At 60.3% G+C, this 52884-nt stretch overlaps 1 protein-coding gene across 2 annotated transcripts; it reads right to left on the reverse strand.

Annotated features, from left to right (window-relative positions):
* Positions 1 to 19600: 19600 nt before the first annotated feature.
* WNT6 (Wnt family member 6) lies at positions 19601 to 49257 on the reverse strand. Of its 2 annotated transcripts, none has more exons than XM_084643048.1 (4): positions 49033 to 49257; positions 31877 to 32097; positions 21982 to 22283; positions 19601 to 20367 (listed from the first exon to the last, which is right to left on the reverse strand). In XM_084643048.1, the coding sequence occupies exons 1-4, from the start codon at positions 49107 to 49109 to the stop codon at positions 19906 to 19908; spliced, it is 1062 nt and encodes a 353-aa protein (XP_084499174.1). In that variant the 5' UTR covers positions 49110 to 49257; the 3' UTR covers positions 19601 to 19905. The 2 variants fall into 2 exon arrangements, with proteins under 2 accessions (XP_084499174.1, XP_084499175.1); XM_084643049.1 differs by lacking the exon at positions 49033 to 49257 and adding an exon at positions 48819 to 48951.
* Positions 49258 to 52884: the final 3627 nt, after the last annotated feature.

Genomic DNA, 52884 nt, shown 5'->3' on the forward strand with positions numbered 1-52884 from the left:
CCCCCAAACAATATTCACCACCACATTAACACTCACGGTATTTGCAAGATACGGAAATGAGTCCACAGAACCATTTGCCAATGAATCGGCATATAATTCTAAAGTAAGTTCGTTGCCTTGATTGGTGGGGATGGTTCGCTCCGCTCCTTTTGGAGGTGCATTGCACTTTAAATGTTCGAACACCTGCGTGTTTAAGCATCGCTGAGCATTATGGTCCTGTGCAGCTTGGTGTATCCTTTGCAAAATTTGAGTCCCAAATTCTTGATTTTTGGCTCAGTCCTACCCTCAGGGCAGAGATGAGGGAACAGTAGATCAGCTATTCCAATGGCCATTTCATGATTGCGATTCGCCGGACTCCATTGGTAGCAATTCCACAGCGGGCAGTTCACCTACCTCCTGGGAAGCAAGCTACTCCTGGGACCTGGATGATCGATACAGCTTTAGCTGATTAGCAGGGTAGATTTTCTCTCTATTACGCTTGCCTCCTGTTACTCTAATCTTGTGCACTGCCGAACTGAGTTTATCGATGATTTGGAAGGGTCTGATCCATCAGTTACATAACCCATGCTCTGGTGTTTTGTAAGATAACAACATCATTTGATTGCCAACCTCCCAAGTATTCTCTTTTTGTTTTTTATCAAAGTAGGCCTTAGCCTTAAGCTGGGATTTCCCCAATTTAGCAGCAACCTGCAGATGGACTTGATTTAAATGTTCTTGCAGATTTTGCAGGTAGGTGTCCATTTTGATTCCCTCCAGCTGAGTGCCACCGGTGTGCCAGATCAGGTGTTCTAGCAACCTCATATTTCTGCCTGCCATAACCTCAAAGGGTGTTTTATCAGTGGACACAGCAAGAGTTGCCCTTAATGCCATAAAGATCAGAGGCATACAGGAATCGCAACTGCATCCATCAGCATCAACCAGTTTTCTCAACATCACCTTTATGATCCGACTCGTTCGTTCCACCATCCCAGATGATTGTGGTCTATATGGGATGTGTAGTCTCTACCAGACTCCCATCAATTTAAGACAGTCTTTGAAGAACTGTCCTGTATAATGTGATCCCTGGTCTGATTCCACCTTCCCAGGGATCCCCCAAAGAGAGAAGACTTGTTCTACTAGGACCTTGGCTGTGGCTTTTGCAATATTGGCTTTCCGGGGAAAGGCCTCCACCCATTTTGAGAAAGTATCAACAATCACCAAGAGGTACTGGTTGCCTCTTTGGGTCCTCGGTAGAGCGGCTATGAAATCAATCTGCAAAGCCATCCATGGTCCTTCATACACCTGCGATTGCAACAGTGCATTCCTTTTGGATGGAGCTGGTGTCACCCACACAAAATTCTCTGCTACTCACACACTCTAGGGGCACCCAGCCTTACCCTGTTCCTAGGGCTCAGCGTGTAATTTTCTGCGGGCTCGCAGGACCTTTTACCAGTGAAAGAGCCTTACACAGTAATATCCTTATCCTCTGTTTATTAACAGTCATCAAGCAGGATACACATGCTAAGCATGCAGTGCCATGCTCACCAATCTGATCAGGCAGGTGGACTTTTCCTGTTGGCCAGGCAAGGTCCGTCTCATCGGGATTCTGGCTGCTGCACGTCATGGTCGTGCAGAGGATTTTTAGTAGTTCTGATCTTAGGCTGTGTCTTAGAGGTGCATTTTTCTTCTTCCAGGTCTTTCCTTCTTCTTATTCTTCTGTTCCTTCTCTGCTGGTCTCCTTCTTGGACCCCAGTTTATATAGTGAAACTTGAGTCCTGCTTAGCTCTACCGTAACCAATTATGTTAGTCAAATTTTACTAACCAATCCTAACAAAATTCTCTAACCAATCCTACCCCACCAGCTTAATGAATTTACACCTAGCAAAATTAACTATGTAACAGACAGAAACAATCAAAGAACCAGACAGAGACCAGACAGATAAACAGTAGGGAAGAGGGGACCATAATGACAGAACAATGAAGAAATGAGGATTTCACAATCCCAACTATTGAGAAGTGGTTTCTTGCCAGACAGGATGCTATCAAACTACGTTTCCTTTAACCATTTTAAGATCTGTTTCTTTATCTGGAGATAGTGGACGCCATTAAGATGGGGTCTACTTCTGAACAGCCTGGCATTACACTATTTTAATGTAATTAGACGGAATGTGAGGATGTGACTTCCTGCTTCTCAGCTAATGGCTGCTGCTTGGCTGCTCTTTTAATCTGGCTGTTAGGCTTTAAGCCTTACAATATGGCTGCAGACAAAGGCCTTAACCTTACATTGGGTTGGCTTGGGCACAAGCCAAACGATTGTCACAGTGCTGTTGTACATCCAATCTCAGAAGTGGCCAACATCCACAGTTAAGAGACATTGGACAGTTTTGTCCACCTCCTGATGTTCCCCTGTTGGGAGTATCATGGACCATGTTTATCATTTCCCTTCTCCAGGGAGGTGGGACCCCCACACAGGAGAAGGACCCTCCTGTGCACATGAGGATTCCATCTACCACCTGTAGAGACTGCCTATATCTCCCCTATAAAGGGTTTAATGCAGGTGGCCATTCTCCTTCTGCTTTAGAAAGTTCTCGGGTTACGTCCACAATGTCCTTGTCTAATGTTTGCATCTCCTTTCCTTCAGGAATGTCAGTTCCTACCACTCTGGCAGCAGCAACGGGGCACTTAGGACCAAGGGTTATGATGGAATGTTCTAGGACCTTCTCCCTCCAGAACTCCCCTGATCAGACTCCCTCTCGGGCTAATCTATCAGCCTTTCCATTCTCAACAGCACTGGGGTCCGATTTCGAGTGGGCCTTGACCTTTTTCACTGTAACTGGCCATCCTGGGACAGTGATTTTTAACTCCAGGTCATGGATGTACCTCAACCGTGATGCATATTTGATTGGTGACCCATCAGAGGATGTAAACCCATTGGTTTTCCCAACAAGGTAGGAACTCTGTGAGAGAACTGCACACCCATGCTGAGTCTGAAAACGGTACGAGGTCTTGATGGAGGCCTGGACACAGTACTCCAATACACAAGCCACCGCTGCTCATTCAGCATATTGGGCCGAATGTGGGGTGCACAAGTATGCTTTCTCCCAAGGTTTTCCTCCTTCCTTCGGGAGGAATGACTGTGACGAAGTGGGACTGTTCTTAATGTTTCCTCTGAATAGTGTGGGGGTGCCTCAGTTTCCCCGAGGCAGTTCTTATGTATCTAGGTGGTGGGGTAAGGGTGTATGATCCTTGCAGAGCCCTAGGGGGCAGGTGTGTGCAGGGGTCTGGACACAGAGGATGGCCGACACCTGTTTCCTGGCAACTGATGGCCTGGGCCCCTCCCCCCTGCAAGGTGAGAGCTAAAGGGTTGGAGAACAAAGGAATCAGGTGACCTCCTGGCCCTGGAAAGGGACAAAGCCCAGAGGAGGAGGCGCTGGAGGGAGTTGCAGCTTGGGGCTGGCTGGAGACATGGAGTGAAGGGCAGACGTGGTTGTCTGGCTCACTGCCCCCCAAAATGGACCCTGCTGAGGGGTCCTGGTCTCTGCACCTACAAGCTCTGTTTTAGACCATGTTCCTGTCGTCTAATAAACCTCTGTTTTACTGGCTGGCTGAGAGTCATGTCTGACTGTGGAGTTGGGGGGCAGGACCCTCTGGCTTCCCCAGGACCCTGCCTGGGCGGACTGGCTGTGGGAAGCGCATGGAGGGGCAGAGGAGGCTGAATGCTCCGAGGTCAGACCCAGGAAGGGGGAAGCCGGGTGAGCTGTGTGTCCTGCAGACAGGCTGCTCCCAGAAAGGCGACTGCCCCAGAGTCCTGACTAGCTTCATGGGGAGCAGTTCCAGAGCATCGCCTGGGGACTCTGTGACAATGACAGATTCCGAACCCTGTGTTTGGTTTCCCTTGATCATAATAACTCGAACCATCCACCCAGAAGTGGTATCCTTTGAAGGAATCTTTCTCCTGGATCAAAGGTAGGAAAAACTTCCTCTCTACCACCCGCCTTGGACTCTGTTCACCCATGTCCGGACAAACATGGGGCTCCCCTGGATACAATAGGGCAGTTGGTAGCAGAAATAGGTTTCACTGCAATATCCTTCCCTTGTAGTAACAAAGCCCAATGGGCCAGGTGGGCACTGGAGACCTGCCCATCTTTGACCCGATTGGACAGTAAGAACTGAAGGGGTGTGTGCGATGAGTGCAATATGATCAAGCTGAGGCCAATTAGAAAAGCAAAATGTTGTACAGCCCAACTAGTGGCCAATAAGAACTTCTCACGGTTGTCGCATTTCAGCTCCACGGGACACATTAAACATGAGGCTCAGGCCTCGGGTCTGATCTTCCCATGCCTCTCTTGGGAACCGACACTGCCAGGTGACAGGGTATCTCAGGATTTGGATTGATCAACACCAGAGCCTTGACAATGGCTTGTTTCAGCTGGGACACTGCTTCCGGGTGTTGCTCAGTCCACTCCTGTTGGACACTGTTCTTTAGCAGTTGATACAAAGGACCTGCAATGGAAGCAGAATTAGGAATGAAATCCCTGTGGAATCCAGTAAAACCCAAAAAGGATCTTAACGCAGCTGGGTACTCCGGTAACAGGAACTTTTGGATTGCCTCCACCTTTTGCTGCTATGGGGTTCGATCCCATTTTGTCAAGGTGAGACCTAAGAAAGAGACACGGGTGCACATTAGCCAGGCCTTGACAGGAATACACTTTAAACCTGCTTCTTTCAGAATTTTCAGGAACACGTGTGACGAAGTGGGACTGTTCTTACTGTTTCCTCTGAATATTGTGGGGGTGCCTCAGTTTCACCTAGGCAGTTCTTAAGTATCTAGGTGGTGGGATAAGGGTGTATGATCCTTGCAGAGCCCTAGAGGGCAGGTATGTGCAGGGGTCTGGACACAGAGAATGGCCAACACCCTGTTTCCTGGCCACTGATGGCCTGGGCCCTTCCCACTGCAAGGTGAGAGCTAAAGGGTTGGAGAACAAAGGAATCCGGTGACCTCCTAGCCCGGGACAGGGACAAAGCCCAGAGGAGGAGGGGCTGGAGAGAGTTTCAGTTTGGGGCTGGCTGGGGACGAGGAGTGAAGTGCAGATGTGGTTGTCTGGCTCACTGCCCCCCAAAATGGACCCAGCTGAGGGGTCCGGTTCTCTGTACCTACAAGCTCTGTTTTAGACCATGTTCCTGTCGTCTAATAAACCTTCTGTTTTACTGGCTGGCTGAGAGTTACGTCTGACTGCGAAGTTGGGGGGCGGGACCCTCTGGCTTCCCCAGGAGCCCTGCCTGGGCAGACTCACTGGGGGGAAGCGCACGGAGGGGCAGAGGATGCTGAATGCTCCGAGGTCAGACCCAGGAAGGTGGAAGCCGGGTGAGCTGTGTGTCCTGCAGACAGGCTGCTCCCCGAGAGGAGACTTCCCCAGAGTCCTGACTGGCTTCATGAGGAGCTGTTCCAGAGCATCGCCCGGGAACTCCGTGACAGCTCGTCCAGCTTCTCCAAAGGCTCTTCCTTGGTGTGCTAGACAAAGGTCACCTACATCCTGGAACAAAACAGATGGTTTAGAAAATCATGCCAGTTCCCGCCGCATCTGGACGTGGAACAATGCAGGACTGGTTTTGTAGCCCTGGGGCAATCGAGTCGAGGAGTATTGGACCCCCTGGAAACTAAATGCAAATCTGTATTGTGAATCCCGGGCCACTGGTAGGGTCCAAAAGCTGTTACTGATATCTAGAACTGTGAACCACGCAGCCTCCGGATCAAAAGACTTAATGAGGTCTGGTGTCCTGGCCACTGTAGGGGCACAAATAGGTGTGACCTGATTTAGACATCTGTAATCAATTGTGCGACACCAAGAGCCATCTGGCTTCTTCACGGGCCAAATCAGGGAATTGGCTGCGGAAGTACATTTACATAGGACTCCCTGTGCCAGCAAAGAATCATAGAATCATAGAATATCAGGGTTGGAAGGGACCCCAGAAGGTCATCTAGTCCAACCCCCTGCTCAAAGCAGGACCAATTCCCAGTTAAAGACTTAATAGTCTTGGCTATGTGCGGCGTAGCCTGATCTGGATAGGAGTACGGTTTCTGGGCTGACACATCTCCTCCTTCCACAACAACAGTGACTGCTATTCACCCACCGTCATCTTTGTGTCTGGCAAAGGCATCAGCATGTTTGTGGCTTAGGACTTGTAACTCTGAACGAAGTGTTTGTTCTGCTAGCAATTTGTCCAGGTTGTATCCATCTGGTTCTGGGCCCTCCACTGAGGAGACCATCCCACATTCAGGCACGATCACCAGAGAGGAATCCATTTCCTGCCCTGTAGTAAACCACAACAACTGATTAGCCATACCAATAACACATCCCTGCCTGGACAGGAAATCAGATCCCAGCAAGTTATTCTTTGGGTCTGACAATTTCAGTAATGCGAAAGTATGGGTCTTTCGCGGGTGACGGATTTCTACTTTATCGGGTTTAAAAAGCATGGCCATAACTCCTGGCTAGAACCCAGCAATCCTGGCTCCCAGCACCCCCCTGCTCTAACCACTGGTCCCCACTGCCCTCCCAGAGCTGGGAGTAAAGCCCAGGAGACCTGACTCATGTTCTGACATGAGCTGTATTCAGAACCTGGGGCAGAAGGGCCAGTTCCCAGGGAAATCTCTGGGTCCACTCACTGGAGACCTGAAGAGTGGGGGGAGACCCACAGCTGGGGGTTGGAAAGCTGGTGTGATGGACAAAGCAGTGCGAACCACATCAATCTGACCTACAGTGGACGTTCCAACTGATTGTATCATAGATGCCCAGGGGATTAAGGGGTCACATAGCAGGAACTGTACCTAACAGAGGGTCTGGGATAGAATGGGGGGGGCTGATTCCCCTTACCCCGGTTTTCCTGCTGTACCCCTTTCACCAGGTGTGTAAGTGACATTCACTTTGTGCCCCCTGTTCAGTGCCAGATCAGTGCAAGGTACCCGACCACCGCTGCCCCTCCACCACCGTTCAGGCCCCCACTGATCTCAGATAAATCTGGAGCAAGCCCAGAGACTCCAAGGCAGCGGCTCTGGATTAACGCCTGGGGAGCCAAAATCAGCTTCTGCCACCTCAAGTCTCCTCCTTCCCCAGGGACGCTCAGCTAAGATCCAGCGTCTGTGTTTCGGGGCGCTCCTGCTTTGGGCTGTGGTGATCAGACCTCCGGGGGCTTTCACCTGGCTCCCTGGCCCTCTGCGCTGACCACCAGCCCATGCAGCCTCCCTAAATCATTCACAAGAAGAAAGGCCCAGCAGCCCTGTGGTCATGGCCGGCGAGGCCACGCCAGGCACCTGGCATCAGTTCCCAGTTGCAGCTCTGGCCTGGCAGGGGAGGAGAACCGAGTCCGGCGCTGCTCAGGAGCAAGCCCTGCCGGCTGGCTGAGGAAGTGTCTGGAGCTTCCTGCGGGGAACCCCACCCGCTCTAGCCCGTGCTTCTCTGGGAAGGAAAAATAACCCGGCGTTTTAAAGAGGGACAAAAGTGGCTCCCCCCAGGACTTTACTTAGCACAGCCCTAGGGCCACCGTACAGGCACAGGGCCCAGCTGACACGGTCAAAGGATGAGGGACCAGGAGAGAAGAAGATCAGAGCCCCTGAGGGCAAAGCAGCCGAGGAGCTGATCCCGCAGACGTCCACGGGAGAAGAGATAGACGGCAGATAGCCCCGGGGCTGCAGATGGCACATGGGTGCCAAGCGGGGTGGGGCACACTGGGGAGTATTTCTGTGCCTATTCAGTGAAGGGGCGGGGGTGTCTCACCAGCCTTACGTTGCACCCCCTCCCCACCCTAGACTCCAACATCCAGCTGTTTGTGGGATGCTCAGGGCAGGGAATGAGCCTCTTTCCGCGGGCATGCAGTGCCCTGCACACCGGAGCCTCAGAGCACGACTGGAACAGAAGTAACTGAGCCGCCTGGCTTTTGTACCGATTATCAATCATGTGACCTTGCCACCAGCCAATCACCGTGCATGGTTCTCTGGGCTTGGAAGCCTTCCTCTGGCTGCGGATGTCAGGATGCCAGGCCAGGAGTTCTGATTGGCTGACACTAACCTCAGTTTCCATAGCGCCGTTCACCCCAAGCGCTACAAACTGTGGCTCCCGCCACCTAGCGTGGAAATGCAGCCCCCTCTGGGGTGGCCATGGCAGCTGATTGACAGTCACACACTTAGTGCCTGGCCTGGTTACTACTCACCAGGGCTCTTCTCGTTCCATCATACAGGCGTATGGAACGGAACTGGGAGCGACAGAGCACTTGTACGCGCGACAGGGTCAGGCCTGGTCATTGGGGTAGCTAGGAGAGCGCTCAGAAAGCTCTGGATGCTGTGTCAGGTGGTCTCATAGGCAGCCATGAACCACCCTGAGGTGCTGCCCTGTGGCCCCGACAGGGCCGTTCGCACACGGTGCTTTAACCCTGGGGTCCTGGCCAAATCTCGGCTGAACCTTGCCCTTGAGGTTTCTGTTCCTGCCCTGAACGGTTTGAAGCATGGCCGTGCGGCTGCCAACCAGCTGCTGCCCTCCCCCAGAGGTGGCTGCATTTCAGCGCTGCTGGCACGTCGGCCGTCGGGCTCGAACACCCTTTGAGGTCCTTACGGAAGATGCCATAGACCCAGCACATGATTATTCCCATACAGGCTCCGAAAGCTTCTTCCGGGGGCTTCTCCAGCAAACTCCCAACCCTGAGGGAGCAGCCCGGTTTTATTTGGGGGGGGGGAGATTGGGAGGGGCTATTGCAATGACTCCTCCTCGCTGCTATGACCCTGGCCATAGTGACTAAGAGGTGGTGCCAGGCCGGGTCTGCAGTCCCGCGCTCTGACACATTCCAAGGTGACACTTTCCCAGCTAGCAGGAGCTCTCCCCTGGGGCCGAGCTGGAAGACAACGAGGATCTGGGCCGGGCTTGGCTTCTGGGAGATTAGCTGCGGTCGTGGTGTCCAGCTGCAGCACTGCTGGGGGCTGGGCTGCTGGAAGACGTCTCTCTGTGCTCGGGAAATAGCTTTGCTTGTAATCGAAGCCCTGCAGAGTGAGCCAGACACGACGCTGCTGGCTGCCTTGCCGTGGGGACCAGCCGCATTGCGAGCGCTGGCAGGCTCTGAGGTTTATCCCAGGGACCTTTCACCCCTCGGGCCGCAGAGGGACCAAACGTGGGTTCCAAGCAGATACTGGCGGCTGTAGAATCCCAGGGATAGAGATGGAAACCACCCCCCTCTCCCTGCAGGCCAGACCATCAGATGAACTCAGCACGTTGAAAATCTGGCTCCCCAGGCCAGGATCAGCCCCCGTTTCTAGCACCTCGCCCAGTCTAGTATCAAGTGTCCCGTGGGATGGGTCGCTGGGTGCAGCCTCGCACATTTCACTCTCCAGCCCTTCCCCTGAGGCTCAGCCTCCAGGTTCCCTTTGCCAATCTCATGCTGCTCATTGCTCCTAGCTTGGCCTCTGTACGGCGTATGGCTTGCTGGTAACACTCCCCAGGTATCCGCTTTCTGGGCCCACTTCCCCCCGCGCCAGCATTCAGACGGGTCAGGCAGATTTGCTCTTTTAGGCCCCGATTCAGCAAGGTACTTGAGCACGTGCCTAATCCTTTGCTGACTCAGGGTTAAATCTTGCCTCCTAATGCAGTCTCCAGCCCCCTGATCATTTCTGTGGCTCTTCTCTGACTCCCGCTCCAGTTTGTTAATTTCTTTGTTTCAGCCCAAAAGGCAGCAATTCCCCTTTAAGCTAATCGTCTATTTCATTGTACCCTTTCTGAGAGGGTTCTGCCAGCCGTTTCAGTTCCTGTCTCCTCCGAGTACAGATCATTATCTCGATTTTTCAGACTCCTTTCCTGTCATCGGCCTCCGTTGTCATTTACTCCAAACTTTCTTAAAACGTCTCCTTTGTTTTTCTCTCAAATGTCCCATCCCTGGTCTCAGGCCAAAGGGGAATTTTTTCCCTGAAAGTTTGACTAAAATAATCTGTCCAGCTGGTTTGGAGGCTGGGCGACTGAAAGGCGAGTGACGTGCTTTCCCCTTAACAAAGCGAAGATGCTCACAGTATAGATTTTAAAGAAGCAGAAGACTAGAAGCTCCTCTGTGGTCCCTGGGGCCGACGCTGGAGGTTTCACACTGTGACCTGAGCCACAGAGTGTTCCGCCAAAGAGCAACAACGACACTCACACACTCACACACTCACACACTGACCGTGGGTATCTATTTCACAGCCTGCAGGAGGGCATGTACAAATTAACTGCAGGAAATGAGGTTAATTCAGAAGTGAGGGTTTCGAAGCGCTGCTAACCGGCCCACGTAGCATACGCGGCGTCAGATTCGTGGGCCAGCCTCTGATCTCAGCTACGATGGTGTAACCCTGAAGTAACGCCGGCTTTGAGCTAGCGTGAGAGCACAACCTGGCCCAGGATTGCTAATAGAATGACCCCACCACAGATCGTCAGCAGGGGCTGCGTGCCCGACCCTCTGGTCTACAGCACAGGCCTCTACCGCATGAGTTAAAGGAGTAACTCTAATAGCTAGCAGCAGTAGTAGGCTGCTGTCCTTCAACCGGTCCCCAGTTACAGCTCACATTCCACTGGGAAGCTCCTTCGTCACTCAAGCCCTCACCATTCCTACAAGCTGTCTGTGCAGTGAATGTGTCTTGTGTTGCCCACCATCAGACTTGGATTTCGGCTAGCATGTGCCCCGTGCCACGGCACAGCCAGCTGCCGGCTGCACTGGGGATGGGCGCAGGGCTGGGGTGCAGCCCCCAGAGGTCCTCACGGGATCCTGCAAAAATATTTCAGCCGACCGGCTGTTTGTAAACTAGTGGCTTTTGCTCTTCACGGCTCGTTACTGTTTCTGGCGTCTGACTGGTCATTTAAAACACATCGGGTTGTTTCTGCTTCCTGACTGGGTGACTGAAACTAGGGTCTAGTGCAGGGGGACAGCGGGAAGCCAAGGCCCCACTTAAGGTCCAAGCAGAGTGGCTCCCCCTTGTTCACGGTGGATCATGGGAGCCCAGCATAATCAGCTGGCTAGAGTCCATGTGCACCTCTGCCCTCTGCTGGCTGGCATCAGAACCCTCCCAGTACAGGGTCTATGACACACAGAACCTCCCACTGTGTGTATTCAGGAGATCCAGGGTGTATTCCCAGTGCCACATGGCCATAGTGAGGGGCCAGGTGACAGCCAGGAAGCCCTAGTGGCTTTGGTTTATTATAGTACAGTCCTTACCCCACTGCACAGAGCTGGGGGGGGTCAGGTGGCTGGGGAGGCTGCCCTGACTCAGGGCCCGATGGCCAAAGCCCAGGGGCAAATGGGCTGTGGTATCCCAGGGCTCAGTTATCTCTGTGACCCCGGTGGGATCCTCTGGGGTTCTCCAAAGATAAGTCGCTCTCAGAACCTGGCACTCTGGGTTGTTCTTTAGGACTGTGTACCGCAGAGCCCGGCAGATGCACCGTGTGCCCTGCTGGGGGCGTTTTAACCTTCAGCAACGTGTGGCTTTCAGAGTGATGGGTCTGTGACTCCGCGTCCCCTGAGCCGGTGGCCTTTGCCTCCCGTGCTGGCCCGGGAGCCTGGACAGCGTGCTCCCCCTGACCGACAGTGGCCACCGGCGCCGCCTGGCAACTCAGACCTGGGCTAGTTACTGCTGCAGGCACCAGGAGCAGCCCTGGGCGGCCACAAGTGCTAATCTGCACAGAGACCTGGCCCCGGGGCCCCGGCTCCAGGGCAACCAGGTCATCCCCAGTTTGTCTGTCCGAACAGGAGGAGGCTGCCTGCTCCGCCCTGCCCAGAGCCAGTGGATGGCGCCTCCCCGATTGGCGCGACAGCGGAGGATCTCAGGGCCGGACATGGAGCAGGGCACCGGGGGCGGCTACCCCAGCGTGCCGCAGCAAGGCTGGGCCAGGGGCAACGCGGCCCCAGGGGAAGAAGCCTCTGTGTAGCAGGCTGTGGGTGGGAGAGCGGAGGGGAGCGTCAGGAGCTGAAGGATTTGCGCAGGCGAGAGGGAGCAGGGCAGAAGGGCTGGCTGTCACCTATGAGGACAGGAAGGAATTTCTCCCCGGATGCGCACTGGGCCTGGTGTATCCCTGGGGCAGTGCCAGCTTGGGGGGGGGGGGTTCTCTGCAGCATCAGAGATTGGCTTCCCCTGGAGATGCGGGGGAGGCACTGGGTGCCCAGAGGTGGGTCAGAGAAACCCTTTCCTGTGCCTGGCTGTTGGGGCTCGCTCACAGGATAACTTGTCACCAGATTTGGAGTTGGGAAAGAATTTCACCCCAGTCAGATCAGCAGGGACCTTGGGGGTGGGGGAGAGTCACCTTCCTCTGCAGCGTGGGTCACCCACTGGGCATCTCCCACCTAATCAATTCCCTACCATTGCAGGGGCTTTGCGGGCACCTGGGTCTCGTCTGTTCTCTGCCTCCGGCAGCAGCCGCCCACCAACGGACCTGCTGTAGCCTGAGTGGGCTCAGGATTGGGCTCCCTGCCTAAAATCTTCTGGCCCGTGCTGTGCAGGGGTCAGACGAGAGGAGCACAGGGGTCGCGCCTGGCCCTAATCTTCGATGGCGCTGCCCGTCAGTTTCCTCTACATCCCCCTGCTCCCTTCACTGTCACAGTTCCACGGAGCTCTGGCTGTCCGGCGTGCCGGGACGGGTCCACCTCTGTCACCGCCGGGAAATGCCAGATCCCCAAGAGCTTTTTCTGGGTTGCCGCTGACCAGTGAATCCGGGCTCCTGCTGCCTCCTCCATCGTAATGGCCCCACCCTCGGTCATAGCGAGGCCACCCGGTGGGCCAGATCTCGCCCGCCATGGCGCAGCTACACCCAGAGTTGCACCAGCTTAGGGGAAGGTTGGCTTTGAAACCAGTTTAGTCAAATCAGTGCGACTCTGGGTGTGGAGCCAGGGAGATGGGTATAAACAGGGCTCAGAGGGGCCTAGCTGGGTTTCTAGCAATGTCAGAGCATCCACACCCAGAGCTGCGCCAATCGGCCGGCCCACGGCACAGCTGTGCGCAGGCCAGGCCTTAGTGACAGGAGTCACCTGACCCGCAATCAGAGCGTCCACATGGGGGCTCCTGCTGCTTTAACTGAACTGGTTTAATGAAATCAGTTCAATTACATATGTGGAAATGTGGGTGCAGCTGAGCCGCCAGTTCCTGCCGATTCAGAGCTTGAGTTTACTTTGACAGAGGGTCTCCGTTCCCTCCTGGGAGGAGCGAAGAGAGCACAAGGACCTGTGAGTGAGGGACATCAGGGGGCTGGGGGAGCCCAGGGCAGGTGGGGCTGCGGGTCAGGACTGAGGGGCACCAGCAGAGCTGGTTATGGGGGAGCCCAGGGCCGGGCTAGAAGGGGGTTGCGGGTCAGGACCGAGGGGCACCGGCAGAGCTGCGTGTGCAGAGAGCTCTGGGACGAAATAGCAGGGGTCGGGATTGAGGGAAGTCGGCAGGCCTGTGTGGGACCCTGCCCAGTGCCTGGTTCCATGCAGTCTCTCCCCGCCCCATCCCCTGATCTAGCCGCTATCAGCTCCCCTCTCCAAACCAGCATCACCGGTTCAGCTCCCCAGTGGCTGGACAAGCTGCAGGCCGGTCGCCCCTAGGGTTGCAGGTGAGGATCGGGGAGCTGCCTGGCCTGCAGTCACTCCACAGGCAGGACAGCTCCCTGGCACCCACCCCTGCGTCCAGCGCTTGTCTGCCCTAGGGTAAGTGGGTGTGAATTACTGAGCTCTGGCCCCTGAGATGCCTGACAGCATGGGGAGGGGCAGTGGGTGAGTGTCACGGAGTCCCCGGGCGATGCTCTGGAACTGCTCCCTACGAAGCCAGGCAGGACTCTGGGGAAGTCTCCTCTCGGGGAGCAGCCTGTCTGCAGGACACACAGCTCACCCGGCTTCCACCTTCCTGGGTCTGACCTCGGAGCATTCAGCCTCCTTTGCCCCTCCGTGCGCTTCCCACAGCCAGTCCGCCCAGGCGGTGTCCTGGGGAAGCCAGAGGGTCCTGCCCCCCAACTCCGCAGTCAGATGTGACTCTCAGCCAGCCGGTAACACAGAGGTTTATTAGACGACAGGAACATGGTCTAAAACAGAGCTTGTAGGTACAGAAAACCGGACCCCTCAGCTGGGTCCATTTTGGGGGGCAGTGAGCCAGACAACCACGTCTGCCCTTCACTCCATGTCTCCAGCCAGCCCAAACTGACTCCCCCTCCAGCCCCCCCTCCTCCAAGCTTTGTCCCTTTCCCGGGCCAGGAGGTCACCGGATTCCTTTGTTCTCCAACCCTTTAGCTCTCACCTTGCAGGGGGAAGGGCCCAGGCCATCAGTTGCCAGGAGACAGAGTGTCGGCCATTTATGTACCCTGGCCCTTTTCTCTGCAACAATCACACCCCCTTATCCCACCCCCTAGAGACTTAAGAAATGCCTAGGGGAAACTGAGGCACCCCTACGGTATTCAGAGGAAACATTAAGAACAGTCCCACTTCATCACAGTGAGTCATGGGACGGTGAACAATTAATGACGGCCAGCCCCACGGGAGGAGGGCTGTATGTGTAGATGCCCCGTGTCGTGACTCAGAGCCGTGTCACCGAGCCCCTCAGGGCAATTGGGGGGGGGCGGCTGGTGACACACTGTGCTGCCGAGAAGCCCATTAGCTCACCACTGACACACTTGGCCCAATGGGCTTCGGCCAGCGGTTCCCCAGCCGTGGCCGTGGGTCTGCGCGCCAGGCCAGCCTCTGCCAAGCATGGTGTTTCCGGGCCCCTGGGCACCCGAAGGGCTCAGCTGGCACAGCAGCTGCTCATAGGCTCATAGGCAGGGAAACCTACCGACAGGCTCCTGTGGCTTGGACCAGCACCCATGTGCCTCGGGCATCGCTGGCAGAAGGGGGTTGTTATTGTCGGGTCGCTTGTCCCCGCTGGTTGTGTGGCTGCCGGTGAGAGACGGGCTTTGCACGCTGGTTTGTTATTGTAGGGTTGCTCAGAAGCGCTCGCCCCTGCCCTCTCAGATCTTTCCCCTGCTGGCCAGAGGGCAGGAGCCTGTGTATTCGGGCGAGTCTTTGGGACCAGGAAACACGGAAGCTCACGCTCTAATAAATCGGTTAGTCTCTAAGGTGCCACAAGGACTCCTGGTTTTTTTGCGGCTACAGACTAACACGGCTGCTCCTCTGAACCACGCCTAGGAAAGACAATCCTGCAGCTGGAGATTTAAATCCCTGCTGCCTGCTCACTCAGCAGATACCCGGGTGCTCCGGCTCAGCCTCCAACACTCAGGGTACAGCTACACTGCAGTTAAACGCCCGTGGCTGCCCCCCCAGTTGGGGAGTCGAGCCCACGGGCCTGACCCAGCCCCACAAGGGGTCCCGGGGGGGCCAAGCGGCCACACCATCGCAGTCTAACATCGGCACCATCTACTGGGACCAATCGTGGTGGCTATTTTTGGAAGGGCCCTGCTGCCTTTTGTCCCCCAGTCTGACCCTTGGCGGGTGCCTCGGTGCTGGGAGATGCCCCCAGCCAGGCGCTGCCCCTTCGACTCACGTCCTCCCACCTCTGCCCTTGATGAGCCCTTGGGAGCTGGGAAAGACAGATTCTCCCGGGCCAGTTTTCTCCTCCTCCCTGCACCCTGGAAACAACCCCCCCTTTGCCCCTCGGCTTACCCGGGCCCCTGCGGGTGGGCGGCCGAGCTCGGGGCAGCAGGGGGCAGCCCGGCACTGCGGGTCCTACAGGAATGCTAGCTACCATGCTTGGGGTAGTTGTTTTCATGGGTTCTGTGATTCCCCAGCGGCCAGCCAAGAATCCAGGCCATGGGAGGGCAGGCCGAGCCCCACAGCAACCCATGATGGAGCTGACCAGGCAGACGCGATGGTCCCATCTCCCTGGCATGGAGCAGCCCCTCCCTGTACCCAGCCCTATGTGGGAGGGAGAGGGGGGCAAAAGGCCTGCAGTGGGGGAGGAGCTGAGTAGGGCGGGGGGAACCTGTGCACCTACACGCCTGTTTGCATCTCGGGGCTTGTGCACACGCGTGTGTGTACACGGCTGCCTCTGGGCGCTTGTGCACACGTGCTGCTGTGCATATTGTGTGCGCTTGTGTCCATGCACACCTGTCTTTGATTGTGCATGGACGCGTGAGCGTGTACGGCCCCCGAGCGGCTGGACAGCAGCTCCCTCATCCCCGTTAGCGGCAGGGGGCTGCAGTGGCTGGACCCCCAGCTTCCAGGTGCCCGGTGCCCTGCCTGGCTCCGGGGTTAAAGAACCAGCCCTGGGGAACAGCGCGACTCACTTTCCGCACCTGGGAATTTGCTCCAGGGAAGCTCCTGCCCGGAGGCGACTCAGCTGGTGGCCCGAAGGAGCCTCTGGGTGTTTGCTCTGGGCACCCCTCCCTCTGCCGGGCAGCACCCTGGCACCATGCAGGCAGCTGGAGCGGGCCAGACGGGGCTCGGGTGCTCAGGGGGGGGCCGCGGGTCGAGGGGCCAGCCCTGGACGGGGAGCTCGGGCAGGCTGGGGCACCCAGAGCACGAGGGGCTGCAGCCGGTGGACACACCACGCTGGCGTGAATTCACCCCCTTTAGGGGGAGAAGGAGGGAAAGTCCCTCGTGCGCCCCCCTCCCCCTCCCGCTGGCCTGTTACATCGGCCCAGGGCTCCCTCTGCTGGCCAGAATGGGACGTGCATGGGCAGCTTGCTGAGTGTCCCCCTCCCGCCACCCGAGAGCAGCTGGCTCTGGGGTGTTTCTGCGGTGATGCTGGGACACAGCGGGGGAGGGGTACTATGGAGACCCCCAGGATGCTGCAGTGAGGACAAAGGCATGTTCAGCCGCCCCGGGGGCCCTCTGACAGGTTGAGGGGATCCCAGTTCTGCTCTGCTGCCATGTGTGCGGAGGGTGCCCCCCAGCCTCGGCTCTGGGCCCACTGGGCTGCGGTTCCCCCCACCCCGCCCCGAAGCTGGGCTCTGTCGGCCTCCCCAAAGCAGCCACTAGCCGGTGCTAGCCGGCCAGAGAGCGAGCGGGCCGTGGAGACTGAGCCCCCAGGTGTAGCTGCTGCACCCCCAGAGGTGGCTGCATTTTAGCAGGGCTGTGGCACAAGCCAAATAAGGGTGGGACAGGGACAGGGCCCAGGCCCCTCACTCCCCACATCAGCTCCCAATGGTGCCCCTCAATCCTGACCCACAGTTCCTTTTGCTAGCCGAGCCCTGGGCCCCTCTTGAACACAGATGGGCCCGCTGGCTGAAGGACTTGTGGTTTAGTGAGCCAGCCAAACAGCCACTAGCAACAGGAGCCTGAGACCCGTCAAACTCACTCCACCCATGCTCTGCAGTCTGCTTGCTCCCCTTCCCAGAGGGGGCAGGTCAGCGCACACAAAAGCGTGCAAATGCACACGCACAGGCAGTCACAGTAAAACACACAAGCACGCGCACACACACACAGGAATACACAATCATGTGCACACGTGGTGCACACGTGCCCATGCTGGCGTACACAAATGCAAGCATGTGCGCACACTCACACAGTGGCACTCTCGCACGCAAGCGTGCACACACGCACAATACCAGGTTTTCACACCAGGCTTCCCTGGCTTTTCCTTTCCCACCTCGGTCCAGGCAGCAGCGCTGGGCAGACACAGAGGCAGGCGCTGTCCGTGCCTCCCTGATGGGCTGTAGAGCCAGGGCCGCGCCAGCCCTCTCGGGGCAGCGTTAACCATTCACCAGGGGGCTGTGTGATCCCCAAAGCAGCGCTTCCCTCGCCGGCAGGGGGCGGGTGTGATGCGAAGAACCTAGCGGAGCCGTGCGTGGCCAGCAGGGGGCAGCCCTGCAGCGCCCCCCTAAGAGACTGCACCCTGACTAGCCGCCCCTGCTGGAAGGAAACGTCTTTCTGCGGGTGTTTAATTAGCCTGCGGAACTCACGGCTACTGGATACATTATTGAAGCGCAGAACTCAGCGAAGGGTCAGGTGTTTCTATGGCCAAGAGCAGCCTCTGCAGTGACACTACCAAGGAGAAGCCTGACCCGCACTGCCCGTCCTCCTCAAGAACACCCCCAGGGCAGAAAACTTTTCCAGGGGGCCCCCCGAAGCAGCCAAGCCAACCGTTCCTCCAGCAAAACAGCCAGCCAATCAGCAGAGCAAAACCAGCTGCCAATCAGACCATGGGGGGGGCACCCCCAGAAGTTGGCACCCAGGGTGAGCACCTGCTTCAAACCCGGCCCTGCTCCTCTTGCTTCAGGGCACGCGTGGGGATCGGGCCAGCCCCCGGGCGAGCACTGCATGGCAAGATGCTGGGGGCTTCTCCCTTCGCCCCCAACACAGGCCGCAACAGGCCATTGACCATCCCCAGCACGGAACGGACCATTGACTGGCCCTGCAGCCATCTAGGAGGGGCTGGCCAGGCTCCCCACCCTGGCATCTCCGCCGCCTCAGCCATCTGGCCCACCTCTGCCCCACTGCCCACTCCCTGCTGCCTCCTGAGCCCAGATCACTCTCCGTCAGGCGAGGTAGGAGCGTGACCCTCCCATGCGCAGGCCCGGAGCACGTGGGACAGTGCCAACCACTGCCAGCTGGGTCCCGATGCCCGGGCAGAGCCGGGCAAACAGCTGAGTGGGACGGGTCGGGGGCAGGGCCAGCAAAAATCGTGACAAACCGACATTGGTTCACGTTGAACCGAATCTGAACTTGGTCAGAATTTGGGGAGGGGTCAGAAAAATCCCTCGCAAGGGGGGAGGGTCCCGGAGCCTGGAGATCTGTGCTGCGGTTTTACAGCCCCACGGCCAAGCCCTGCCAGCCCGGGTCCACCGGCACCGTCCAGCCGCGGGCATCTCATTGTAACGCAGATGTACCCTGAGGAACCTAGCGGCTGGACTGATGGTTATAAAGGGGCCAGGGGGCCGGGGAAGGCAACACAGAGCCCCAGCTACTTCCGCTGGCCGTCTTCAGACAGTCCTGGGGGGCCAGAAAGTGTATTTCCCTCGAACCACCGATGGGTCTGAAAAATCTCGCCCTGGTCTAGGCCTGGCTCTGCTGCTAACTCTCCAGGCCGCCTTCGAGCAGGTGGCTTTGCCTCCATTCCCACCTCGGGGCAGCGGAGATGGGGGGAGCTCCTTGGCTGGAGGGGGCGCGAGCTGGCAGCGGTACCGGCGATCAACACCCCCCTTGGAAATGAGCCAGGCCCCGGAGTGAGGAGCTTGGCAGGAGTGAGCTGTGGCCTGGGCTCGTTACGGGGGGGGCCTGACTTGTTTGCTGCGAGTGAAAGATGCACCTCGAGGGGCGCGCCGGGTCCATGTCGCCTCGGAGCGGAGAGCGCCCCCTACTGAGTCACCCGCGCCATTCCCTGCAGCACGGCGCCCCCCCGCGGGCCCCCTGTGGCTTGGGGCTCAGCATGGCCGCAGGGGGGACAGAGCCCCCGGGACTAATCAGCTTGAGTGAGCGGTTCGGGGGGAGCCGCGCCCAGGAGCCGGGGCAGACGTGGGCTGGACCAAGGGTATGTTCAGTTCATGAACCGGCTGGGCCCCGAACGAATCTCCCTTGCAGGGTGTGGCAATGTGTGGGTGCCCCCGGAGAAGGTCCCCTCTGGGGCACGGCCGCGGCTGGCTGCCCCCCAGCCAGCATCCCCTTCTGGGGTGTGGCCAAAGCTGGCGTCCCCTCCGCAGCCCTGCTCCAGGAAAGGGGGCAGGACTCTGTTGAAATATCTTTATTAGTGTCACCCCCGTGCCCACGGAGCCCCTGGCCCGGTGGCGGCCGGGGCCCGAGGAGGCGGCCGGGAGGGGGCAGCCCGGGCGCCACCCTGGCCTGATGCGGGTTCGCCGGTGAGGGAGTCCGGCCGCATCCCCGCTGAGTCTGTGTGCGTCGCCCCCCGACGCAGCCCGGCCCCCAGGCCTCGGGGCCCCTGGCCGGCAGGGGGGGCGCGACCCAGCCCCTCCCCGGGGGCTGGACAGAGACCCTGCCCCAGCGCCCGCGGCCGGGAGAGGGGCCCCGGCCGGCTCAGAGGCACAGGCTGAGCTCCTGGTGCACGCGGCACTTGCGGCATTGCACCACGCAGCACCAGCGGAAGCGGCAGAGGCAGCTCTCCTCCAGCACCACCGTCTCGGCCCGATGCCCGCGCCCGCAGCACAGCAGGTCGCAGCCGCTCACGCCCGGGGCCGAGCCGTTGCACACCCGGCCCCGCGTGCCCGGCGAGCCCGTCTTGCGGTTGGCGGCGCAGAAGTCGGGCGAGTCGGCCGAGTAGACGAGGTCCTGGGGGTCGGGGGGCTTGAGGCTGCGGCCCACGGGCAGCAGCGTCTTCCCGTCGTTGGCGCCCATCACCTGGCAGGCCCCGTTGAAGCGCTGCAGCAGGCGGTCGCCCACCTCGCGGAAGTGCGGCATCTTCTTCCAGCAGGTGTGCAAGGTGCAGGAGCCGGACAGGCCGTGGCATTTGCACTCCGTCCGCGTGTAGCTCCGCACAGCCTGGGGGAGACAGGGCCGCTCAGCGGGGGCCGGCTCCGGCCCCCCCGCCCCGCACTGGGGTCCCCTGCCTGGCCCCCTGGCCCCCGCCCTGCCCCCCCGCTCCTGCCTCTGCCCAGAGCCTCTCATCAAACCCCACCGGGACGCCAGCCCCCCCAAAGGAGGGGGGTGTACCGGGTGCTGGACAGCACGGGGGGACAGGAGTGTCCGGGGGGGGCCATAAGGGTAGCTGGACCCAACCTCACCAGCCACCTGCCAGCAGAGACTGGACCAGTGCCCACCAGAGCCAGCCCGGGGCACGGCTGGGGATGGGCACCGGGCCAGGGAGAGCTTGGCAGGGGGCTGGGCACGGGCAGTGCCCAGGCAGGAGAGTGGGGCTGAGGTCACTAAGTGAGCCTGATTTGGGAAGAATAAAACTTGGTTCTGCAGCAAGGGCCGGAGCAGATTTGAGGCAGGGGGTTTAGAACTGGGGTGGGTGTCAGGCTTTCCAGGGCCGGGCAGGCACCCTGCCGGGGAGGGAGGGTCATGGGGGAGGGAATTGTTGGCGGGGGAAGGTGGGTGTGTGCTGGTGGGTGTCAAGCAAAGGAGCACCTAGGTGTGGTACATGGTGCATGCTTGGAGGGCAGCGTGCGGCTGTGCCTGGACAGTGCAGTACTGGAGGGCCATCGGGTTGGTACTCAGTGGGCAGCGTGGCTGGGCAGCGCCATGGCAGGGCGGGGGTTGGCACTCAGTGGGCAGCGTGGCAGGGCAGGGGAATGGTACTTGGTGGGCAGCATGGCCAGGCCATGGCAGGGCTGGGGGGAGTTGGCACTCAGTGGGCAGCGTGGCCGGGCAGCACCGTAGCAGGGCGGGGGTTGGCACTCAGTGGGCAGCGTAGCCAGGCAGCGCCATGGCAGGGCGGGGGTTGGCACTCAGTGGGCAGCGTGGCTGGGCAGCGCCATGGCAGGGCGGGGGTTGGCACTCAGTGGGCAGCGTGGAGGGCAGGGGAATGGTACTTGGTGGGCAGCATGGCTGGGCTGTGGCAGAGAAGGGGGGGAGTGTGGTTAACAGGTGCCCTGCTCATTGCATGGGGCGGGGATGAGGAGGACGGGTAAGGGGGCTGGCCTGGCAGTGGCAGGGCAGGGGGAGTGTGGTTGGCAGGTGCCCTGCCCAGCGGGTGGGGAGGACGGGGTAAGGGGGCTGGCCTGGCAGTGGCAGGGCAAGGGGGAGTGTGGTTGGCAGGTGCTCTGCCCAGCGGGTGGGGAGGACGGGGTAAGGGGGCTGGCCTGGCAGTGGCAGGGCAGGGGAAGTGTGGTTGGCAGGTGCCCTGCCCGTCGGGTGGGGAGGACGGGGTAGGGGGGCCGGCCCGGCGGTGGCAGGGCAGGGGAAGTGTGGTTGGCAGGTGCCCTGCCCGTCGGGTGGGGCGGGGATGAGGAGGACGGGTAAGGGGGCTGGCCTGGCAGTGGCAGGGCAAGGGGGAGTGTGGTTGGCAGGTGCCCTGCCCGTCGGGTGGGGAGGACGGGGTATGGGGGCCGGCCCGGCGGTGGCAGGGCAGCGGAAGTGTGGTTGGCAGGTGCCCTGCCCGTCGGGTGGGGAGGACGGGGTAGGGGGGCCGGCCCGGCCTGGCGGTGGGCTTACCAGGCGCCCGGCCTCATTGTTGTGCAGGTCGATGAGGGTGCGGATGTCGCTCTTGCCCTTCTTCCGCTTGGCGTCCATGAACTGCCGGGACTTCTCGTAGCCGAACTCCACGTCGTCCCCGCAGCCACCCCACTCCCAGGTGGAGCCCTCGGGGCCCGGGCCGGCCGTGGGCAGCGGGGGAGCCCGGCTCCGCGTCCCCTCGCAGCTGCACTGCAGCAGCTCGCCCATGCTGCAGGCCTGGGTGACGGCGTGGCTCACGCCGGCCGCGGTGATGGCGTAGACGAAGGCCGTCTCCCGGATATCTGGGGGGGGGGGGAAGCAGCATTAGCCGGTTGCCCCCGGGGCGGTGGAGGCAACCTGCCGGCAAGCAACGCGAGGGGGCGCTGTGCTGCAGGGGGCACTGGCTGGCGGGTACCCCTGGGGGGGATTTTGCCAGGGGCTGGGGTGTGACCCCCCCTCCCGGCTCGGGCAATGCCACTCTAACCCTCCCCCCTGCCCTGGCATCTTCCCTTCCTGCCCCAGGCTGCCGTGGGCTGTGCAGCGGGCACCCTGTGCTGCCCCAGAGGTGGCTGTTGGTCTCCTGTCACTGGGGGTGGGGGGGGGTCCCTGTGTCTGGTTTGCAAAAGGCTCTGCCGGGAGAAAGAGGCTTGGAAAATGTAACACCCCCACCATGAGGCCTCCCTCTGCACAGGGGCTCACTGGTCACTCTCGGACCTCGGGGGCGGGGGCGGGGGCAGGGGGGTTCTGTGGGGCAGGTGGGGACAGGGGCTCGGGGTTGGGGCTGCGAGGCGGGTTACACTAATGCTTTGAGGCAGGATGGCAGCTGGGGGGATGCTGCAGCTTGTCCAGCCTGGCCAGGTTCCCTTCACTGTCCCAGAGCCCCCCCACGCAGTCCCTCCAAGGAGGGTTAACCCCATCCCCCACCCCAGGGGCACTTCCTGGAGCCAATGAGGGGGGGGGCATAGATCAGAGTCGCCAGAGGCTGTCCCCGTGTGCAGCACCCCAACCACGGAATCAACGCCTCTCTTGCCCTCCCACCCCAACTCCCTGAGCCCCCAAAAGCATGGGTCCCCACCTCGAGCTAAAGGCAACTCCCCATTAGTTACAAGCAGTACAGGGACTTTGACCCTCAGCTGAGTGGTGCTGACTGCAGCCAGTAGAGGGCAGATGCGAGTAGCTCAGCATTGTGTCAGTGACGGCTCTGAGCCCGCAGGGGGCGCCAGGAGATCCCGGCAGCTAATGCCCCAGATGGCCTCAGCTCCCCCCTGCCCCAGAGCTGCAAAGTCTGAGAGTCCAACCGGGGGCTGGCTGGGAGGTGACGGAGCTGGGGAGGCCCCACTGGGGCCCACCCCCCTCCTGGGGCACGTGCCAGGCTGCCCTGCCCGGTGCCTCCCCATGGGGCGATGCTGGGGCGCTCACACACCCACCTCACTCTCCAAGCAGCAGCCTCCGCCCTGCGGGATTATTTCTGATGAGCGTGTTCTCCCCATCTCTGCTCCGGGACACGAATTCCAAGCATCCTTCCCCTGCCCGGACCTGCTCCAGCAGCCCCAGCGAACGATTCGAGCAGCATCACCCCCTCGGCTGCTGCTCTGGCACTGCGGCACTTATGCAGGGTTTGGGGCCCATCCAGCACTCGGCAGGGCCCCCAGCCCTCCCTCTGCAGCCCATGTGGGAGCCCAACTCCTGGCCCCGGTGGGGCTGTGGGGCCTGGCCATGGGGGACACTGCACTAGCCCCGTGGGTCCTCGTTCAGGATAGCCACCCCCATCGGACCAGGCGATGCCCAGATGCCCAGGGAGAGACCAGCCCTGGGCTAAAGACGACGTGCTCGGAGACAAGAGAGCGGGCTAGGAGGGGCACCACTGTGACGGGCGCAGGCCCGGGGCGTGGGGAGCCAGGGGAGGGGATGTGGCGACGGAGTTGACCTGCCTCACAGATGCATTTGCACTGGGCCTGTCACCGTGGCATCTGGGCACAGAGCACCCAGAAGCGGTCGCCCAAGGGGATCAGAGCCCCCAGACTCTGCTGTTCTCAAAGCAGGGGGTCCCCACTCACTGGTTTCCAGACACCAAGCTGTCTACGCTTGCTGCTCCGCACCTGGGTCTCCGCTGTGCCGTCTCATACGGCCAAAGGGCCAGTCCTGTGCCTGCTAACGCAGAACCTAGCTCAGGCGTGGGGCAGACCCCTCAATGCAGCAACTCTGCACAGGACCCAGGCATCCTGGTGAGCTCCCCACGGCGTGCTCTGCGTCCAGAAGGGCGAGCATGAGCTTCGGCCGTGCATGTAGGGAACGTGTCCTGGAGCCGGCGTCACCTCAGCACATGGCATCAGCCAGACCAGGACCCACCTGGAGGCCCCACGTCCAGAACGGCGCCTCATGGGAAAGGGCTCAGAAAAGGGCGCCCAGGCGAGGGCTGGAAAACCTGCCCGAGAGCGAGAGCCGCGCCGGCTCCACCTGGCGAGGTATCCAAGGGAAGGCTGAGCGGTGACTGATCAGCGTTCAGAAGGACCTGCCCGGGAAGGCGATCTCTGACAGCTGATGGTGCTTTGACCTAGCAGATGAAGGGCTAACGAGACCCAGCAGCTGATGCTGGCATTGAAAAAGGTTCGGAGAAGGGCAACTAAAATGATCAGGGGTTTGGAACGGGTCCCGTAGGAGGAGAGATTAAAGAGGCCAGGACTTTGCAGCTTGGAAAAGAGGAGACTAAGGGGGGAGATGATAGAGGTCTATAAACTCATGAGTGGTGTGGAGAAAGGGAATAAGGAAAATTATTTACTTGTTCCCATAATATAAGAACTACGGGCCACCCAATGAAATGAATGCGCAGCAGGCTTAAAACAGATAAAAAGCAGTTCTTCTTCACTCAGCGCACAGTCAACCTGTGGAACTCCTTGCCTGAGGAGGTTGTGAAGGCTAGGGCTATAACAGGGTTTAAAAGAGAACTAGATAAATTCATGGAGGTTAAGCCCATTCATGGCTATTAGCCAGGATGGGTAAGGAATGATGTCCCTCGCCTCTGTTTGTCAGAGGGTGGAGATGGACGGCAGGAGAGAGATCACTTGATCATTACTTGTTAGGTTTGCTCCTTCTGGGGCACCTGGCATTGGCCACTGTGTGCAGACAGGACGCTGGCCTGGATGGACCTTTGGTCTGACCCAGTCTGGCCGCTCTGATGTTCTTATGCTAGAGCGACTCAGAGTAGACGTAAGGTGCAAATGTTTAACGGGGACAGGAGTTACCCATTGGACCCCCTGGCGGCCTGGGCTGGGTTCTCCATCGCTTGACGGCATTCCAGCAACACTGGCTGTGTCTCTAACGGCTCGTCGCTCGTTGGCTGCCTGCTCGGGGCTGGATGCAGGGGTTGCGGGGGAGCTCAGCCATGCTGGTCCCACGGGGCCCCATCCAGGAGTCCTGAGCTGGCATTTCTCATCCTTCTGAGCTGGGACGTTCCCCGGCACCACCGCAGCCCCCAGAGCTGCAGGTCCATGGTCCTACCAACGGGAGAACCCCACGTCATTCCCGGTGGGAAAGCTGGTGTGTGGGACAGGGCTCCCACCTCTCCCCTTGGGAGATCATGGCAGGGGCAGGAGGGCAGGGTGGGTTCCTCCTTCTCTTCCCTGTCCTAAGGCAGATCCACGGCCCCCACAGGGCTGGAGTGGGGGTCACAGCACAAGCTGCTGCCCCTCACTGCTTCCTACAAGAGCCTGTGGGAGGGGAGGGCTGCTGGCTCGGGGCTGTGGCCGGGTGAGGCCGGGTGGTGGACACAGCGGCTGACCAGCACGGTACATGTGCATGGAGCAAAGGCAAGCGTGGGTGCTGCATTCATCACGGGGGTCCCTGCAGTCCCGCCGAGGGGGAGCCCTCAGAACCAGAGCCGGCCTGGCCTTACGAAGTGGGGTCACTGGCACATTTAGTGCCCTGACGCTTGTGGGGATGGGTCTTTGCTGTTCCCTGGGGCAGCGCACGCCTCCCTCTGAGAACTTACTGGCCTCAGGGCGGGTGGGAATGGGCATTGCCTGAGAAATCTGGGCACTGGCCCTGCTGGGATAAATGTCTCCAGAGCAGGGAGCCGCCCCAGACACATGCAGGATGCCCCAGCCCCTTTGCAGCAGCTGGAGCCCCAAGGGAAGGGGGGCGTCTCATTGGGCGCACCCGGCAGTGGCATGCACAGGCCCGGGTGCTCCCGCGGTTTGCTAGCTGGGGTAGCCCAGAGGTGCTGCTGCGGCCCTCGGAAGTGACAGTTCCCAGCATGCAATGCTCCATGCCGATCCAGGCAGCCCAGCCGCACTGCATGCTGGGACATGGCGTCTCCACTGTTGCCCAGGGTGTCACTGTGCTGCCCCCAGGGCCCTCGGGGCATTCTCAGAGACAGCAGGAAACGCCGCCCTGCCTGGTCCAGCACTCCATTAGCTCGTAGCACTACAGGGCTTATGACACACAGTGGAAGCACTGAGTCCCACCAGTAGAGGGCAGTGGCTGGACATGCAGTAGGGCCAGCTTGGGCGACAGCTGAGCTGCAGCCAGGGGGCACTAAATTCCCTTGTGGCCCCCCCACCCCAGCTGGGCACAGGTTGGGGGGTTTGATGTCCCCTAGGGTGGCCGGGGGTGGGGGTCCCACATGTGCTCGGACAGGCCCGACACAGGGCCAGGGACAGCCAGGCCCCACAGGGCCAGGGCAGCCCACCGTGGCAGGAGGCAAGCGCCCCCCAGGTCCGGCCATCCGCGGCACACCGCCCGTGCAGCTGCCTACATGACACCGGGGCTCTGCAGGCTGGGGGTGGGGGGTGGGGGGACCAACTTGGCTACAACTGGGCCAGGCACCAGCCAAGGGCAGGAGCGAAACTACATCCCTAACCCCCGCTGCCCATCCCAGTGCCCCCTCCTCATGGCAGATCCCCCTGGCCCCCTGCCAGCCCTCTCTACCCCCATGCCCCTCTCCCGCAGGCTGCGTGCAAGCTATTTGCAAGCCTCCCCCGCCCCCGGTGCCCTCCACGCAGGCGCATGCAGGGAGTGGCGTGGGGGGGGCATGCCACCTCGGGGCGCAGTAAATCACTGCCAGACGCGGAGGCATTCTTGAGCATTATTAAGCCCCACGGTGGCTGGGAGCACGGGTAATTGGCTCATTACAACACGGGGAGACATGTCCCGGCAGTAAACCTTCGGCCCTGCTGCACCGTGGAGCACTAACCGGCGCCCCTGGGGGCCTGCGCCGTGGCCTGGCTCTCACCCAGGGGAGCGGGCGCAGGGAGGTCGGTTAATCACTAAATGTGCCAGTGACCCCACTTCGTAAGGCCAGGCTGGCTCTGGTTCTGAGGGCTCCCCCTCGGCGGGACTGCAGGGACCCCCGTGATGAATGCAGCTGGTTGTCTGGCTCACTGCCCCCCAAAATGGACCCAGCTGAGGGGTCCTGTTCTCTGCACCTGCAAGCTCTGTTTTAGACCATGTTCCTGTCATCTAATAAACCTCTGTTTTACTGGCTGGCTGAGAGTCCCGTCTGACTGCGAAGTTGGGGTGTAGGACCCTCTGGCTTCCCCAGGACCCCACCTGGGTGGACTCGCTGTGGGAAGTGCACGGAGGGGCGGAGGAGGCTGAATGCTCTGAGGTCAGGAAGGTGGAAGCCGGGTGAGCTGTGTGTCCTGAAGACAGGCTGCTCCCAGAGAGGAGACTTCCCCAGAGTCCTGTCTGGCTTCATGGGGAGCAGTTCCAGAGCATCGCCCAGGGACTCCGTGACAACTGGTGGTAGCGGTGGGATCCACTGCACCCCGTGGACGGCGCTTCCCGCAGTAAGTGACTGGGGAGCAGTAAAACGAAGGGGGATTGATGGGGACCAGGCGTGCTGAAGATTCAGAGAGAGACGGTTTCAGGGGGCGGTTAACCCCTGGAAGTGTGTGTACCCAGAGAGAAGGACTTTTGCAGTAAGAGGGTCCCCCGGGAGCTTGCAGCGAGCGGTCCCAGGGGCGGAGGAGTCTGCAGCTCGACCCTGGCAAAGAGGCGGTGACCTCGAGAAGGGCTGGCACACTAGGGGTTCTCCCTGGAAACTGTGGGGAGCTGAGAACACACAGGCCTGTGAGTCCACAACAGCTTGGGAAGAGCGGAGTGATGGCCTGTCACCGTCTCCTTGAGAAGGACATTGTAACCCTGTGCAGGAAGAGAGGGTTGAGCATTGGAAAGTTCACCAGAGCACAGTTCATCGTACAGCTGGAGGGGGATGACCGCTCTCAGGGACAGATTCCTGACCCCAAATGGGGCTATAGCAGGATCTGGGAGCAGCTGGAGTGATAGCCAGGCATCGCCAAGACTCCTGTCCCCGACCAGACTGGGGTCTTCACGATCGGGCTCCCCATCGGGGCATCGGAGATGGATGGGATTGGAGCTGAGTCCGAGAGAGCCAGAGGACTGTGAGAGACAGCGAGAGTCCAAGTAAGAGCTGCAGAAGCAGCAGCAGCATGAACTGGCAGTGGGGGAGCGGAGAGGCCTAGGGGACCTCCCCGGGGTGAGTGGGGATAGACCCCGGGGGGCCAGTTCCGCAGGGAACCTCGAGACTAAATTGCTGCCCCTGGTTAAGGATGGGGGGATGTGGATGCCACCTCACTGCCTTTGAGCAGGCTGGCGATTTGAACCAGGGGGACCCTGCGGAAAAGCCCCAGTGTCTAGCTCCCTTGCTGGGTCCCAAGGCCATAGACTCCGTCAGCCAGATGGGTGGGGAGGTGGACAGGCTCCCACTCCTGACCCCCAACCTATATGTCTGTGTGGAGTTTCCTGGGGCCAGGCCCCTCGGACCCCCAGTGGGAGCGGAAGGTGATGGTCAATGGGGGGACGTTCCTGGGGTCGCGAGATCCTGGGACAGAGAGAACTGTTGTCAGGCCCTGGGTGGTGCAGCCTCAGATGCTGAGGGGCTGTGTGAGCTGGGTGAGGGTCCCAGGGACGAAGCCCCTTGCCCTGCCTATGACCCAGATCCCTGTGCAGACCCAGGAGGGGTTGGGCTGGCTGGTCGTTGTGGTTCTCCAGCACACCAGCTGCAAGACCCTGTTGTGGGGTGACTGTGTCTCTTTGGGACAGGATCTAGGCCCTGCTCCGGTAACTGCCAAGGGTTTGAATTTGAATCCAGGGAACCAATCGGTGGAGAGGGAAACGGTCAGTGAAAATGCAGATGACCTGGCTGGCAGCAGGGAGGAGCGGCTAGGCTCAGGCTACCTGCCTGCCTGTAACCAGACCCCTGGGGCTGGGTGGGACAGAGAGATGCTCCCCGCCCCCCTTGCACACTGGAGAAGGGGCTCAGGGGGCTCAGGCTGGCTCTGATGCAGTGAGGAAAGCAGGGAGCTCGCTGCCTACCCCCACTGGGACAGCCAGGGCAGCGCTGAGCAAGGGGGGAGATAAGACCCCAGCTGAGTGGGGGGAGACACAGGCAGGGCAGGGGATCTGTTGGGAGTGGCAAGGTGCTTGGTAAGGAAAGTTTGGATGAGCCTAGGCAGCCTTGTGAGCTGATGGCTGTGTCTAGGCAGCAGGGTGGGAAGGCGAGGAGAGTGGAAGATGAGTGTCCCTGGACCTTACCTGTTAGCTGGGTGGAGAATTGTGACAGTGAAGGAAACGTGTCTGTGTGTGTCTGGGGTATTGACTTGCCTATGGAGGGAGCTACCCTGATCTCCAAGCAGTTCTCTGTGACCAGCCTTGTGTGCTGGGACCAGGGGAATGAGATCCCAAGCTGGGTGTCTGGTAAAGGAGAAAGTGTGTCCGGCTCTTCTTTGTCTGTGGAGCAGACAGAAGGGGCCTTGCAGCCTGTGATGGTTGAGGGTCTTGCAGTTGTCTCAGAGTTGGCTCTGGATTCAGCTAAAGCCCAGGAAGGGAACAGTCCTAAGTTTGTGTCCGCTCGGGAGAATAGCCCTGTAACTAGGTTGCATCCAGTCAGTGTCTATGTAAAATCCCAGAGCCCAGACAATTCTGGTGCTTGTATTTTGCCCATTGCTAGTGTGTTGTTGGGAAAGGGTGTAGCAACTCTGTCTAATCAGGGTGAGATCCTAGCCAGGGCACAAGGAGAGCATGAAGGTGTGTGATTGTGTTACCTACTGAGGGTGTGGAAACCTGTAGCAAGAAGGAAAAGATTCCTGAACTTGTGTGTGGCAAAGGGAAGGAGAATGCTTCTGACCTTTTATCTAGGAAGTCTGTAAGTTTGCCTGAAAGGGGATTGTGTAGGAATCCGCCGGATGGGCCAGAGGTAATTCTGGATGTAAGGGAGACCCAGAAAGAGTCTGTCGTTGCTCAGGAAAGTGTTCCTCTAGAGCAAGCCCTAGGGAAAGAGGGTAAGAGCAGAATTTCTGTGAGGGGTGAATTGTTGCATAGAAAAGCCCTAGGGAAAGGAATCCTCATGGAGTCTTTGCCAGCAGTTTACTGCAACTGAAGGGTGTGAAAGTGATTTAATCAAGAAAGTTTCAGTTCCTAACAGCCAGAAATTTTCTGTTGTGAATGGATCCACTGACTTTCCTGTTGAAAGATCCAGTGTGGATAGCTTTGAGAGGGTCTCAGATGAAGTGAAAGCTGTTAAGAAAGTTAAACAGTCCTCTAACCAAGTGGCTGTGTTTGGCCAGCTTGTTGGGGAGAAGACCCAATCCCAGTTTGAGCCCCTAAGGTTTTGGGGTGGCCAAAGGGCATGGGCCACATAAACCTTCCCACATGCGGCCTGCAAATGCTATTGACCACTCCCGACCTAAGGGAGGGCGTGAAACTGGAAAGGCCTGGTGTAACTCCTATCAAGGAACGGGAGAGATGCTGGGGCCTCCTTGGGAACGCTGGTGGCTTCGAACTTCCCCAGGTCACCAGCTAAAGTGACCCCGCTCAGTTCGATCTCGAAGGGGGGAGAGATGTGATGAAGTGGGACTGTTCTTAATGTTTCCTCTGAATAGTGTGGGGGTGCCTAAGTTTCCCCTATGCAGTTCTTGAGTGTCTGGGTGGTGGGGTAAGGGTGTATGATCATTGCAGAGCCCTAGAGGGCAAGTGTGTGCAGGGGTCTGGACACAGAGAATGGCCGACACCCTGTTTCCTGGCCACTGATGGCCTGGGCCCTTCCCCCTGCAAGGTGAGAGCTAAAGGGTTGGAGAACAAAGGAATCAAGTGACCTCCTGGCCTGGGGAAAGGGACAAAGCCCGGAGGAGGAGGGGCTGGAGGGGGAGTCAGTTTGGGGCTGGCTGGGGACATGGAGTGAAGGGCAGACGTGGTTGTCTGGCTCACTGCTCCCCAAAATGGACCAAGGTGAGGGGTCCGGTTCTCTGCACCTACAAGCTCTGTGTTAGACCATGTTCCTGTCGTCTAATAAACCTTCTGTTTTACTGGCTGGCTGAGAGTCCTGTCTGACTGCGGAGTTGTGGGGCAGGACCCTCTGGCTTCCCCAGTACCCCACCTGGGCGGACTCGCTGTGGGAAGTGCACGGAGGGGCAGAGGAGGCTGAATGCTCTGAGGTCAGACCCAGGAAGGGGGAAGCCGGGTGAGCTGTGTGTCCTGCAGACAGGCTGCTCCCCGAGAGGAGACTCCCCCAGAGCCCTGCCTGGCTTCCTGGGGAGCAGTCCCAGAGCATCGCCCGGGGACCCCGTGACAGCCACGCACACAGCCCCCTCTGATCCTGACTCGGACACTGACGCACAGGCTGATCTGTGCCCCACGCACACAGCCCCCTCTGATAGCCTCCAGACAGGTGGGGACCCACTTCTCCCTCCGCCGTGGGGCTTGGCCCCCTCCCTTTTCCCTTAGACTGGAGCCCCCGCTCCGACTCCCCAGCCCCCCTGTCTCTAGGCGCCGGCCAGCCCCTCCCGCAACAGCACGGGGCGGGGGGAGTTTCCAGCTGTCCTGGGGGTTCCGGGGGGGAGCCTGGCCCCAGGGGTCGCCTTGGCCCCGCCAGCCTTACCCTGCTGCAGGATCTTGCCGAAGTTCTTGCTGTGGCTGGTGCAGTTCCAGCGGCGGAAGCGGAACTGGTGCTGGCATTCCCGCACCCCCAGCCTGGCGCCCTTGGCCACCTCCTGCACGAGGTCGGGCTCCGTCTGGCACAGCTCGGCCTGCTTCCCCGCCAGGCGCTTGGTCTTCCGGCAGATGCTGTTGGGGTCCATGACCAGGGGGCTGCCCACTGCCCTGGAGAAGGGAGAGAGCGGAGGAAGCCAGCTGTAGCAGCTGGGCACTGGGGCTGGTGCAGGCCCTGTACGCAGCCCTCCTCCGCCTGATGCCCCCGCGGCCTGCCCTCCCCACCGAGGCCCTTCCCAGGGCGTCCGCTCTTGCCCCGTCCTGTGTCACCCACGGGCCCCGCCGCCTGTCTGCACTGTCTCTCTGCCCCTTACCATGGGGCTCTCTGTGCGGGAACCCTGTCCCCGAGCCCACCCGTGCCCTCTTCTCCCACAGCGCACGGCCGGGGCCTCATGGGACCGCGAGGAGAGCCGCCTCCTCTCCCCGGCATCAGTGGGTACCCACGGGCAGCCAAGAGCCCAGACGGACCCTGAGCCTCTGAGCCCCCTCAAGTGAGGCAGGGGTGGTGATGGCTGGGGACGGCACATCAGCGAGCTCCCGTCTTTCCCTTGGGGCAGCCTGGGCTGGTCGCAGCAGCTGCTCCCCTCCAGGCGCTGGGCTCTCTGGGGAAGCCGGGCACTGGAGAGAGGGCAAGGTGGAGCTGAGGTCCTCCAGGTCTCTCCAGGGAGCCTGCCACCCAGGTGCCGAGCACGGTGGCGGGATGGGCCCGCTGGGGGCAACTCTCACAGCCTAGGAGCAGCTGCCCCTCGGTGCGCTGGGGGAGCTGCCGGACAGGGGGTGGGAGCCTGGCCCTGCCAGGTCCCTCGGCAGCCCCTCCCAGCCTGCTGTGCCAAAGGCTGCTGGCAGGACTTGCAAGCCTTTGGCCAAGCGACCAGCCCCTGGCTCCACGAGCCCAGCTCAGCTCCGGAATGAGCCCCGAGAGACGCAGGAGGCAAAGGAGGGCCCTGCCTCCATGCAGCTCACACCAGTGCCAGAACTAGGGGCGGGGAGCGGCTCCAGAGAGTGCAGGGGGTGACTCAGTAGGGGGCGCTCTCCTCTCCGGCTCATGCTGACCCCAGTGCCCCAGCATGGTGCTAGGGGGCACTGGGCTGATGGCAGAGCCCCGTGGTAAGAGAGAGAAAATCACTCGCTTATTTCTAATCTGCCCCTGTGCCTGTGAGGTCAACCAGCTGCTGAATTCTCCTGCCCTATGCTCCTGTGTACTGTCCCTGCACAGCTGATCAGCTGCTGGAATCCACCCCAGAGGTGGCTGCCTTTCCTTGGTGGGTGAGGTGAGTGTAAGCAGTTGCTGTGGTGTTAGTGGGTCGAGTAGATGCCGGGAGGAGTGATAGATACTGTAGAAATATCAGCGACTATTGCACTGCCGTGGCAACCCCGCGAGCGAGGGCTCCCCCTCTGCTACGGGTCAGTCTGGGGGGAAGAGGGATGGGGGGTTGAGCAGGGGAGAGGGACCGTTGTGTGGCTGGTGTATTCTGTACACACGAAAATACTGTCCAGCTCTGCCTTATCAGGACACCCTGGTGGTTTCGGACTCTCCTGGCCCACCAGACACGGGTCCAAATCCAGACCTGGTGTCAATCCTCCCAGGTCACACCGCGTTACACCAGGAATGACTCTGCCTCGATTTCCCCCACGATCCAAAGAGGGAAAGCAGCCTGCGAGGGCCTGATCCTGTTCTCACTGAGTGGGGTGTGACTCCGGAGTAACTGCAGTGCAGTTCTCCTTGTTCTGGGTTCAGACAGCACCTGGCACGCTGGGGGCCTGGCCTGTGAGTGGATCACGGATCAATACTCGTTCATAGCCGTGCCCTGGGTTGACACCAGCGTTGCTGAGATCCACGTCTGGCCCTGCCCCTCTCGGCAGAGCTCTACAGGGCCGTGCGCTCAGACACAATGCCGGCCAGGCCCTTCGCCAGGGCAATGCAGAGAGCAGGGCACGCTACAGGCAGCCTGGCTCAATGGCTAATGTACCAGGCTGAGCATCAGGAAAAGTGGGTTCTAGTCCCAGCTCTGCTTGTGGCAAGCCCTGTCCCCTCTCTGTGCCTCAGTTTCCCCTCCCACTCTTTGCCTGCCCGGTTTATTTAGCTCCCGAGCTCTTCGAGGCGGGGGCTGTGTCTCGTCGGGTGGCTGCACAGCCTGGGCACCCAGGTGCTATTACAACAAGGTGCTGGGGGCAGGCATTTGTACCCCCCTGCAGAGCGGGGCCCGGCTGAGCCCAGCCCTTGATTCCACGGCGTCTCAGCCCGGGCCCCGGGTGGGCAGTGCCCGGGGCGGGCTGCAGCGTGCCGCACATTCTTGGAATGTCTCCTCCCTGGGGGAGGGAGGCGCTTTTGCAGCAGGGGCTGTTCTCTGTTTACCTTGTGGGAGAAGAGCCGAACGACCTTGCCCGGCGATAAAGCCCCAGGAAGACCCCTGGCTGCTTGCCAAGTTCCTCCCCAGCTCCCAGGCTTGCCTCCCGATGCCCCACCATCAGCCTCCAGCAACAAGGTCAAGGGATGCTGCAGCCCGGGTGTGTGTGAACGGGAGGGATCAGCCCGGCCTTCTGGCTCCTGATACTACAGCTGCCTAAGGCGGGGGCCTTAGGGACGATTTATTGATTCTCCTCCTATGAGGGTCAGGACAAGAGGGTCTTCGGGGTGGAATAAGCCGATTGTGGCAGCTTGGAATCATGGTGCCCATTCCACACCAAGCAGCAGCCTGGGGTCCGACACTGAGACAGGCATGGGGGGACCCCCGACTGCCTGCCCCAGCCCCCAGCTCTGGTTTGCTGCCCAGCCCTCTGCCCTCAGCTCCTCCCCAGGTCCTGAGAGCGGCCCCACAAACCAGTCCAGGCCTTCCCGCCCTGTGTCCAGAATGGGAGAATCTGCCCATGGTAGAGCCGTGTTGGGAAGGATTCGATTTTTGTGGGTGAATGTCGATAAACGTCGATTTCACACAACTGGCCAGTAGCACTTGAACTTGACCAGAACAAGTCTTCACCATCCACTGCCATTAACTAGTACTGGTTCCCCTCCTTCCCCCCGTCCCCCGGCATTGTCCGACCCTCTGTAACTTCCCACAGCCCTGCCAGTCTGAATCGACTACAAATAAACATCAGTATCGCTCTTCAAAATTACAAAAAGAAAAACCAAACTCTGCCCAGCCTGTATCTATCCGAGGAGGGGCCGGGGCTCAGTGGGGCGGGGAGGGGTAACCCTCATTCATACAATATAGGGCTTCCCCCACCCCACGGCTGGTCTCTGTTCCTGCTAACGCCACCCTTTCACAGCAGGCACGAGAGACTCCTGCTCTTAGATGGAGAGGTCCTAGGTTCGACCCTCACCGACAACCCACCCAGGCGGGTGGCCACAGGGTAGAGAAGACGGGGACGCCCGGCTACAGACGACCCCGGATTCCCCCTCCAATCTCTCTGCCTCCCCCATGGACTCTGAGCCTTCCTGCTGCCACGCCCATGCCCGACAAGCATCACGGCTGTGTCCCGGTGGGCTCTGGCTTCACAGCCCGCCCCCAAGGCGCCCCCTTCTCTGCCACCAGCAGGCTGAGCTCGGATTGCCACCCGGCCGGTGCAGCTGGGCGAGGCGTCCCGAGCCGGCTCAGCCCCCTCCCCTCCGGCAGGGATCGGTGCACGGAACGATTCCTCTGCCGCAGAGAGAGAAAAGCCCCGTGGGGGCCCCCCACAGCCAGGGCAGGGCTGGCCCTCTCCGGGGCTGTGGCCAGTCCTGGGCTGATGGCTCCTGCCCCATCCCGTGGGGAGACAGTGTCCCAGCTTGAGGCTCTCGGATTAGGGCTGCATTTGTCCTTAAGTCTCCTGCTGCTGCTGCCCCCTTAGCCCTCCCAACCCGGCCCCGCTCCTGTCCGTTCCACCCCTCCAGCGGGGTCTACGGGGGCCCTTTAAAGGAGCCCAGAGGCCATGGCCCAGAACAAGGGCATTCTGGGGGCTGTCGTCCACAGGGCCTGATGGGCGGCAGGGTCCCAGGGAGCAGGTGACTGCAGAGCTACCTAATGCAACTTCCTCGGTCTGCTTGGGCAAGACCAGGCCCAAGCCAAGCCTGGGAGTATGCCCTGACCCAGGGCCAGCTGCAGCCAAAGGGTTTGGGGGTGCCCCGGAGGCGGGTGGGTCAAGGAGCTCTGGGGCAGCCCTGGGGCAGGGGGCAGGTTTTGACCTGCGCTAGTGGGTAGCACCTGGCTGTGGCCATGACATGGTGGGTGCGGGCTGGAGCAGAGGGGGCCCTGGGCACCTATACAAGTGGTGGGGACGGGACGGGATGGGGGCTGGGAGGGGATGTTTGCTGGAACCCTGCCTCAGTGGGGTGAACGCTGTGGGTGGGGACAGTCAAAGGGGGCTTGTGTCAGGGTCTCTCCTTGCCCTGGAAGGGGAGCGGCTGCCCTCTGGCTGGAGGACTGAGGCACGAACTTACCCAGCTACGAGACTGCAGACCATGGGCCCAGCAGGGAAACTGAGGCTTGGCCCCACCCGGTGCCAGAGAGGTAAGAACCTGCTGCATCCCCCAGGATGGGGTCTGGCCAATGTATATATGTCTCTAGCTCCTTTAACTCCCAAAGGCAGAGCTGCTCTCCCCTCGCTGGGGATCCAAAGACCCCCAACGTGCTCCACAAACTAACTGGCAATACACAAAGTCCAGCTGTCGCTCCTGCGCTCAGTAAAATGCAGCCACCTCTGGGGTGGGGTGTGGCTGCTGCCTCTGAGCCATGCTGGACAGGCCTGTGCTCAGGCCAAAGGGCAGGGAGTGAGACATGGTTAACCCTGGCTCCTCCACTGGGTGCCCTGGCAGGGAGAGGGCTATAGGTTAGTTCTTGGGTTACAGAACCCGGGCAGCTGCCGTTGACGACCAGGGTCTCGTATGAGCGTCTCTCCTGCATTAGCGAATCCCCGTGCGCAGGGCCCATGACCCGCGGTGGCGCCGTTCTCACTCCATCCAGCAGAGCGCAGCGGTGTGCATACAGACACACGGGTGGTAACCTGCCCTCTCCAGGGATCGCAAAGCGCTCCCAGCCTCTCCTGCAGGAACCCCACCGCCCCAACACGGGGCAAGGGTATCACAGCCCAGGGCTTCCAGATTGGGAAACTGAGGCACAAAGAGGGGGCATGAGGCCCCCAGGTTGGCCCTATTATATATCACCCTCGGCCTGTGGCGAGGACCCATGTCCCCTGACTCTGCACAGGAACCACGAGCTGCTCCTTCCCGTTCCTTTCTGGGCCGTGGTCTCTCCGTGCTTCATGTCCCCAGAGCTGCCCAGCTCCGGAGAGTGCTGGGGATGGCGCGAGCGAGGGAGATTGGGGGGGGCGCGTGGGGGTCAGGTACTCTGGGAATTGGCAGGGTCTCTCTGGAGGCGTGGCTGGCTGAGCTGGAGGGGCCCGGACTTTCATTAAGAGAGGACTCTCCGTACTCATCTGAAAATGATGAACCAGCCCGAGGGCCGTTGGACCAAATGCCGAACTGCAGCTCACCCCGGCCTGCTGGCCCGGCAGGGCTGGGACACACACAGCCCAGCAAGCGCAGGGGGCTTCGGAGCCTCTGGTCTCCCTCGCCCCCAGCCCTTAGTACATGGCCCAGGGCTACCCGCCCCCCCCATTCTGCTCAGCTGCCCCCTTATCAGGCCTGCCCTCCTTCCCGCTGCCCTGACGGCCCGGCATAAGCCGAGCTGCGATATTCATTTCCGTCGGGCTCCTGCCTCTCGCAAGGGGATGTCGCTGGGATCCAGCGAGTTGTTTTCCTTTCAAAGCTGGGGTGGGGGGGGCGTGCGGGAGGGCGAGGCGAGGGCTCCTCCACCGCAGCCTGGGCTGTCTGAGCTTGTTCCCCTCTGAACCTGGGGGGATCTATAATTAACACGCCACACCCCTGCCTCCTGGCCACTCCGCCCCCTGCCCCGGTGAGGGGACCCGCTCAGGAATGAGCGGGGCTGGGAGGATGCCCCAGGAGCAGGGGAACGGCCCTGCCAGGCCCTGCCGAGCCCCCTGATGCTGCCCCTGTTCTTGGCTTGGGCCCTGCCCGGCTGGTTCGCTCACCAGCCCCTCCAGCGTTCGCCCGTATCGCTCTGCACAAGCTGCCAAGCGAGCTCAGTCTCCTCGGCATTTACAGAGTGTTGATCACCACAGGAGCCCCTCTGCTCGCTGTGGAGATGCAGCTACCTCTGGGGCGGAAGGCGGCAGCTGTCACAGCTCACAGCAACGCGAAGCCTTAGGCTGGGAAGTGAGAGTGGATCTCACACTCTGCAGGGGGCATTTAGGGGAACAAAATCCAGGCAACTCAGCTGGGGTTTTGGCTCTGCCAGAAAGCAGCTGGAGAGGTTCGGTTGCACCGCACATGGTCACTGGCCCATTGTTTCCTTCTAAGGACTGACCCACTCCCTGCCGCAGTGGCAGTTCCCTGGAGGTTTGTCATTCCTGGGACGTGTCACTAATTCAGCACAGATCCCTAGATTCCCAGGCCAGCGGGACCCTGGTGATCATCTAGACTGACCGGCTGTACGACACCGGCCACAGAACTGCCCCAAAGCCATTCCTGGAGCAGCTCCCTTGGACACGTGGGGGTTATAAAGGGTCAGAGAATCCCCCAGGCCCCCTGGTAACTTGTGGCAATGACCCAAGGCGCGGAAAGCATCATCATTCCTGGCACAGATGGGGAAACTGAGGCACAGCTGTCTGCTAACCCTCGCAGCCTCCCGGTTCTTATCCCGCTGCTGAGGCAGCCCAGCGAGGGGCCCGCTGAAGCCAACGGGAAGCGTTCGGGCCCTCGGGGAGTTCTGATGGGGTCGCCGCTCCAGGCTGAGCTACGGCACACAGACTAATCCTTCCTGCTCCTAAGCCCCTGCTGAGCTCAGCATGTGGGGATCTCGGCCGACAAGGGGCTGCCAGAGGTTAGGGGGCTAGCCCTGCGGCTCTGGGTGCAGGCTTTGCACAGTGACTTTGGTCAGAAGCGGCGCCAGTCGGTCCCAGCCACGTCCCCAGCAGAAATCGCCCATCACCCGGCAGCTGGGCACTATTTCCCCGTATCTGCCCAGAGACTCCCAAGGGCTGGATGCCATCGCTACTGCCGGTCAGGAAGTTGGTACATTGTCGGGTGTGTGTGGGGCAGGGCTAGCAGGGGGCTGTGGGTCGGGAGTGAGGGGCACCGGCAGAGCTGTGTGTGGAGAGGTCCGTCTCTCGTGAGTGCAAAATTCCCCATAATCCAGTCAGATATCTTGGGGGGTAAACTCCTGATGCGCACACTCAAAAATATGTATTCATCTCCCAGCAGTGCCCAGCGGCGCCGTTGGCAGTCTGGGAAGGCACGGTCCCTGCCCCAGCGAGCTCCCAAACTCGCATCGCTAGCCGGGGAGGGGCCTGCAATCTGATTCACCCGGTTCAATCTGCCACACAACAAACTGCAGGAGAGGAGCGGTGCTGAGGCTGCAAAGCCCAGAGCTCGGAAACGCCAGGACAAAGCCTGGCCACGCAACCTCAGCTCGGCCCCCCGGGGCGTCTGCATGACGAGACGGGCTGTGATCTCGGAATTAGAGACGCTCTTTCCCCAGAAGCCTGCCCCGGCCAATGCCCGCAATGGCTCAGCCCCATCACGGTGAGTTTCTCCCCAGCCCAGGCTGCCTGGCCCAATCAACCCTTTACCCCACCCCCAGCCCAGTCTGGTTCTTGTCCCCGCTGCATTTGAGTGGGGCTGCCTCCTTCTCCAGCATCTTGGGCACCAGCCAAGGGGACGGAAACCATGCCCCCACCCAGCACCTTGTGGCAGCTTGTCTCTGCCCCTCGCCGCTCTGCACGGACGGCACTGTCTCTGCTCTGAGTCCCGGCACCTCAGCAGCCGAGAGCAGCAATTGCAGGGAAAGTCTTAGTCAGCCCTGCAGCCCTGGGGTGGAGCATGCTCAGTCGCTCTGTGGGGATGGTGCCTGGACTCTCTGGTCTAGTGTCGGAGCCGTGGGGCTGGAGCGTGCTCAGTGCAGACGGAATCTTCTGAGAATTTAGCTGTCAAATGCTAACAAGTCTCTACCGAGCATGTGCAAGCGGGTTTCTTCTTAAAGTCTGGACCAAGTGTTGGTGGATTTTCGCCACGACGGCAAAAGGCAGATCTCTGACACCAAGGCACATTCCCCCGCCCCACTGCCAAATTGCAAGGCCCTGCTCCAAAGCATGGAGGCGTTAGCACATTTCAACCAAACAGCGACAGGAATTGGCAGTAAAACGGGCAATCTTAGTCTAATCCTCTGATCTTGTTCTTAGCACCGGCTGAGACATTTCTTGCTGAAACATTCCCCAAAATTTCAGCCGGAAGCAGACGCCAAGCATGGAGGACTTCAGCCAGACTTGGTAAAATCTGGCAAAGTGATAAACAACCGACAGCAGGGTCTTAAAATGCAAGTGGCAGGCAACTGTCGCTCTCGGTGGGGCCACCAGATCTGTGGACAATCTACCCGTGGCAAGAGCAGCTGGCTAACGGCTTGTGGACACATGGATGTGAGTCCAGGCGAGGGGAGAGGCGGGGCCTTACGGCGCCGTTCCTGCAGGGCGTCCGGCTAGAGGGGTCACCAGGGACAAGGCCTGGGGTGTGGTGGAGAAGCGGATGAATATCTGAGCGAGGCTGGGGGGCGGTGGGAATACATCACTTTGAGATGGGGGAGTCAGTGAAGGGGTTTGAAGGGGGCGGCCATGTGGCTGGAGTGCTGGGGGAGGGAGGCGATCCTGGCCCTGAATTGGCAAAGGACTCGTGCTGAAGGGCTTCTGCTGAGCCCGGCCCCCTAACAGGTGCAGTTCCTAGGGACTGGGCTCGGGGTTGGAGTCAAGGTGGGAGCCAAAGACGGCCTGGGGGCAGATCGCACAGTCTCACCTTGTGGAGAAGCCGCAGCAAGGCCTGGCCATGGCCGGGATGTGCCAAAGACAAGTCCCTGGGGATGCAGGGCTGAGTGATGGGGACACTGGTGGAGCTGGGCCCACATGGGAGAATTGGGTCCCCTCCCGTCACATAGGGGGCTTTGATGGCTTCTGCTTTGCCCTCCTTCCTGGAAGGTGGTTCCTCTGCTCCTGCGGCCCCAGCTCTCTCCAGCCCTTCTGCACTGCCTGCCAGCCAGCTCCTGGCATCACAGCCCCCGCTGGGTCTCCTAGCCCAGCCTAGTCCCCTCTGGTTGTCACGCCGGACGAGGGGAGACGTGGCTAACTGCATTGAGATGGGGGGCTGGGGCGCCCCATGAACCCTCGATGCCGTTGCCCAAACTGGCATCACAGCAGGCTGGGTTGGCTTGATCGTCCCCTGGGCTGCGTCAGAAACCCCACCAGCCTGCAAGGAGCCCTGTGGAATTAGTGATTTATTCCCAGACTGTGACTCGCTCTCATGTGCTCCTTAACATAGGGACCTCTCTGTCAGCTGCATTGCTTTACACGCAAGGCAGTTGTGGGGAAGCAGCTAACTGGAATATGGCTCACTGAAGGTCATATGCGTGCACTTATACAACTGGCCGAAAAGTCACGTGGCCGGGTGACTCATCCTATTGGCAAATCATCACTTGGACTAAAATCCAGCAGCTCCTGCCAATAGCACCTTCCATCTGAGAAGCTTGAAGCTCTTTACAAATATTCATCACTTAAGCCCTGTGGCTTGAGTATCATTGCCCCATTTTATGGATGGGGAAACTGAGGCACGGGGCAATTTTAGTGATTTGAATAAAATCGCACAGCAAGTCTAAGGTGCAGTCAGGGGCTCCTAATCCTATGGGTTAAGCACCCTGGGAAGAATGTCTTCACCCTAAGCAAGGACAAGAACTCAGAGTCCTGGATCACAGGCTCCCCCGCTCAGACCCACTAGAACGTGCATCTTCTAGATACTAGAAAAGGTAGATCGGGGCTGCTATTCACTCTCTCTCATGAGAGAACAAGGGAACATGCAGTGAAAGCAAGAGGCACCAAATTCAAAGTGGATAAAAGGGTTGATACTCTCACACTGCTGGTTACCTAGTTGCAGTGAGTTCCACAGGTTATCATGGAAGCCAAGGGCTTAGCAGGATTCAAGAGCAGATCCAAACGCCGATGATAAGATGAGATAAGGCTGATGACCCATGGGACAGTCCCTCCAACATCAGGTGTGAGTCCCCCATTTTATGGGCTCAGGAGGAACCTGCCCCCACTGGCCTTTTGTTCCAGAAGGGGGCTGTTGCTCTGGACCAGCTGGGGCTGGCCACGTCTGCGACAGGGCACTGGGCTGGATGGACCCTTCTCTGATCCCGACTGTTTTCCTGCTCTCCGCCATCTTCTGAGTGCTCACGAGAGCATGGTGCACGTGGACCCTGGCTTCTTGTGCAAACCAGGAGGACACATGCAAGCGAGTGGCGGGACATAGAGATGCCTGCCTCGTGCCCGGCTGGCCGAAGGAGGTACAAAAGCCCATGGTGACGGTAACAGTCCACCCACCCAAGGCTCGTCCCCAGACCATGTGCCAATGATCACAATCTTCCTCTCCTCCTAGATGAACGGGGTTGTGAGGCTCCACTTTCCCCAAGAGTTGGGGTCCTTAGCTGGCCCCAGATTGGCCAGATTCACGTCTGCCCCTGTACTTTCAGATGGATGCAGGACTGTGCAGAGCGGCTCCGTACAGGGCTGTGCGGAGTCTCCAGTTGGCGACTGATCCCTTCGCTGCCTTGAGTCCAGCTGTGCAGGGCTCCGAAGAGCCATCAGTGCCTCGAGAAGCAGCCAAGAGTCGCTTTTCTAGACTGCCAGGCCTTCTTGCTTGGGACTTGCAGGGCTAGAAGCAAGCCCGCTGCGTCCCACTGCGAAGCTGGGAACATCCCTCTCCCGATGGTCTAAAACTCCCTTTCCAGCCCAGCAGGATCACCAAGTAGCGAGGGCGAGATCCACCGCTGCCCAGAGGTCTGGCGTGGTGAAGGTAGTCCCAGCTGAGACAGATTAGTGGGCAAAGTGTCGGTGAGTCCAAGGGGCAGGACACACTGGGAAAGGATGGAGTAAACCTTGTCACAGGGCCCTGTTGTTTCTCATAGCTATGTCACGGCCACAGGTAGGTGGCACACACCGACGCTATGCTAGGACAACATCAATTAGCACAGAAGATAGGAAATGCTGACATTGCTGAGTGTAACCTTAACTCTGCCCTCTTCTGGAGCAGCAAAAGCGCCGTTCGCCGAGTTCTCAACACACGCTTGTACACTACAACCAGAGGGAACCACAACACTCCAAAGCCTTTCCCCGGACTAATTTCCTGCTAACATGCAGCTTTCCAGCCCCAGCCAACCTGCTGCGAGCCCTGGCTGTTATTCCAGGGCTGCGCAGCGCCCAGCACAGTGAAGGCCCAAACACAAGACTCCCAATAGCAGAGCTGTTTAAAAGCAGATCACCAGGATTTTCTGATGCAATGGGAAGTGTATTTCTTTCGCAGAATCAACATGTCCCCCAAACTCCACCCCCAGGCTAAAAGCAGGCCTGGAAAATCTCAGCGCGAGGTGAAAGTGCTGTAAAGTTACGAGTGACTCTAAACTGAGTGGCTGGTGCTGCCTTGCTCTAGATCCATACCAGAATTCACTCCAGTGGACCTGCTCCTGATTTATCCTCATGTAGACAAGAGCCGAATCTGGACCAAGGGCAGCTTTAACTCGAGGGTTGCAGCTCCCATGTGTACACCTGTGTCTGTCGGTCTGCAGGGGCTCGGAAGCGGATCTGAGTGAGAATTGGCGCTTGAGCGAGAGAAGAAATAGGAGAGCTGGGGAGCGTGTGCAGGTGAAATAATGTAGAGATGCTGCTCTGAGCCGGGTGACTGTGTCGGCCGCAGGAGGCGTGCGTGTGAACTCAGGTATTTGACGTGTACATTAAGGGCCAGGCAAAGGGGCTCGTATAACATAAGAGCTGGTCTGAATCTTGCCCTAAGCCCAACCTGAACCTTCTCTGAGCTTCTGGAAAACTGAGTTCACCTGTCCTGTGAGCTTCCCCGTGGCCCCCGCGCTTCCTAGTGACGTCCAGCGCCCAGCGCGGCCTTGCACGCAGACGGAACCTGCCGTGCCAACCGCAGCCGAGCACGTGTCCCAGTGACCCAGGGATGGAGTCGGGCTGGTTCACGGGGTGGGCACTGATCTGCAGCGACCATGGAATGGCGCGCCTGTGGGTTTACACCTGGGGGGACGGCGCGGAATCCAGTCCAGTGCGTGGTGGAGCAAGGAAAGGAGTGGGTCCGAAGAGAACCAAGGGGGGGAGCGAGAAATGAAGGGGCTGGTTTACAGGAGGAGAGGAGTCAGCGGGGATGAGACACACAAAGCAGGTAAAAAGGCGGAGGGGTTGAAATGTTGTGGACGGTGAAAGGTTTCCTTCTGTGCTCAGTGCCCAGCGTTGGGACATGAGGTTATTAGTAGCAGTCCAGCGCTACCTTTCTCCCGCACCTGGGAGCACCTATAATTAACCCCATCATGCCCGACCTCTCTGAGACCTGCAGAGTTCAGGGCGCCGCCCGCTAGAGAGAGGGAGCAGAAGAAATAGCCATGAAAGGGAAGGAGGGGGAAAGGGAGCCGGAGAACAAGGGGAACCTTTTCCCCAGCCCCCTGCCCCCTCAGCGGGGGACCCATTCTAGGTATTCTGAGGTAACCAGAGGGATTTGCTTCATTTTGTCAGGCGAAACCTGCCCCAACCGCTCGATGCAGCTTTCCTGAAGCCGGCACGTCCCTGGGACGTCCCTGCAGAGTCCCAGCGAACAAGAGCCCGGAGCAGGATGGCTATTGAAGGGAAAACACCCCTTGCGGGGTGCATTCTCAGCCCAGCTGGCTGTAGCTCAGAGTGCAATTCCACGCCTGCTCGCGGCCCGGGTAAAATCCCACCGCAGCTCCGGGCTGCTGGCCCGCGTCAACCAGTGTGGGCTCTGAGAGCCACCGAACCGAACCGCAAACCCTGGCTGGGGTGGGAACCGCTTCAAGCCGGGGGAGGCAGCGGGACGGACAGCCCCTGTCTGACGACTGGCTCAGCCCATGTTGATTTCATTGGGCGGCCACTCTCCCGTCTTGAATGCAAGCTGCGCCTTGGGGCGGGAAGGTGACAGGTTTTAAAACTCGCTCCGGTTTTCCCCCGTGTTTCATCAGGCAGCGGACTCAGCCAGGGGGAGTGGGGCAGGCCACTTGGCCGTGGAAGAAGAGCCCCGGGGCCTTCATTTTCTGGCCTGGCTAAACCATTGTCCACGGTTACAGTAGCCAGCCAAGGTCAGTGCCCCCGTGTGAGGGGCTGGACAGACAGTCACCGCCCTGAAGGGATTCGTTTGAAATACCCCGGGCAGATGAATGGTGGAAGGAGAAACAGAGACACAGAGAGGGGTGGTGGCTCACGCAGGTCTGGGGCAAAAGCAGAAACAGGCCACAGGCTAGTCCAGTGCTCTACCCACTGGACCAGGCTGCCTTCCCCCAAAGCACTATCAATCCGTCCAGAGTACAGAACTCAGCCCAGAGAGCACCACCGTGGCCAAGCACCCGGCACGTGTGCTGCCGGCTGGGGTCCGGCTCTGCCAGAGCCTGAACCTGCCCCCCCGGGCACTAATCACCTGTCTGCCACAGACGTCAACGGTTCAAGCTGGAGTCCAGAGTGGGGTGAGGGATCTCTGCTGTGGGGAACATCCCAGCATAGACCTAGCCCTTTGAAATTCCCACAGCCATTCGAGGAGGATAACCCGGGCGTTCCTCTGAGTGTCCAGGGCCCCCCATGGCTTCGGTCCATGGCAGGTAGAGTGACCTTCTCCCAGTCGGCGGGGGAGCAAGGACGCTTTAGCTGGGATGTTGCAGCTGGTGTTCAGGATCCCCGGGGCCTGAGAGGGGGATAATGTAGGAGCAAGTCGCACAAACAGATAATGTCGGAGCAAGTCCCCTCTGCCTGAGCTTCATCTAAGCGTGGGCAGAGTGTCGATGGGTGGGTCGCTTCTTCCCCGGAGGGCCAGACTGACGTACGCTAGCTGAGGATCTGGCCCATGTAGTTTTATTCTAGCATGTGGTCTCGCACACAACTGCTGTTCGCTGGGGACTAATTCCCCCTTGCAGGGCCGGGCGTGAGGACCCAGGGTGGGCTGTGTAGCGCTCAATATTCTTGCATGACGATTTGTGATTCTTTGCTGAGTGTTGGTGTTTGGTCACGTTGTTTGCAATGAGAAACCAGCACTGGCTGACTCTTCGCCCTGATCTACATTCTCCCCCTAATCTCCCCATGCCGGCACAGCCAACACACACAACACGGCCCCTCGCAATAATACGAGCCATCTTTTAGATGAGACGCAAAATCCAGACCCCACTACCATCCAAGACCCTGTAGCACTCTCTCTGAGAGTGGGGTGCTAAATCTGATGTCCCGGCCAAACTCCAGTGGAAGTAATCATGTTCTGGGTAAATGCCCATGGATTTAAATGGGGCCACAGTTTCTCTCTCTGTCCACTTTATCCCTCATGCAGTTTCGATGGCATGCAGGATTTCTTATCACTTTCCATCCGAAATACACTGCCAGGTGATACTGTTCCAGGCTGCTGCGCTCCTCCCCAGAGCTGGCTGCACCAGCGTGCTTTGCGGTTGCCATCGCTAGCTCAAGGGGCTGTGCTGAAGCATTGCTAGTCTCAGGATGATAAGAGCAAGCCGAGATCAAGAGACAGAGTGATGCATTAAGCAACAGACTGAGAAATAGCCAGGAGGAGAAAAGGTAAATCTGTCAGTCACCATGGGAGGCTGCCTCCAGGAGGATAAATGTTTGCCATTGCATACCTGGGATCTGTGTACACCCTGCCCTAATAAATGCTTGTGGATGCCTATATGCCCCGTACACCATCCCCTGCAGCAAAATTCCAGTGCAGCTGCGTCTCTGTGTCCCTTGAGCTCCTTCTTCCCTGGTAGACAAATACAGTAGGTCCTACTGAAATGCTACAGAGTAAAGGGCCAGATCCTTCAGTGCTGCTCTGCTAATTGAAACCAGGGTCTGTTTCTCCCAAACTTTCCTGCCACTGTCTGGGCTGCAACCTGCCCTTTCCTGGCGAAGGGGACCCAGCAGCGGGCTAAGGCAGCTCTGGCTGGGAGGGCAAGGGGAGGGAGAGGGGGAGGCGAGCTTTATGTTCGGGGTCAGGAGCATGTGACAGTGTGGAGATGAATCGCCGCAGAGCATGAATTATGGCCCGGGCTGCACGGCAGGGGCTGGAATCCAAGCACTTAAAAGCGGATAAAGACGGGCTCGGCAAAATTCTTCCTCGATTGAAATGGTTCATGTTTCGACAGATCCCTGGGCTTTCCAAGGCTGGTCCCGGCTGCGGCTCCTGTCATGAATCTCTCCCCCCACCCCTGCCCCGCCAGGAGCCTGCCTTGCAGTCTGGGCCTTTGATGCAGGGACCATTACAAATGGGGGGTTTGTCCCTGCTGCTCCAGGCCAGGGCAGGCTCGGGGGGGGGAGGTCGCCTCACGCTAGCCCCCGCCTTTTAATTAAAGTGGACTTATTGGAGGGAAGACAGGAGCAGGCAGGGAGGGGAGGGGACTCCGTGACGCCCCCAGGCTTGCAAAGGCGCCGATCCAGGGGGGCAAACCCTGAAACCCTTGCACAGCTGCTACTCACACCTTGCTCAGCCCATTGCCTCCAACGGCCTGTGGACTGATCCCAGCTCCACCGATGTAAACCCTGAGTAACTCCCCCACCAGCGGTGGGAACTCTGAGTAACTCCCCCAACGCCCGAGTAACTCCCCCACCAGCGGTGTGAACCCTGAGTAACTCCCCCACCAGCGGTGTGAACTCTGAGTAACCCCCCCAATGCCCGAATAACTCCCCCACCAGCGGTGTGAACCCTGAGTAACTCCCCCACCAGCGGTGGGAACTCTGAGTAACTCCCCCAACGCCCGAGTAACTCCCCCACCAGTGGTGTGAACCCTGAGTAACTCCCCCACCAGTGGTGTGAACCCTGAGTAACTCCCCCACCAGCGGTGTGAACTCTGAGTAACCCCCCCAATGCCCGAATAACTCCCCCACCAGCGGTGTGAACCCTGAGTAACTCCCCCACCAGCGGTGTGAACTCTGAGTAACCCCCCCAATGCCCGAATAACTCCCCCACCAGCGGTGTGAACCCTGAGTAACTCCCCCACCAGCGGTGTGAACTCTGAGTAACTCCCCCAACGCCCGAGTAACTCCCCCACCAGTGGTGTGAACCCTGAGTAACTCCCCCGCCAGCTGTGTGAACCCTGAGTAACTCCCCCACCAGCTGTGTGAACCCTGAGTAACTCCCCCAACGCCCGAGTAACTCCCCCACCAGTGGTGTGAACCCTGAGTAACTCCCCCGCCAGCTGTGTGAACCCTGAGTAACTCCCCCACCAGCGGTGTGAACTCTGAGTAACCCCCCCAATGCCCGAATAACTCCCCCACCAGTGGTGTGAACCCTGAGTAACCCCCCCAAGCCCGAGGAACTCCCCCACCAGCGGTGGGAACTCTGAGTAACCCCCCCAAGCCCGAGGAACTCCCCCACCAGCGGTGTGAACCTGAGTAACTCCTCCAACGCCGGAGTAACTGCCCCAACCCTCATGAATAACTCCCCCAGCAGCTGGATAAACTCGGAGAAACTCCACCAATACCCCTGCAGCTCCCCAGCTCCCGAGGAATGCCCCCAGCAGCTGTGTAAGAGGGGGCTATGCGGCAAGCAAGGCAATTGCCCCCACCCCCGACTTTTCACAGGTTTATATGCTCCACTCCTTCCGATTTTGCAGGATACGATTTAATCCGATGTAAGGCTGGATGTGCTCACACAACTTTCCCCCATCCCCTCCCGAAGAACGTCCTTGAACCGATGCCCCTGGGTGTAAACGCCGCGCCACGCCGCCGATTTGTCGCGGAGTAAGCCTCACCTAGCTCCCCGGATTCCAGCGGGTCTGACTCCAGATTGACACCGGCGCGGCTGAGGGCAGAAGCCGGCAGGTCTCGGGCTGGGAGTCTCCGCTCCCCCCTGTCCCGGAGGTGAGCGCTCCTTGGCCACGGGGCTCCGGGAGGGGGACCAGGGGCTGGGGCGGAGGAGACCCCGCGCTGCCGCCGTCCCGTCCCGCCCCGGTCCCGGCTACTCACCACCAGAGCCCGATGATGTTGGCGGGGCAGAGTAGGATGAAGAACAGCCCCAGCTGGGTGCGGGACGGGGGCAGCATCCTGGAGCGCGGCGCGGCTCAGGTAGAGCGCGGCGAGCTGCCACCCGCGGTCCCCGGCTGCCTTGTCCGGGGCGGCGCGGGGCTCCGGGGCTGGAGCGGGCGGGCGGCGCGGAGCCAGGGGCTGGGGCAGGCTCGCAGGCGGCTCCGGAGGAGGAGGGACCGGGCTGCGAAAGCATCTGCCTCCGCCAAGGAAACCGGAGCCCGAGGGGACGGGGCGGGGGGGGAGGGATGGCGAGCGCCAATTCCGGGAGCGCAGCGATTCCCGAGCCCCGGGGCACCGAGCCGCGCCGGGCGGAGCGCAGCGCCCCGGCCCCGGGAGCGCCCAGCCTGGCGGAGCGGTGCCCGGACTTAGCCTGGCGGAGCGGTGCCCGGCAACCCCGAACCCAGCCTGGCGGAGCGGTGCCCGGCCCCTGAACCCAGCCTGGCAGAGCGGTGCCCGGCCCCTGAACCCAGCCTGGCAGAGCGGTGCCCGGCCCCTGAACCCAGCCTGGTGGAGTGGTGCCCAGACCCCCGAACCCAGCCTGGCGGAGCGGTGCCCGGCAACCCCGAACCCAGCCTGGCGGAGCGGTGCCCGGCCCCTGAACCCAGCCTGGCAGAGCGGTGCCCAGCCCCTGAACCCAGCCTGGCAGAGCGGTGCCCGGCCCCTGAACCCAGCCTGGCAGAGCGGTGCCCGGCCCCTGAACCCAGCCTGGCAGAGCGGTGCCCGGCCCCTGAACCCAGCCTGGCAGAGTGGTGCCCGGCCCCTGAACCCAGCCTGGTGGAGTGGTGCCCAGACCCCCGAACCCAGCCTGGCGGAGCGGTGCCCGGCCCCTGAACCCAGCCTGGTGGAGTGGTGCCCAGACCCCCGAACCCAGCCTGGCGGAGCGGTGCCCGGACTTAGCCTGGCGGAGCGGTGCCCGGCAACACCGAAAGCAGCCTGGCGGAGCAATGCCCGGCCCCCCGAGACCCAGCCTGGCGGAGCGGTGCCCGGCAACACCGAAAGCAGCCTGGCGGAGCAATGCCCGGCCCCCCGAGACCCAGCCTGGCGGAGCGGTGCCCGGCACCCCCGAACCCAGCCTGGCGGAGCGGTGCCTGGCACCCCAGAACCCAGCCTGGCAGAGCGGTGCCCGGCACCCCAGAACCCAGCCTGGCAGAGTGGTGCCCGGCCCCCCGAGACCCAGCCTGGCAGAGCGGTGCCCGGCCCCTGAACCCAGCCTGGTGGAGTGGTGCCCAGACCCCCGAACCCAGCCTGGCAGAGCGGTGCCCGGCTACCAAGCCCCAGCCCCGCAGAGCAGTGCCCAGGCCCCCGAACCCAGCCTGGCGGAGCAGTGCCCGGCCCCTGGACCCAGCCTGGCGGAGCGGTGCCTGGACCCCTGAACCTGGCCTGGCACAACGGTGTCCGGACCCCCGAACCCAGCCTGGCAGAGCAGTGCCCAGCCACCCAGCCCCAGCCTGCCGGAATGGTCTCTGGCCCCTGGACCCAGCCTGGTGGAGCAGTGCCCGGACCCCTGGTCCCAGCTTGGCAGAGTGGTGCCTGGCCCCCTGGACCCAGCCTGGCAAAGCAGTGCCCAGCCCCAGGGCCCCAGCCTGGCAGAGCGGTGCCCGGTCCCTAGCCGCACCATGGCAGAGCAGTTCCAGCCCCATGGCCCCAGCCTGCCAGAGCGGTGCCCGGCCCCCTGGACCCAGCCTGGCAGAGTTGTGCCCGACTCCATGCCCCTGCAGCACCCAGCCCTGAGGAGTTACTCCCAGTGAGCTCTGATAGGCCAGCCAGCCATTCGGAGCCCAACTGAGCCAAGCTGGCCCAAACCATTGAGAGCACTTCAGGGCCGAACGAGCCCTTATGTCCTGAGCTGCTGGCCAGGCCACAGGGTGCTTCAGAGGTGATCCACCCCCTAAGTCCCCCCATCCTCCAAGACACTGACCAGAGATTTTCCCGGCTCCCAGCGCCCCTGCTCCCCCTCCCTGCGGGATATCCCTGGAACCTCCCTCCGCCCCGCAGCCGTTTTCAAGGGGAGGGTTAGAATGTGAAAGGAGGGAGACGAGAGGAAGGTGGAGAAGAGCCAGTGCGAGGAAGAAAGGGAAAGGGGACAGCCCAGTGCAGGAGCAAAGGGAATCGCAGGGGGCTGGCGGAGAATCCGGCTCAGGAGATGGGAGACCCCGTGCTCCTCTGGTCCCTCCGGTCCCCTCTCATCGCTCCCCTGTGTCCCCCCAGCAGGAGTGGCTCCTACAGAACCTTGGCCGCTCCTTTGTCTTGTTTGAAATGCCCTGAGCCCCTGGGGGATAATTCCTGGGGTGGATCCATCTCCCTAACGTGGTGCGGCCCTTTCCCGGGGGATGATGCCCCAGATCTCCCTCCCAGAGTTGGGCCAATTTAATGTGGGTGTGATTTTAAACTGACACAAGGCAGTGCACCAGGCTGTGTGGACGCTCTTATTTCAGTTTAGTTTCAGACCAGGTTTAAACTGAACCAGGAGTTTCCACTTTTCTTCATTTGCGGACCCCTCAACAATTTCAAAGGGGGTGCGGACCCACTGTCGGAGGGCCGCCAGGGGCCGTGGACCCCGGGTTGAAAACCACTGGGCTGAAGTGAAGTGAAGCGAGCTGCTCGGCCACCGCTGGAGTTCCCCTGGGAACCGCCGGGCGTGTGTGTGGAGCCAGCACCGTATCTCTGCCCCAGGCAGTGTAGACTCTTTTGCAGCCATATCAAGGTCAAGGTCTTGGTCCTTATCTTCAAGCACTCAGTGGCCAGGACTCCCGGGATCAAACCCAGCCCATTGTTGGCAGCTTCACTCTTCCAGCACCCTGGAGCACTCAGGGAGTCAGGGAGGTGGGCACCCCGGGGGCTGGGGAACCAGGGCACAGGGGGTGGGCACCTAGCCATGGGGGGGGGGCAGGGTGCACACTATGTGGGGGATGGGGAGGTTGAGCATTATACTTTGTGGGGCTGGGCACCTGGCATCGGATGGGGACTGTGGATGACAACTCTGCTCCTCTGGCCCCGTGGGACGTTCTGCCATCTGGGCAGAAGGCAGAGGGTCCTTGGGGGCCAGTCCCAGACTGCAGAACGAGCCCCCCTAGGAACCAAGGACCAGACCAGCCCTGCTCCACATGCCAGATGCATTCTTCCCCCGGCCTCCTCGCCTGGAAACACCACGCGACCTGAGCATTAAAACAACCAAATCCTGCAAGAACAAACCAGTTCCTTGCACGCGCGGCTCTCCCCACGGGGACAGGATGAAGCACACCTTGACTGCTGTCAGTCACGCCACTCAGTGCACCATTGGAAGGTGCCCAGATGGGTAGGGTAAGAAGACGCCAGTACCAGGCCCTGCCTAGCTCTCTGCTCTCCCTGCCAGTGAAAACCAGGGTTTACCCTGCATTTTCCCAGGCAAATCCCATGTTGTTCCTTCCAGCCCGGCTGTCTAACCTGGCTGGGTCCCTGTACGCCTCTCTCCTCCCCATTTAGTGCCCTCTGCACATTTTGGGACCATTCTGGCTTCCCATCCATGAGAAGCCCTGGCCTAGCAGGGCCCCTGCAGGCCCCATTCTGGTCCCGATACCACCTCCTTCGCTGCTACCCTTTCTTCTCCCTCTCTTGGCCAGGTGTCGGCATCCAGCCACCCGATCAGAAGCTGTTTGGAGAACAGGATCCCACGCATCACCCTAAACTCCACCGTGTGCCGTCAGTGATTCCCTTTTGCCATCCTGCCCCCAGCCAAGCAGCCGAGCTGGTCTGGGGAGCCTGGCTTTCCCAGCGCCCCGTACTGGGTTTACAAAGGAGCCAGGGGCGCCATGG

Source organism: Lepidochelys olivacea (genome assembly GCF_965140295.1).
Source record: "Lepidochelys olivacea isolate rLepOli2 genome assembly, chromosome: 11".
NCBI classification, from domain to species: Eukaryota; Metazoa; Chordata; order Testudines; family Cheloniidae; genus Lepidochelys; species Lepidochelys olivacea.

Bases quoted from the DNA above. Each gene is read 5' to 3' on its own strand.
- WNT6 (XM_084643048.1), bottom strand. From the start codon at position 49,109: ATGCTGCCCCCGTCCCGCACCCAGCTGGGGCTGTTCTTCATCCTACTC. The intron at 32,098-49,032 runs GTGAGTAGCCGG...TCCCTTCTCCAG, and splicing joins AACATCATCGGGCTCTGGTG to GGCAGTGGGCAGCCCCCTGG. The intron at 20,368-21,981 runs GTAAGCCCACCG...TGTCTCCCCCAG, and splicing joins ACAATGAGGCCGGGCGCCTG to GCTGTGCGGAGCTACACGCG.